Source organism: Nerophis lumbriciformis, linkage group LG15 (assembly GCF_033978685.3).
Source record: "Nerophis lumbriciformis linkage group LG15, RoL_Nlum_v2.1, whole genome shotgun sequence".
Taxonomy (NCBI): Eukaryota; Metazoa; Chordata; class Actinopteri; order Syngnathiformes; family Syngnathidae; genus Nerophis; species Nerophis lumbriciformis.
In genome coordinates this window covers 27301340-27362287 of record NC_084562.2, presented here as the reverse complement: position 1 = coordinate 27362287, position 60948 = coordinate 27301340, and the positions used below count along the sequence as shown (strand labels likewise).

The 60948-nt window shown below is 37.6% G+C and overlaps 1 protein-coding gene across 1 annotated transcript; it reads left to right on the top strand.

The window, feature by feature from the left end:
- The first annotated feature begins 1416 nt into the window (after positions 1–1416).
- Positions 1417–56964, top strand: rbm26 (RNA binding motif protein 26). The gene is made up of 22 exons (XM_061974692.2): positions 1417–1975; positions 8790–8908; positions 8996–9117; positions 13518–13609; positions 13698–13957; positions 17624–17899; positions 17976–18215; positions 23708–23848; positions 24091–24231; positions 24982–25090; positions 25190–25349; positions 29297–29485; positions 31074–31175; positions 31253–31321; positions 31402–31500; positions 39131–39205; positions 41276–41443; positions 41556–41660; positions 41750–41965; positions 50231–50317; positions 52049–52162; positions 56404–56964. Exons 1-22 carry the CDS (start codon positions 1917–1919, stop codon positions 56491–56493), a joined length of 3033 nt encoding a protein of 1010 aa, XP_061830676.2. The 5' UTR covers positions 1417–1916; the 3' UTR covers positions 56494–56964.
- The last annotated feature ends 3984 nt before the right edge of the window (positions 56965–60948 follow it).

Here is a 60948-nt window from a genome sequence, read left to right as displayed (position 1 = left end):
AATTATATTTTTGTCATTTGGTACCAAAATCCATCAAGATGTGTTCTTATTTTCTTACTAAAATCCTCTGGCTAATTTATTTCCCATTCTAGATTATTTCATTGTCTTTATATTTAGATGGAAAACAAATAATAATAATAATAATTAATAATAATAATAATAATAATAATAATAATAAAACAGGAAGATTGAATTTTTTTATTTTGGCACCGAAATAACTCGTTTTTGGAAGAAAGAAAAACTAAATCATTTTCAGATTTTTTTTTTGTAAAGGCATAAATTGTCAGCCGCCTCCTTTTATAGAATAAAATAAAAATAATTAAATCATCTTTTTGTCATATGGTAAAAAAAAATCCATAAAGATGCGTTCTTATGTTTTAATAAAATCACGTGGATAAATTATTTCTCATTTTAATAATTATTTAATTTAATTTTTATTTAGAATGCAGATATTTTAAATAAAGATAAGAAATAATAAGAAATGAATTAATAAAATATATATATTTTTTTTGGCACGGAAATTAAAAATTAAATTAAAAAATAAATATTTAAATTATATTTTTATCATTTGGTACCAAAATCCATCAAGATGTGTTCTTATTTTCTTACTAAAATCCTCTGGCTAATTTATTTCCCATTCTAGATTATTTCATTGACTTTATATTTAGATGGAAAACAAATAATAATAATAATAATAATAATAATAATAATAAAACAGGAAGATTGAATTGTTTTATTTTGGCACCGAAATAACTCGTTTTTGGAAGAAAGAAAAACTAAATCATTTTCAGAATTTTTTTTTGTAAAGGCATAAATTGTCAGCCGCCTCCTTTTATAAAATAAAATAAAAATAATTATGTAACCGAGGGTTTATATATGTCGCCTATACGGTATGAAACTACAAAATAATAAACACGGAATCTCCAGTTTACACGAGGACCACTTTATTTACCTTCTTTTCAAAACCTTCGCTCCGCCACCACAACGTGACCTCACTTCCGCTCTCTGCGCCTTCAAAATAAGAGCTCAAGGCATATACTGTATGACAGCGTATAACAGGAACTTAACATCACCAAGAGGAAAGCCCATAAAAATAGGTTACAATTAAATCATCTTTTTGTCATATGGTAAAAAAAAAATCCGTAAAGATGCATTCTTATGTTTTGATAAAATCACGTGGCTAAAGTATTTCCCATTTTAAAATATTTATTCATTGACTTTATATTTAGATGGAAGACAAACAAATGATTTACACAACAAAAAAATGTAGCACTAAAAATGTGTTCGAAAGAAAGGTTAATCATTTCTTTTTAAGTCCTTTTGAAACTTTGCTTCCAACGCTGTCGTGTCCCACAGTGATGACACGCACACACACACACACGTCACGCTGCTTTTTTTTTTAACGTTAGTCTCGCGAGAGTTGGCGACGAGATCTCAAGCGGAAGTAAATAGTCAGCTCGGCACGTTAGCTAGCGAGGAGCGTCAATAAAGTGACAATTTCAACGCGCATTTGTTCGCCTTTTAAATCATTCTTTTTTAATTCCAATTGACCGTCAAGCTGCTATAAAGGCTTGACTCGCAGGTGCGCCGGAGACGTGGCTCTGGAGCGATTAAAGCGGCAGAGCTCGATAGCACGTTTGAGGCCTGCAACCTGCGCTTAGCCAGCCTAGTTGCCGCTAACTTGCAGCTAAACCATAACTTATCTAACTCTTAACTTACTCCGTTTAATGTCTGACATTCTTACAGGCCTGCTTCCTTTCTTTCTCCCAGGCCTGCTTCCTTTCATTCTCCCAGGCCTGCGCATATAGTAGCCCCTCCAGGTAGCATATAGTAGTCCCTCCAGGTAGCATATAGTAGTCCCTCCAGTGGCGTCGACTCTGGCCGTGGTGCGTCCAAAAGTTTCAGCTTGATCTAAAATGATCATTGACAATCTGGATGCTTTGAAAACATGGCTGTCCCAAACACTGGAGCCCATGTAAGTACAACACTCCTTTATCTTATTATACTTAGCACTTATTTATCTTATTACACTTAGCACTTATTTTTCTTATGACACTTATCACTTATGTGTCTTATTACACTTATCACTTATTTCCAGAGGTGGGTAGAGTAGCCAGAAATTGTACTCAAGTAAGAGTACTGTTACTTTAGAGATTTATTACTCAAGTAAAAGTAAGGAGTAGTCACCCAAATATTTACTTGAGTAAAAGTAAAAAGTATGTTGTGAAAAAACTACTCAAGTACTGAGTAACTGATGAGTAACATACACACACATATCATATATATATCCATCCATCCATTTTCTACCGCTTATTCCCTTTGGGGTCGCGGGGGGCGCTGGAGCCTATCTCAGCTACAATCGGGCGGAAGGCGGGGTACACCCTGGACAAGTCGCCACCTCATCGCAGATCATATATATATATATATATATATTTATATATATATATATATATATATATATAGCCCTGCGATGAGGTGGCGACTTGTCCAGGGTGTACCCCGCCTTCCGCCCGATTGTAGCTGAGATAGGCTCCAGCGCCCCCGCGACCCCAAAGGAAATAAGCGGTAGAAAATGGATGGATGGATGGATATATATATACACATATATATATATATATATATATATATATATACTAGAGATGCGCGGTTTGCGGACACAACCGCGGAGTCCGCGGATTATCCGCGGATCGGGCGGATGAAATAAAAAAAAAAAAAAAGATTTTATCCGCTCGCGGGTCGGGTCGGGCGGATTAATTAGATTTTTTTTTTTTTTTTTTTTTTTTTTTTTGCGGGTGGCAGTTAAACCAATTGGGAAATATATATACATAGTTAAATGTTGTTACCCACATACGAAAAACGAGCAGGCACCTGCAGCATATGCCACAACAGAAGAAAAAAAAAGAAAAAGAGATGGACACTTTTACGGAGCGGAGAAGGGACGCCTCGCCGGGGTCCGGGACCGAGGCCCCTTCCCCCGAGAGGGCCCCACCGGGAGCCGTAGCTGAGGCGATCCGCGAGAAGGGCCCGACGCACGTCCAGGGTCACCACCGCGCCCACCGCACCGACACCCCGCCTCGTCCGCTTTCGCCGCGGCCGGCGTCACGCGCAGCAGGTAAGCAGCTTACCTGCCCGCCACCCCCGTGGCCGGGGGCTCGTAACATGGGTCACTCCGCGCGCTCCGCCCGCGCAGCTTACCTGCTTGCCACCCCTGTTGCCGGGGGCGCGTAACAGGGGTCACTCCGCGCGCAGTGCGCTCACGAAAGGGGTGGGGCTCACCCTGGTTGATATAGACAGCAGCTAGGACGGTGGCCATGGAAGTTGGAACCCGCTAAGGAGTGTGTAACAACCCACCTGCCGAATCAACTAGCCCTGAAAATGGATGGCGCTGGAGCGTGGGCCCATACCTGGCCGTCGCCGGCAGCGAGACGCGCTTGGAGGTGCGCTCAGCGCGGCTCCCATATGATTGCGCACTGGTGTGCGTCTGGGTCGTGACAGCGTGGCACGCGCAAGTCTGTGCTCCATTGGATCAGTCTCCTTTCTTTAACAGGCAAAAGCTTTATAACCTCACCATACCAGCCAACTTTTAAATCAGAAAAACCTAGTAGCCAGGGTCCAAGGGCCGCAGGCCCCGGTAGGTCCAGGACAAAGTCCTGGTGGAGGGTTCAGGGCTTCGCCCCCCGACGCAAAATGATTATTAGCATTCAGACAGGTTAAAATGTTGCTAAAACCATCACTTTTCTATCAGTCACAGTGACTTTTCAAAACAAAAATATTACAGCAAAAATCATATGGGTTGATTGACATGTTTATTCTGTAAGCTAACTTCAATAGTTTGAAATTATTTTGACAGTTAATGCCAGTTATCCTGTCAACCTTTCACAAGACTTCAATTTGTTAATTGAAAGTATAAATAGTATAAACACTTTTAACAGTATGTCGTGCTGTGAAATACAGCCGACAGGATGGCGCACCAAACACGAAGCAAGGCCATGCTGCAGGAGAACAAAGGACTTCTTTCATTTAAGGTTTGTGATAAACCATCAAACTCATTCGTTAAAAGGACTCTATAGTAATATAAAGCGAATTTTTCTGGACATTATCATGCAAGAAAAGTTTATTTTTGGGATCGCGATCACCGCGTAATGATTTTTAAAGGTTGCATTACATTATTAACTGTCCCATGTGATCAGCCAGTGCGATTGGAAGTCCATGCTCAATTATTGCCTCCGTAAATAAAACTTCGGCATTTATCACATCCAAAGAATCTGTTTGGGCGACGAAAAACGTTGAAAGTTTTCCACTTGTATCGCTAGCAACGGCATTAGACTTGTGTTTTCTTGTCCCAACGTGGTCTTTTACATCGCTAATTCCTCCGTGTCCGATCGAAAAATCTTGTCTGCACAAGGTGCAATTCGCGTAGTTTTCACCCTTTTTTTTTTTTTAAATTAATATTAGATATATAACAACGGGCGGATGGCGGGCGGGTGCAGTTCTGATCAAACGTTACATCGGGTGGATGGCGGATGGTTGACGACTTTCTGACGCGGTTGCGGATGAAATAAATTGCCTATCCGCGCATCTCTAATATATACACACATACATTGATATATATAGTATATAATTTATATTTATTTATTTTGCCGTTTTTGTTTACATGTTAAAGGTGTTTTAATGAATATACATGCATGTTTAACATATAGATTCCTTTCTTTCATGAAGACAAGAATATAAGTTGGTGTATTACCTGATTCTGATGACTTGCATTGATTGTAATCAGACAGTAGTGCTGGTGACGTCCACGTTTTCAAATGGAGGAGAAAAAAAAGTTCCTCCTTTCTGTCTAATACCACATGAAAGTGGTTGGTTTTTGGCATCTTATTTGTCCAGCTTCCATATTCGTTTTTATACACTTTACAAGAAATACATTGGCGGCAAACTCCGTAGCTTGCTAGCTTGTTTGCGCTGGCTTTCGGAGACTCTTATTTTGAAAGCGCAGGCGTGATGGAGCGGCACTTTTATTGTGAAGACAGGAACTGTGCAGTCAGTCTTTAGGCTTTTGACGGGATGTACAGTTGAAATAAAAAATGGTCTTTTTTCCTTCACACTTTTGATTGATTGATTGGAACTTTTATTAGTAGATTGCACAGTACAGTACATATTCCGTACAATTGACCACTAAATGGTAACACCCCAATAAGTTTTTCAACTTGTTTAAGTCAGGTCATGTGACCGCCTGGCTCTGTTTGATTGGTCCAACGTCACCAGTGACTGCATCTGATTGGTGGAACGGAGTGAACGTCACCAGTGACTGTATTTGTTGAAACGCAGGCACTATGAAGGTCTGTCTGACAGACCAAAACAAACAAAGCGTGCATTAACAGATCGATAAAAATTAGTAGCGAGTAGCGAGCTGAATGTAGATAAAAGTAGCGGAGTAAAAGTAGCGGAGTAAAAGTAGCGTTTCTTCTCTATAAATATACTCAAGTAAAAGTAAAAGTATGTTGCATTAAAACTACTCTTAGGAGTACAATTTATCCCAAAAGTTACTCAAGTAGATGTAACAGAGTAAATGTAGCGCGTTACTACCTACCTCTGCTTATCACTTATTTGTCTTATTAGACTTATCACTTACTCATCTTATTACACGTATCACTTATTTATCTTATTACACTTATCACTTATTCATCTTATTACACTTTTCACTTATTCATCTTATTACACTTACCACTTATTTATCTTATCAGACTTATCACCTATTTATCTTATTACACTTATAACTTATTTATCTTATTACACTTATTTATTTTATTAGACTTATCACTTATTTATCTTATTAGACTTATCACTTATTTATCTTATTAGACTTATCACTTATTTATCTTATTACACTTATCACAATTTTATCTTATTAGAGCTCATGTAAGTACAACACTTACATACCTGCCAACTACTCCGGTTTTCCCGTAATTAGTACGGTTTTCATCAACCTATTCCGGGTTACGGTTGCAGTGATAAAAAATACGGTTTTTCATTAATTAAAAATTATTTTTTTTTTTTAAGTTTTATTCACGAAATCGCGTAACAACAATGACATTCGACCTGCTTCCCGTAACTTCCTATCGAGCCATTCCGCGAGGCTATTTATAGCACCGCTGCCAAGCACGAGGCACCAGTTGCCATTGTTTCCAAACGAGCGAACGATCATGGAATCAGCCGGAGAAAAATCGCAAACGAGTCTTAAACCGAAAAGAAAACTGCAGTCATTCCGTGAAGAATATTCAAAAGCCTATCCGGGAATAATTATCCGTTCCAAAAAGGGTGAAAACTACGCGAATTGCACCTTGTGCAGACAAGATTTTTCGATCGGACACGGAGGAATTAGCGATGTAAAAGATCACGTTGGGACAAAAGAACACAAGTCTAATGCCGTTGCTAGCGATACAAGTGGAAAACTTTCAACGTTTTTCGGATTTTAGCCACAAAAAGGTAATGACACCAATGTTATCTATTGGAATTGTTTAGTACTGTTATACTGTTAAAAGTGTTTATACTATTTATGCTTTCAAGTCCAAGTTGAAGAAATCTTGTTAAATGTTGACAGCATAACTACCAAAATACAGAAGTATGTCCTTGATATTTTTGCAGTGCTATTTCTGTTGAAAAGTTAAAATGATTACATTAGAGATGTGATGTGCCACTTTTCAAGTGTCTGATGGCTTAAATTAATTTTCATTAATTTTTCATATTTTGAATTCTTTTGAAAGGCTTACAAAAAAACTACATTTGAATTGTAATTCCATGCTATTGACAGGACTATTAATTTTAATGAAGTTAGCTTACCATGTTTACAGTATGATAATTGTGATAGAAATGTGAATTTTAGGCACAGAATATTTTTTACAATTGAACAAGGCAGTAGATTATACAAGCTTGGACAGAAAGTTAATAATGACACCAATTTTTTTTTTACTGGAATTGTTTAGTACTGTTTTACCATTTGTTTACTGTAAAAAGTGTTTATACTTTCAATTAACAAATTGAAGTCTTGTGAAAGGTTGACAGGATAACTGGCATTAACTGTCAAAATAATTTCAAACTATTGAAGTTAGCTTACAGAATAAACATGTCAATCAACCCATATGATTTTTGCTGTAATATTTTTGTTTTGAAAAGTCACTGTGACTGATAGAAAAGTGATGGTTTTAGCAACATTTTAACCTGTCTGAATGCTAATAATCATTTTGCGTCGGGGGGCGAAGCCTGAACCCCCCACCAGGACTTTGTCCTGGACCTACCGGGGCCTGCGGCCCCTGGACCCTGGCTACTAGGTTTTTCTGATTTCAAAAGTTGGCAGGTATGCACTTAGCTGTTCTGTTAGCTACAATGCGACTCACTTATTACACTTATCACTTATTTATCTTATTAGACTCATCACTTATTTATCTTATTAGAGCCCATGTAAGTAGAACACTTAGCTGTTCTGTTAGCTACAATGCTACTCACTTATTACACTTATCACTTATTTATCTTATTAGACTTATCACTTATTTATCTTATTAGACGTATCACTTATTTATCTTATTAGACTTATCACTTATTTATCTTATTAGAGCCCATGTAAGTAGAACACTTAGCTGTTCTGATAGCTACAATGCTACTCACTTATTACACTTATCAATTATTTATCTTATTAGACTTATCACTTATTTATCTTATTAGACTTATCACTTATTTATCTTATTAGACTTATCACTTATTTATCTTATTAGACTTATCACTTATGTATCTTATTAGAGCCCATGTAAGTAGAACACTTAGCTGTTCTGATAGCTACAATGCTACTCACTTATTACACTTATCACTTATTTATCTTATTAGACTTATCACTTATTTATCTTTTTACTCTTATCACTTATTTATCTTATTAGACTTATCACTTATTTATCTTATTAGACTTATCACTTATTTATCTTATTAGACTTATCACGTATTTATCTTATTAGACTTATCACTTATTTATCTTATTAGAGCCCATGTAAGTAGAACACTTAGCTGTTCTGTTAGCTACAATGCTACTCACTTATTACACTTATCAATTATTTATCTTATTAGACTTATCAATTATTTATCTTATTACACTTATCAATTATTTATCTTATTACACTTATCACTTATTTATCTTATTAGACTTATCACTTATTTATCTTATTAGACTTATCACTTATTTATCTTATTAGAGCCCATGTATGTAGAACACTTAGCTGTTCTGATAGCACTTATCACTTATTTATCTTATTAGACTTATCACTTATTTATCTTTTTACTCTTATCACTTATTTATCTAATTAGACTTATCACTTATTTATCCATTGATGGGCTCATATTGCCCATCCAATTTGAAATATTACCACAACGGGACATTTGCATTGCAATCATGTTTTTTTTCCCTCCTAAATTGTTACTTTGCGGCACTTCTCACTGGCGAGTGGCAAGGCCGGCTGTCTGTGTGTAAAGCTGGCACCCCCACCCAGACAGAGATTGTAAATAACAAAAAAGAGGGCTCACTGCGTTCAGTTAATTCTACTGTTGAATAAACGCAGAGTGAGACATCTTTCTCCCTGTTTGAAGCGAGAGACGAACAAACGCGCGCAACAATTCTGATAGGCCAACATGTCTGGAAACACAACTTCAGCCTCTGGTGGTTATTTAAACCTCCATGTGGATTAATGGTGCATCTTCCTCCTGGTCACCTGCTTTGACATGTCCTTGTGGATGTTCTGCTCCTGCAGCTGCGAAGCAGACCCTTCAGCCCTGGCCAAGTATGTTGTTGCCCTGGTGAAGAAAGACAAGACTGAGAATGAACTCAAAGCCTTGTGCATTGACCAGTTGGACGTCTTTCTTCAGAAAGGTAACTATCAAGTTTGTGGTAGTAATTCTTGATTCAAGGCCTTGTTTGATCTTGTTTTTTTTGTGTGTGTTGATGTCGTTCTTCTAGAAACCCAGCAATTTGTGGACAAGCTGTTTGAAGCTGTCAACAACAAGAGCTATCTGCCTGCCACCGAACAAACTCCCGCTGTGGTGAAGCCGATAGACAAAGATGAGCAGAAAAACGATGAGGTAGCATTTTTGAAGTCATAAAAACTAGAGATCGACCTATTATCGGCGCCCATATTTGGCATTTTGACGTATATATAGAACACACCTTCTCATTCAATGCGTTTTCTTTATTTTCATGACTATTTACATTGTAGATTGTCACATCAAAACTATGAATGAACACATGTGGAGTTATGTACTTAACAAAAAAAAGGTGAAATAACTGAAAACATGTTTTATATTCTAGTTTCTTCAAAATAGCCACCCTTTGCTATGATTACTGCTTTGCACACTCTTGGCATTCTCTCCATGGGCTTCAAGAGGTACCGTATTTTCCGCACCATAAGGCGCCCTGGGTTATAAGCCGCGCCTTCAATGAACGGCATATTTCAAAACTTTGTCCACCTATAAGCCGCCCCGTGTTATAAGCCGCATCTAACTGCGCTAAAGGAATGTCAAAAAAACAGTCAGATAGGTCAGTCAAACTTTAATAATATATTAAAAACCAGCGTGATGTGGGCGCGCACGGAGTCGTATATCAACATGGACGGAGCTGCGTGAAAAAAGCCACCCGGCCTCTTCGCGTAAACTTACCTTAACCACTCGCTCATCTTTTCTTCATCCATCCCTTCGAGTTAGCTTTTATGATGACGCCGGCTGGAAAGGTCACTTTTGGCAAGGTCTTCCTTTTGAATATCACCATGGGTGGAAGTTTCTGGCCATTAGCATGGCAAGCTAGAACCACAGTGAAGGATGACTTCTCATTCCCTGTGGTGCGAATATTCACCGTACGTGCTCCCGTTGTATCCACAGTGCGGTTCACAGGAATATCAAAAGTCAGTGGAACCTCGTCCATGTTGATAATGTTCTCTGGCCGGATCTTTTTTTCAGCTATCTTGTTTTTACAATATGCACGGAAAGTAGCCAGCTTTTTTTGAAAGTCTTTAGGCAGTTGCTGTGAAATAGTAGTCTGTGTGCGGATGGAGAGATTGCGTCTTTTCATGAACCGGATCCCTGTCGCTTAGTAGGAGCCATTTTGTGGTCTTTACAGATGTAAACACACAAAGGAAATGAAACGTATGGTAATATCCGCGCGCTTCTTCTTCTTCTACGCGGGCGGGTGGTTGCTTACAGTAGAAGAAGAAGCGCTTCCTGTTCTATGGGGGCGGGTGCTTACCTTGGCGGTTGCTTGCGTAGAAGAAGAAGCACTTCCTCTTCTACGGGGAAAAAAGATGGCGGCTGTTTACCGTAGTTGCGAGACCGAAACTTTATGAAAATGAATCTTAATATTAATCCATATATAAAGCGCACCGGGTTATAAGGCGCACTGTCAGCTTTTGAGAAAATTTGTGGTTTTTAGGTGCGCCTTATAGTGCGGAAAATACGGTAGTCACCTGAAATGGTTTTCACTTCACAGGTGTGCTTGAAGCTAAGGCTGCAGTTAACGATTATTTTTCTATCGATTAATCTATAGATTATTTTTTTCGATTAATCGGTTAATCTATAGATTATTTTTTTCGATTAATCTATAGATTATTTTTCCTTTTACCGATTATTTTTTTTTATTTAAAATGAAGATGAAAAAATAAATGTTGGCCAGTTTTTTCAAAAGGCATGACTTTTATTTACAAAAAAAAAAAGTATGGCCACTCAGTCAACATTGACAACAACATGACAAAATATTCTGTAACAATGTAAACATTTAAAACTTTTAACATTTAACAAAATTAAAAGTAGCTTATTTGCTTTTTAATGTGCAAATATAAAAGTAAACATCCAGTGCAAATCTTAATATTCTGCAATAGTATAAGCATTTCAAAAGTAAAAGTATTGCTTATTTTGCTTTAAAATGTGCAAAAATAAAGATAAACATCCAATACAAAAAAGTGCAAAACGAAATATTCTGTAATCGTGTAAACATTTCAACAAAAGTAAAAGTATTGCTTATTTTGCTTAATAACACAACAATGATAGTATGATTAAAGTGAAAGTTAATTGTTCGTTTGTACATAGTATATGTAACTGTTAATGTTGTAAAAGGTATTTGCACAACTAATTAACGTTGGCGTTAAAGAGGAGCGCGTCTTTGTAAAGACTGAACAGGCACGCCAAACGCGCCTCTCAGAGCGAAACAGTGTTTTAGTTTATGAATTTACAACGCAGATACAAATGACACATTCATGTTTTTGTGTAATGATGACAACGTATACTCACGCGGACGATTGACTAGTTGATGGGGATGGCAAGAACGCTGTCGGGTGTTTTCTTTTCAAATGTTCCTTCATAGCCGTTGTGCTGCTATGATAGGCCATTTCCACTCGACACAGTGTGCATACAACAACTGTCAAGAGTTTAGCTTTTTTCGCTGTGCTTATCCCACACTTGAAGGGATGTACCAATGCTGAATGTGGCTTCTGGATTTCACTCAAAAGACCAGACTGTAGTTACTTTTTCCTTTTGTTTTCCTTTAGTTTGCAACAGTTTTTCCAACGAAGAAACGGCTTCTTTTTTCTTCTTTAATCTTTTTAGCAGTCTTTAGCAGTGTTAGTAGACTTTAGTTTCTTTAGCTGTCATTAGCTGTCTTTAGTAGCCTTTAGTAGCCTTTAGCTTCTTTAGTAGCCTTTAGCTTCTTTAGTAGGTGAAAAACCTTTAAGGACAAAACACCACAAGATTAACATGCTGTAAAAAATCAATCAATTATCAATCCCATAATTTACAATTATTAATTAGGCTATCAAACTCTTAACCATTAAACAAGTGCAAGAAAATGGACACATCTTTTCCCTTTAAGTTAAAACAGATTTTAAATAAATTGTCTCAACATAAATGCACCAAGATACATATAAAATACATTTAAACCCAGAAACACAATAGATAAATGCAACAGAAATCCCAATATGCAAATACCTAACCAATTAACCACCTATTTAGATACATATTTAAAATCCATATTCAATATGAATATATTATTAATTTCGCAGTGAAACACTCAATCTTAAACGCTGTCTACTGGTAGAAAAATGCCCCTTTTTCTATGCCCTCACCAGCAGCCAATGATCCAACACAGTTAAATCCAACACTTGAAGTTGAGCGACTTCACCCTCCTGATGAAGCAAACTGCTCCAACATTTATCAAACTAAGCAAAGAATATCAACACTAAACAACAGTTACATAAAACACCGTGTGTATTTAGCCTCCAGACTAAGCACGCTACATGCACACAACTTCCCCCCCCTCCCAATCTCACCAGCGCAACAGGTGTGCCACACCCACAAAGAGAAATATTAAATCTTACCGGCTGTCCGTTCAGCTTTTGGTTTTGGTACACTTTTGGCACAACTCTGGGTTATCTGTAATGAACTAAACCTTTTTCCACTCTGCGCTGGCGTCTTTTGTACTCCTTGATTTGACACAGCGGTCTAATTACCGGGCTCGCGCACCAGCAGATGAGACGGGAGCGCGCCTCGCTACACCTGCGCCGCTGCGCGTGAACGTAAACTGATCGGCTCTGATCATATAAGCCGACTGGCCGAAATAATGCCGAATTATATACATTTCCTGGGGTTGCCTAGGTGAATAGGGATGCGGATGTGCTCTAAGATAAAATATAATTTTATTAAGTGGGGTTTGGCTGGTTGCTCAGCAGCCACGGTTGCGAGCTCGCTCGTCAGCTGACGAGACTGCTGTTTGCCGCTACAACATTAGGCCGTTTATTGAAATACTCCCACACTTTTGACGTGCTTTTTTTTCCCTCGCACCGCTCGCATCATCTGCTTTGCACACCACCATGACGGTAGGTGAGGGGAGCAGTGGGCAGCAGCAGTGGCCGCACCCGGGAATCATTTTTGGTGATTTAACCCCCAATTCCAACCCTTGATTCTGAGTGCCAAGCAGGGAGGTAATGGCTCCCATTTTTATGGTCTTTGGTATGACTCGGCCGGGGTTTGAACTCACAACCTATCTCAGGGCGGACACTCTAACCACTGGGCCACTGAGTAGGTTTATATTTCATTTATGTCGAGGAGGAGGAGCCGCAGCCCCGCTTTTGTCTGTACCTCTTGCTTGGCATACTCGCATGGCCCTACTATAAACCGTTTGCTTGCCTAACAGAATTGCCATTGCGACATCCTGTGGATTTATTTAGAACAGCAGGTTCTTCCATGAAAAATTGCCATTCATTTTTATAATTGGCAAACTCATCTCGTGGACCGCGGGGCAGTTTAAGCCGAATGTTTGCCATTCTTGGTGTAAATGGTTGATCATAAGTCCAATTTTACTTGACCAGTTTCCACCATTTGAGACTTGTATGCAGTTTTAAGTCGAAACATCTGACAGCAGTTAGAGCGTGTGTGTCTGTTATCTGTGGATGCAAACTTGTGGACTTCTGAGAGGTAACTTGCATACTGTGTTCTCTGTTCAGACAAACCGAGAAGAGGAACGTGACAAAAAGTTTCCTCGACGTGTGAATAACAGCCCTCCACTATCAAGTTCCCGCTACAGCAGAGATGGCAGGTGTGTACACGTAATCTCCATTGTGCGATGTCAATATTTGAATCACCTCGAGCTGCCTGTTGTATATTTTTTTAATTCTAATTCTCAGGAGAGCAGACGACCGTAAGAGGGACGACCGTACCAGAAAGAGGGAATATGACCGCATCCCACCGAGGAGGGATTCCTACCGGGATCGCTACAATCGGAGAAGGGGCCGCAGTCGTAGTTACAGTCGTAGCCGAAGCCGGAGTTGGAGCAAGGATCGTACTCGAGACCGGGAGCGTGACCGGGATAGAGAGAGGGATAGGGACCGTGACCGAGACCGAAGCATGAGTCCCACTCACAGCAGAACCCGCTCTCGAAGTAGAGGTAAGACTATGGAAGTTTTATTCTAGCAAATGTATTTACAAATTTGTAAATATACAAATTTTTGTGTCTGTATAGGAATCAGAGTGTGTGTATTCAGATCTGTGTACGTGTGTTTGAGATCTGTGTACGGGTTTTACGTTGTCTCTCTCCTTAATCAGAAGCCACCGATCCAATGTAAGTACGTTTAACCAACCACGGAAGACACTACGCAACTAGATGAGGCAACTCCTGTAGGAATTGCGTGTGAATGCTCCAATGCTGAAGTTGAACTGAAATGCTGACAGAATGTAGTATGAATGTAAGAATAGTTTGAATGTTGAAGAGTTTTTAATATCCAGGAAATCCGGAATTTGGTTTGGAACTTGGGAAAGTGTTAGTTTGAATGTCCAGGATGAGTGGAAAGTGGTAATGTTGGAATGGTTTGAAAAATGTGGGGATTGCATACCTGCCAACTACTCCGGTTTTCCCGTAATTAGTACGGTTTTCATCAACCTATTCCGGGTTACGGTTGCAGTGATAAAAAATACGGTTTTTCATTAATTAAAAAATGTTCTTTTTTTTAAAGTTTTATTCACGAAATAGCGTAACAACAATGACAATCGACACTGCTTCCCGTAACTTCCTATCGAGCCATTCCGAATACCATGCGCGAGGCTATTTATAGCACCGCTGCCAAGCACGAGGCACCTGTTGCCCATTGTTTCCAAACGAGCGAACGATCATGGAATCAGCCGGAGAAAAATCGCAAACGAGTCTTAAACCGAAAAGAAAACTGCAGTCATTCCGTGAAGAATATTCAAAAGCCTATCCGGGAATAATTATCCGTTCCAAAAAGGGTGAAAACTACGCGAATTGCACCTTGTGCAGACAAGATTTTTTGGATCGGACACGGAGGAATTAGCGATGTAAAAGACCACGTTGGGACAAAAAAACACAAGTCTAATGCCGTTGCTAAATTTGGATTTTAGCCACAAAAAGGTAATGACACCAATGTTATCTATTGGAATTGTTTAGTTCTGTTATACCGTATTTTCCGCACCATAAGGCGCCCTGGGTTAAAAGCCGCGCCTTCAATGAACGGCATATTTCAAAACTTTGTCCACCTATAAGCCGCCCGGTGTTGTAAGCCGCATCTAACTGCGCTAAAGGAATGTCAAAAAAACAGTCAGATAGGTCAGTCAAACTTTAATAATATATTAAAAACCAGCGTTCTAACAACTCTGTTCACTCCCAAAATGTACGCAAATGTGCAATCACAAAAATACGTATATCAACATGGACAGAGCTGCGTGAAAAAAGCCACCCGGCCTCTTCGCGTAAACTTAAACTTACCTTAACCACTCGCTCATCTTTTCTTCATCCATCCCTTCGAGTTAGCTTTTATGATGACGCCGGCTGGAAAGGTCTCTTTTGGCAAGGTCTTCCTTTTGAATATCACCATGGGTGGAAGTTTCTGTCCATTAGCATGGCAAGCTAGAACCACAGTGAAGGATGACTTCTCATTCCCTGTGGTGCGAATATTCACCGTACGTGCTCCCGTTGTATCCACAGTGCGGTTCACAGGAATATCAGTTGCTGTGAAATAGTAATCCGTGTGCGGATGGAGAGATTGCGTCTTTTCATGAACCGGATCCCTGACGCTTAGTAGGAGCCATTTTGTGGTCTTTACAGATGTAAACACACAAAGGAAATGAAACGTACGGTATATCCGCGCGCTTTTTCTTCTTCTACGCGGGCGGGTGGTTGCTTACAGTAGAAGAAGAAGCGCTTCCTGTTCTATGGGGGCGGGTGCTTACCTTGGCGGTTGCTTGCCGTAGAAGAAGAAGCGATTCCTGTTCTACCGGGAAAAAAGATGGCGGCTGTTTACCGAAGTTGCGAGATCGAAACTTTATGAAAATGAATCGTAATATTAATCCATATATAAAGCGCACCGGGTTAAAAGCCGCACTGTCAGCTTTTGAGTAAATTTGTGGTTTTTAGGTGCGGCTAATAGTGCGGAAAATACGGTAAGATTAGTTTGTGAGTGAAAGAATGAAAGAATGGATGAGTTAAATAAATTCAGAATGTTTATCATGGTTCTTCTTCTTTATACTTTGTAAACACTTTAAGTTTGAAGAGTTTCTTGAAGTGAATCATATTAGTACATTGTTTGATTGCTTTGCTTAATCCATTCCATAATTTAATTCCACATACTGATATACTGAAGGTCTTAAGCGTTGTACGTGCATACAAATGTTTTAAATTACATTTCTCTCTAAGATTATATTTCTCCTCTTTTTTTGAGAAGAATTGTTGTATATTCTTGGGTAGCAGGTTATAGTTTGCTTTGTGTATAATTTTAGCTGTTTGCAAATTCACTATGTCGTAGAATTTCAGTATCTTTGATTCAATAAATAAAGGATTTGTGTGTTCTCTATATCCAACATGATGTATTATTCTAACTGATCTTTTTTGTAACACCGTTAATGAATGAAGTGTACTTTTGTAGTTATTTCCCCATATTTCTACACAGTAACTCAGATATGGTAACACTAGTGAGCAGTAGAGAATATGAAGTGATTTTTTTGTCTAGGACATGTTTTGCTTTATTCATTATTGACGTGTTTCTTGCTACTTTATGTTGTATATTTTTTACGTGAGATTTCCAGTTCAATTTATCATCAATCATTATACCAAGAAATTTGGTTTCATTTACTCTTTCAATTTCTATTCCGTCTATTTGTATTTGTGTTTGACTTTCTCTTCTACTGTTACCTAATAGCATTATTTTAGTTTTACTGAGATTCAACAATAGTCTGTTTTTGTCAAACCATCTTTTTAATTTAATTTCTTCTGTTATTATTTGTAGTATCTTCTGTGTGTTCTCTCCTGAACAAAACGCTGTTGTATCATCCGCAAATAATACTAACTTTAAATCTTTTGTAACTTTACAAATGTCATTTATATATAGATTGAATAATTTAGGTCCTAGTATTGATCCCTGAGGTACACCACAGGATATATTTAGCGCTGTAGAGGTGTGTTCGCCTAGTTTCACGTATTGTTTCCTGTTCATTAGATAACTTCTTATCCAGTTTAAGACTAACCCTCTGATGCCATATCGTTCTAGTTTTTTGATTAAAATATTGTGATTAATTGTGTCAAATGCTTTAGTTAGATCCATAAAAACTGCTGCCGCACATTTTTTATTATCTATAGCATTGGTAATTTCTTCTGTAATTTCAATTAAAGCCATCGAAGTTGAAACATTAGCTCTGTATCCATATTGATTTTCTTCGAGTATTCTATTTTTATTTATGAAACTCTCTAATCTGTTATTGAACAGTTTTTCAATGATTTTAGAAAATTGTGGAAGTAAGGAAACAGGTCTATAATTTGTAAATTGATGTTTGTCGCCAGTCTTGTAAATTGGTGCCACTTTAGCTATTTTCATTTTGTTTGGAAATGTACCTGTTTGAAATGATAGGTTACTAATATACATTAATGGTCCTGAGATCTCAGGACCATTAATGTGTCCAAACTTCTGGCCAGATTGAGAAACACATTTGCAAATGATTTAGCTGCAATAATACTTCCATACAAGAAGCTGATTGGATCAGAAATGGCGTGTTTTTGAGGCTTAAAAACTGGACATTATAATCTTGTTTCGCTCTTGTCAATTTCCAGAACGAGATTCCGGGAAGTCCAAGTACGATCAAGACCAAGCGGACAGGTTGGAAGGCGTCAACGTCTACACGCCGACCGTTCTGGTTTCCGCGGCAACCACCTCGCATTTCCCAGTGCCGACTCTGAGCAGCACCATCACGGTCATAGCTCCCACGCACCATCACAATAACAACACAACCGAGAGCTGGTCAGCGTTCCACCCGGATCGACCGGTGGATCACGGTCCCTTCAGGGGGCCCCCTCCTCAGCAGCGAAAACGCTGCCGTGATTATGACGGTGAGAAATGCAAATACAAGTGAATGCTGTGGACTTTACAGACACTAAACACGTGCAAACATGTTATGTCCTCCAGAAAAAGGCTTCTGCATGAGAGGGGACATGTGCCCCTTTGACCATGGAAGTGACCCAGTCGTAGTGGAGGATGTCAGTCTGCCCAATATGCTGCCCTTCCAACCTCCACCTATGCCTGGTGTGGACCCCCAACCGCCCCCAGGTCTTCCACCTCCACCTCTCATGAACCCGCCACCTGTGAATTTGGGGCCTCCTGTACCCCCACCAGGCGCCCTCCCACCAAGCCTGCCGCCGGTCGCCGGTAGGAATTCCGACTTGTTTTTGTAATTAGAGAATGTGTTGAGTGGAACTGAGCTACTGTTAGGCCTGGGCCCAATACACATTTTTCTTAATGCTATGTATACATTATTGCCAATAAAATATATTATTGTTAACAATATTGATTTACCACTGATGTAATGATATAAAATAATAATAATGTAAGTATACCCTTTTGAATGCAATAAACGTGTATTTTCCTATATACTCTATGTAAACTTTGAAATATCCAAGTTAAAACAAAATCAAAAATAAATTAAAGCTGCAAGCAGCGTTGGTCGGGCCCGCGTATTTGGCAGGTGCTAGTCCTAAGTGTCCCAATACCTTTGTCTACTTTTAGTCTGAAGTGTCCCAAGACTTTTGTCTAGTGTACCTACCTTGTCTGCATTGTGTGGGCATGTTGGTGCTTCCTGCTTTTGAGCAGCCATCTTAAAAAAACAGCAGCGCAGCAGCATCAGCGCAGCGGGTCTTTGAAGGGTCATAAAATCAAAACCGGAGCAGGTATTAAAAAACTGTTCTGTTAATTTATACACAAGGGTTTAATCTCTCTCCTGTGTTAGTTTGAAGCCGAAACGACAAACGCGCTCAGAGGAGATAGTTTTTGAAGGAAGGTGACCGGTTTTTACAAAAAATTTGTTTTGAAGGGGGAATAGCAAACTTCCTGTTGATTTTTGCTGGGGGTTGTCAATTTATGAAATGTAGGTCTAAGTGAGACCTACATAGAGGTTTCATGTCTCTTCGACCTTCCCAGGGAGAGTTACAGGCAGTTTTGTCAGTTTTTTCATCCGAGGAGCAGTTTTTTGTGCGTTTCATTAAAAAATTGCGCTAGAGCACAATTTTGAGATTTGGGGTTAGGTTTTTTTATTAGATCACAATTTTTGCCAGTCCTGATGTGTGTGTTCAGTTCGGTGAGTTTTGAACAGTGTTGGGTTAGTTACTGAAAACCAGTAACTAGTTACAGTTACTAGTTACTTTATTTCAAAAGTAACTCAGTTACTAACTCAGTTACTTAAACCAAAAAGTAATGCGTTACTGTGAAAAGTAACTATTTAGTTACTTATATATATATTTTTTAAATTTTTTAAGGCCCCATTTAATGCCCTTTTAGCCTTCATTTTAGTACTGTTATTGCACTGGAGAATAATACAATCTGTTGTTCAACTTGACATGCATTTGCATCATTGAACTCTGCTAAGCAATGTGCTCTACATACAACACACAAAGACAAAGATATGTTTTAAAGGGCCAATTTGTTTCAGACCAGAACAAATTGACAAAACTATTTTAAGTAGCTGCAACTTAACATACATAAGTAACAAACAGCATAATAACAACATAGCTGTAAAACAAGAAAGGCACACACTACATACATAAAGCCTAACCAGGCGTTTTCTCAAGGAATTCTGAAATAAAATCATGTCTGAAGCCCAGAACACTCTACACATTTCCCCACTTAGTTTAGAGAAAAGGAAATATTAGCCTGGCCCACTAGTATCCCTCTTTAGGTTTGTGAACTTTATAGTCTAAACATTTAGAGTGATGTGATAATCAAACACTCTAAAAGTTTAAAATGAAAGAGTATATAAGAGAATTGACAGAGTGTGTGTACCTTGACGTGTGCAGTGCCTCGTTAAAATCCAGCCACTGTTGGAGGTGGAGGTGAGTGTGTCTCTTTACTAGCTTCGTCGAAGCATGTTGTTTTTGTCGCTGTTTCAGCATATTTGAAACTTACATTCAGCTAAAATGTTCTTTTCTTTGTGGTCGATAAAAGAAACGTACTGAAAATATCTCCATTTTAAGAAACTCGGCTTCGGGGTTCGCCATGACGTCTTGATAGTAGACACAGACACGCCCCCTCCCCCACACACACACTCACACACACACACGTACACACAGACAGCGCGCGGCGCGCCTCTTTTTCGTCGCCTCTTCAGCAGCGACACTCAGATCTTCTCAGTTTCTAGCCGATACTACATAAAAAATAACGCAAAATAACGCAGTAACGCATCATGTAGTAACGGTAACGGAGTTACTGAATATAAAAAATAACGCGTTAGATTACTAGTTACCGCCGATAGTAACGGCGTTACAGTAACGCGTTACTTTGTAACGCGTTAGTCCCAACACTGGTTTTGAAGCATGTTAAGGGGGTCAAATTACAGCTCAAAGAGGCAAAAGTGACTGTTTTTAGTACTTTTTTGTCTTGAAGGGGGAATTGCCAACTTCCTGTTGATTTTTGCCCGAGAATATACTATTATGAAATCTAAGTCTAAGTCACACCTACATAAAGGTTTTTGTTTCATGTCTCTCCGACCTTCCTAGTGGGAGTTACAGGCAGTCTAGTTTTTTTTTTTTCGTAGGGGGCGCTAAAGCGCAATTTTGAGTTTGGTGATTCGGTTTTTTTAAAAAAAGGCAATTTTCGCAGGTCCTGATGTGTGGGTCAAATATGGTGAGTTTTGAAGCATGTTAAGTGGGTCAAATTACAGTTTAAAGTGGCGGCGGAAGAATAAAGAATAAAGAATAATAAAACCTTACAAATTCAATAGGTCCTTATGTCCCATTGTATAAGGACTCCCTTTGGGAGTCCTTATACAATGGGCCATGCGGGCCCTAAATATAGTCACGGTTATCAATATTATCGCGGTATCATACCTGCCAACTACTCCGGTTTTCCCGTAATTAGTACGGTTTTCATCAACCTATTCCGGGTTACGGTTGCAGTGATAAAAAGTACGGTTTTTCATTAATTAAAAATATATATTTTTTAAAAAGTTTTATTCACGAAATCGCGTAACAACAATGACAATCGACACTGCTTCCCGTAACTTCCTATCGAGCCATTCCGAATGCCATGCGCGAGGCTATTTATAGCACCGCTGCCAAGCACGAGGCACCAGTTGTATGGCGTCACATTAGTGCCAAAAATCCGAGCGCATAAAAACTGTTATCGTGCGCTGATTCTCCACTTCGTGCGCGCGCGCGACACCATTTTGCGCGCGCGTGGTGCCTTTTAGCGCGCGCGCGGTGCCTTTCTGCACGCTCTCTGTGTACTCCTGGCATCTCTCCTCGCGCTGTCATGTTTCTTTTTGGCACTTTGGGGGCGGGTATGCTTAGACGGCCTCTTCTTTCTGATTGGTCAGGCGAAAAACGCTGAAAAATGCTCAGAGCCAATCAGAAGTATAGCAGGGCGGGTCATCGTCAATATGTATCAAGATTTACGGAGGTAGAAGTGGATAAAAAAAATGTCGCGCGCTGATGAAGGTTATTTCATACCACATAAACACAATACAGGGTAATACAAAATGTGACCCAAATAAATAATAAGACAACAAACACCATAATCACATCTTTCAGCCAGAACTGGTCCACCAGCAATAACATCCAACCATAACATTATTTTATATTTTCACTTCTTCTTGAACATTTGTTTTCTAATTTATGGAATTTCTTTTGATTCAGCCATAAAATTAATGAAATAATCTTTGAATTTTGTTTTTAAAATGTTAAAAATAGCTTTTAATAATGTATTCTGAAACAGTTTAAAATAATCAGAGAACTGACTAACACTGACCCTACACAACTATGTGGCACAATTAAGTCATTTTTTTTTTTTAAAGCGAAAGAGGTAATTTCAACAGCATCATATGTCATATCTACATGTAATAAGATTTGTAACAAGGCAAACCGTTTGTAAATTGGTCGAAAATCGAGCAAGTTATGGTAATTTAAGTAGTACATGTACCATTGACATCAATGTAATGATTGAGGCTAGATGTCTGAAGTAAGATGGCTACAACGTTGCTACACTGGAGAATGATTGGTCATATGAAAAATGCTCACAGCCAATCAGAAAGAAGGGGCCGTCCAAGCATACCCGCCCCCAAAGTGCCAAAAAGAAACATGACAGCGCGAGGAGAGATGCCAGGAGTACACAGAGAGCGCGCAGAAAGGCGTCGCGCGCGCGCAGAAAGGCACCGCGCGCGCGCAGAAAGGCACCACGCGCGCGCAAAATGGTGTCGCGCGCGCGCGCAAGAAGTGGAGAATCAGCGCGCGATAACAGTTTTTATGCGCTCGGATTTTTGGCACTAATGTGACGCCATACAGTTGCCATTGTTTCCAAATGAGCGAACGATCATGGAATCAGCCGGAGAAAAATCGCAAACGAGTCTTAAACCGAAAAGAAAACTGCAGTCATTCCGTGAAGAATATTCAAAAGCCTATCCGGGAATAATTATCCGTTCCAAAAAGGGTGAAACTACGCGAATTGCACCTTGTGCAGACAAGATTTTTTGATCGGACACGGAGGAATTAGCCATGTAAAAGACCACGTTGGGACAAAAAAAAACACAAGTCTAATGCCGTTGCTAGCGATACAAGTGGAAAACTTTCAACGTTTGTCGTTGCCCAAACAGTGATGGTTTTAGCAACATTTTAACCTGTCTGAATGCTAATAATCATTTTGCCCTGGACCCTGGCTACTAGGTTTTTCTGATTTCAAAAGTTGGCAGGTATGCGGTATTGCTGAATGTGCTCAAAAAGTACTTATAAGCGCACTTAAATCTTTTTTTTTAGATGATTAAAATAAATAGCCACACAATATACTCTTTCCTATCTCTCAAGGTCAAGGTCAAGGTTCAACTTTATTGTCCCCGCGGGGAAATTTGTCTTGGGCACAGTGCATCATTGCTTTCTTAACATACCCAAAAACAACAGAACAAAAACACAAGCACAGACACAACCACAACCATACAACTAACATTTAAACATCAGAACATGGAGCTTGATAGACATAGGTGGCACTTTGATGTAGGCATAAAATCTACAGTATGGAGATAAAGATAAAGTACCAATGTGCATTGCACTAGAGCTCATGGATAAAGTGCTGTGTGCTAAAGTGCTTAGTTCTAAAGTGCTATGTGCTAAAGTGCTATGTGCTAAAAAAGTGCTAACCTATGTATTAAAATTCTATTGCACATTGTTGGTCAGCTTAATGGAGGCTGGAACAAATGATAATTTAAGGCGGTTAGATTTGCATAGTGGGACCCGGAGTCTTCTCCCTGATGGCAGGGTTCCATATTCAGGAAAGAGTGGGTGTTGTGAGTTGGAAATCATTTTCTTAGCTTTTTTCCTAACTGCCTGCTCATAGATGCTCTGTATAGGCTCATATTCTTTCCTCCCTACGATTTTCATTGCCGTTTTATGCATTTTCATTGCCGTTTTATGCATTCTCTATTTGAGCGACTGGAACACCCAAGAACAGAACAGCAATACAACATTTTCTGCTCAAACTTTACACTCAATCCCATTTGTTATAATGCTACGCTCAAGCTGCTTGACCATCATGTGAATTAAGATGCCTAGAAATAAAATGCATGTGACGTCATATGCAACCCAGCAATTTAGCTGCAGCCTTTTCAGTATAAAGGGACATGGTCATGTTTCAGACCAATAAAAACTTTTTCCTGTATTTGTCAGGACCACCTCCTCCTCTTCCACCACTTCAACCATCAGGAATGGATGCACCCCCCAATTCCATTACTAGTGCTGTTCCCACCATTGTCACTTCTGGAATGCGCTCTTCGGTGCCTCCAATGTCAGCACCACTTTTCCCCTCAGGTTAGTGTCACAATCATTGTTACCTGGAGTACTGAACTTCCCCTCCAGGGCATTCCTGGAAATGTGTGGTTGTTAAAACACTGTCAGTTTCACTTTTGGAAAGTAACTTTTTCAAACAAAGTAGATAAAATGACAACTGAACATTTGGCATGTAGACACCTTGTGATTACTAGTTTTATATTGTAGTGAATATTGCGAACGTTCAGCGTATTGAGCAGTGAAGATGTCTTCCTCTTAACCAGACACCTATGAGACTGACGTGTATAATCCTGAGGCTCCCAGCATCACCATCAGCTCCAGGCCAATGTACCGCCATCGTGTCAATGCCCAGAGGCCCAACCTGATTGGTCTCACAATGGGGGATGTGGACCAGCCACAGAGAGGTAGGCCAAGTATCAGTCCGTTTATGAAGATGTCATCAGTGCTATATCGTCTAATGATGTTTGTAATATTTTAAATGCAGTAGCAATGCTTTTTTTGTGCAGGTTCATTTCCAAACTCAGTTGTCTGTAGGGGTGTAACGATTGATCGATATAGCGATTTATATTCCTTAAATACGAGTAAATCAATCTCTGCTCTGCTAGTAGGCCTTCCAGAAGATATACATCGATCTAACATTGATTTAAAAGGTAATTAGTTGATTTTATCGATACTAGAAAAGAAAACATTGGCTTTAAGGACGGCAGACTTTACGTAAAGTTGAAATAACATGAATGTTTCAAATGTGAGCAGAAAATGTTTCCTTTTCTTACTTTAACCTAAAGTGTTGGTTGCACTTTATTAAAAAAAGATGTGAATGCATTGGCCATTAATTGTTATTTACTTGTTTGTATCCATAATTAGTTCATACATAATTCCATTACAAGACATAACAGGAATGTAGGAAACTTCACCTGCAGTTTATTTCACACAAAAGTTAATGAATCTATTTCCACTCACTGAATCGTTTCGGATCTTTCTAAAAATATTTATATCTATTGGCCCTGAATTGTGTTGGCAACCACAAATATGGAATCGAATCCTTGTTAAAATGAATCGTTACACTCCTAGTTGTCTGGTTTTACAAAAAAAATTTGAGCTGTCTGAATGTGCCCTTGTCCAGAATTGACCTGTCTTTCTGTGTTCTTCTCCAGACAAGGTCCCAAACAACAGTATGAGGATAGTGATGGACTCTGGCCTAAGAAAGAGACCAGTTGGTCCACATGATGGAGGCATTTTGCACAAGAAACCTTGGTTTGACAAGTACGCACAAAGTGACCAGTAAATTATAATGATTCAGCACAACTATGGATTTGATCTTTCTGTCAAAGTATCCTCAATGAAGTCTTTTCTTTTTGCCAGGCCTAACTATAACAAGCCCAACCACCTGGGCTACTACAGGAGAGGCCCGTTCAATTCCCCCAACACAAAGCTGCTGGTTCGGCAAATTCCTCCCGAGCTCAACAACATCAGCAAGCTCAATGATCATTTCAGCAAGTTTGGAACCATCGTCAACCTTCAGGTGGGTCAGCCTTTAAAGGTAAACATCCTTAAGTTTCTTTATTTTATGCTGCGGTTTATCGGTCTACTTACTGATCGGCGATGAGCACATCAACACGGATGTTTAAAGGTAATAGATCGAAAAACAAACCACCTGACCAATCTGAGGAAAAAACTGCACTTCAAGATGTTGAATATTTGTGACGTGCATTTTTTTGCTAATTGAGAGTCCATTTTATTTTTGTTTACTAATTTAGGATTTAAGAATTTCTTGACCTTCCAACTATAATAGTAAAAAAACAGAAATCAAAGTTTATTGCTTTTGAAAAGAATATTGTTATATTTTGATTACATTACTACTTAATTTGGGCTCAAAATAATACTGACAATAATATCATTTATCGGCAATAATTTGTGGGACAATTATGGATTTCTACCTGTATTTTTTTGGTACCGGTTCCTAATTCTTTCTTTCTTTCTTTCTTTTCTTTCTTTAGTTTATTTCGAACATGAACACACTTACATAATAATACATCACACAATTTCATATCATTTCATTTTACATCATGCCCGAAAAGGAGTAGGAAGAAGCAAAGCTTATTTAATCCTACCCCTTTCCCACTTCAAGCGTTTACAAATATATAGAATCATTTACTGACCTTTTTATATAATAAAATATCATCTATGAATTAGTATACAACAGTTTTGTAATATGTAATTAATTAATTAATTCAGTCATTATTAACATACTGAGATGAAGAATATCTTATTTTCAATAAGGTTGAAAGTATTTCTCATAATTCTTCTTTTTTGTACTCTGTAAGCACTATTATTTTGAACAACCTCTTAAACTGGATCATATCAGTACAATTTTTAACTTCTTTACTTAATCCATTCCATAATTAGATGAAGACCGTGAAGATTCCAGACTAATGATATTATCAGTATTTTTTGTTCCAGCTGACCGACGTAATTATGACACGCTGCCTCATTTAGTTCAGCTGCCACTGTTACACATTACAATCAGCTTTCCAATAATGACAAATAAGGAAGCAACACCACACAAAAGTTTGTATTGCAACATTATTTCCTCTTAAGTCACGTAAGCTGTGTCAGTTTGAAGGGAACACACTTTACTCACGACGAGTTAATTACGGTAATCCGCAATATATATAATACACACTACACACACATACATATTTTATTTATATAATACACACTACACACACATTTTATTTATATAAATCAAATCAACTTTATTTATAATACACACTACACACACATACATATTTTATTTATATAATACACACTACACACACATATTGTATTTATATAATACACACTACACACACATACATATTTTATTTATATAATACACACTACACACACATATTTTATTTATATAATACACACTACACACATTTTATTCATATAATACACACTACACACATTTTATTCATATAATACACATTACACACACATATTTTATTTATATAATACACACTACACACACATATTTTATTCATATAATACACACTACACACACATATTTTATGTATATAATACACACTACACACACATACATATTTTATTTATATAATACACACTACACACACATATTTTGTTTATATAATACACACTACACACATATTTTATTCATATAATACACATTACACACACATATTTTATTTATATAATACACACTACACACATATTTTATTCATATAATACACACTACACACACATATTTTATGTATATAATACACACTACACACACATATATTTTATTTATATAATACACACTACACACACATTTTTTATTTATATAATACACACTACACACACATCTTTTCTTTATATAATACACACTACACACACACATATTTTATGTATATAACACACACTACACACACATACATATTTTATTTATATAATACACACTACACACACATGCATATTTTATTTATATAATACACACTACACACACACATATTTTATTTATATAATACACACTACACACATACATCAGTAGCACAACAGTCAATATTATCTGGCTCAGTGGCCTAGTGGTTAGAGTGTCCGCCCTGAGATCGGTAGGTTGTGAGTTCAAATCCCGGCCGGGTCATACCAAAGACTATAAAAATGGGACCCATTGCCTCCCTGTTTGGCACTCAGCATCAAGGGTTGGAATTGGGGGTTAAATCACCAAAAATGATTCCCGGGCGCGGCCACCGCTGCTGCTCACTGCTCCCCTCACCTCCCAGGGGGTGATCAAGGGTGATGGGTCAAATGCAGAGAATAATTTCACCACACATAGTGTGTGTGTGACAATCATTGGTACTTTAACTTTAACTTTAACTTTAATATGGCTTCTGGTCCTTCACTCAAATACGTCCATCTGCAACATAAACACAAATAACATTTCCTATTCTTACACAATGCACACCCACTTAACATGCTAATTGATTGCATTGATGTATATGATATATCAAGTGAATGTATGTTCTCTGCACATGCATGCCATTTATAAATATTATTTCCAGCTGAGTGTAATCGTAATGAATAGAAACACAGTGATGGATGTGTGTGGTCTTTGCAAGAAGAACTGCATTTCACCTTGCACTGCACACAGAAGATGACATAACTGCACACATAGTTGACTTCTTTAAGACTAAACAGCTGTTGATAAGACTTCCCTGCTCTGAGATGTTACAGTACATCACGTTGGAGGTGGTATGGTTTCATTTGTGCTAAATAATAAATAATAAATAAATAAATGCTAATTAAAATGCATTTTTTCACATCTTTATTTCCACAAATGACATTCAGTACCAATAAATACCGGTGTAGATAAGGAATATCGATAAAGGTATCGTAACGATAAAATCTTAACGAGACAATACTGGGGAACCTCCATTTCCGAACTTAATTGACTCTTAAACATGGTTCATGAATAAAAGTTTGTATAGTGAAGCATAGTTCCCCCTAAGAAACAATGTACACATTAATAATTGGTTCTAGCCCGGACAAAAGTCCATATTTGACCTGTCTCCGCTCGGGATGGTCTCCTGCTGGCCCTACTATGGATTGGACTCTCACTATTATGTTAGATCCACTATGGACTGGACTCTCACAATGTTATGTTAGATCCACTATGAACTGGTCTCTCACAATATTATGTTAGATCCACTATAAACTGGACTCTCACACTATTATGTTAGATCCACTATGGACTGGACTCTCTCACTATTATGTTAGATCCACTATGGACTGGACTCTCACACTATTATGTTAGACCCACTATGGACTGGACTCCCACACTTATATGCTAGATCCACTATGGACTGGACTCTCACACTATTATGTTAGATTCACTATGGACTAGACTCTCACTATTATGTCAGATCCGCTATGGACTGGACTCTCACACTATTATGTTAGATCCACTATGGACTAGACTCTCACTATTATGTTAGATCCACTATGGACTGGACTCTAACTATTATGTTAGATCCACTATGGACTGGTCTCTCACAATGTTATGTTAGATCCACTATGGACTGGACTCTCACACTATTATGTTAGATCTACTATGGACTGGACTCTCACACTTCTATGCTAGATCCACTATGGACTGGACTCTCACTATTATGTTAGATCCACTATGGACTGGACTCTCACAATGTTATGTTAGATCCACTATGAACTGGTCTCTCACAATATTATGTTAGATCCACTATAAACTGGACTCTCACACTATTATGTTAGATCCACTATGGACTGGACTCTCACTATTATGTTAGATCCACTATGAACTGGTCTCTCACACTATTATGTTAGATCCACTGTGGACTGGACTCTCTCACTATTATGTTAGATCCACTATGGACTGGACTAGACTATGGTGACCTGCACAATTCCCCCCTGGCTAACTGCCATGTTTTGAATGAAAATAATGTGTGATTTTAGGTGGCGTACCAGAACGACCCAGAAGGTGCGTTGATCCAGTTTGCATCCCCAGATGAGGCCAAGCGGGCCATACAAAGCACAGAGGCTGTCCTCAACAACCGCTTTATTCGGGTCCATTGGTTTCGTGAGAACGGAGGTGATGGTCACGGCCAGTCTTACCCACAGCAGGTGCAGCCCCAGCCAGTCACAGTAAGACTTGTATTCATATTCTGGCTCTACAATAAGTAGAAATCATAACCAATCTTTCTAATGCTCCTTATCCTTTGCATTCTTCACAAATTCATGTCACCTTTAGTACAGCAAGGGCAGTTAGGGTTGTCCCGATACAACTTTTTCACTTCCGATACCAATAATGGAGCCTTGAGTATTGGCTGATACCAATATTAATCCGATACGATATCAGCACAAATCATAGTATATGTATCTGGAGGCGTTAGCGGGTGAGAAAGTGCAAAAGACGACAAAATAAAAGTTCTTTAGTCAGCTTGTTTAGTTGACAGTGTGTGTGTGTGGGGGGGGGTTTGGTTACATGACAAGAAGCGTAAAATCTATGTTCTTTTTCTTACCGTAAAACGTAAGTCTTTTTTTCGTACTGTAAAATCTACAGTCTTTTTTTTTTTTACTGTAAAATCTAGTCTTTTTTTTTTTTAATTAATTTTTTTACCGTAAAATCCAAAGTCGTTTTTTGTTTAGTTTTTTACGGTAATAATACGTTCTTTTTTTTTTTACCAGAAATTCTATAGTAATTTTTTGTTTTTTTACTGTAAAATCTAAAGGTTCTTTTCTTGTAAAATCTAGTCTTTTTTTTTTTTTTTACTGTAAAATCTGAAGTCGTTTTTTGTTTGTTCTTTACCGTAAAATCTACAGTTGTTTTTTTTAACCAGAAAATTTTGTCTTTTTTAATTTATTTTTATTTTTATTTTTTTTAATTTTATTTAATTTTTTTTTGTAAAATCAAAAGGATATCACAAACGATTAAACGTTTCCGCCATCCTAGTCCCTGCCGTTGTGTCCTTGGGCAAGACACTTTACTCACCTGCTCCGAGTGCCACCCACACTGCTTTAAATGTAACTTTGAGTCACTAGAGAAAAGCGCTATATAAATGTAGTTCACTTCACTTCACTAAACACGCTGCAGGACTGCATGTATTGCACATGATATCACACAAAAGTCAACGTGCTGTGGGACTGCTTGCATCGCACATGATATCACACACAAGTAAACATGCCGCAGGACTGATTGAATCACACGTGATATTACACACAAGTAAACACGCTGCATGTCTGTTTGTATCGCACATGGTATCACACACAAGTAAGCACGCTGCAGGACTGCTTGTACTGCACATGACATCACACACAAGTAAACACGTTGCAGGACTGCTTGTATCGCACATGGTATCACACACAAGTAAACACACTGCAGTACTGCTTGTATCGCATATGATATCACACACACATAAACACTCTGCTTGTATCACACATGATATCACACACACGTAAACGCTATGCAGGACTGCTTGTATCACACATGGTATCACACACAAGTAAACACGTTGCAGGACTGCTTGATTCGCACATGATATCACACACAATTTACATGCAAGCACCTATCTGATACCGTTTTTTTATTTTTTTGCTGATATCTGACCGATATCAATACCGGGTCGGGACACCCCTAATGGCAGTAATACTGGAACAGTTTGTGCAGGCATGGCGGCCTTCAGAAGTTGTATTTTCTGCAGCGAATACTGAATGAAATCTTTTCAACATTCAGCAGCCCTCAGCAACATTGTTGAAACAGTCCGTCAAAGATCGCCTTGGGCCTCTTCTCACTGCAAACTCTGAGCCTTCCCAGGACTCCAACGTAGCCGCCCAGGTGTGTGTGGCCACTGCTTGTGGAAGTCTGCAGTAGATGTTTATACGTATTAACTTGCTACTCTCATGCAGCTGCAGAATTCTGCCAAAGCATCAGTGAAGGAGCGTTTGGGTTTCTCCACCAAACCTGCTTCTCCGGTCGAGAAGGCAAGTCTTCTTCACTCAGCCATGTTCTCCTCCTACACGTTGTGTAAAGGTCTTGTGTCTACATTTTTGCACGGTTCCAGGTGTTTTCTACCTCTGCGGGCCTTTCCAAGACCGTATACAATCTTGCAGCCGTGAAAGCTGTCCAGAAAACCACACAGGATGCCCTGAAGAAGAAGCAGGTGAGAGGAGAAATGGCAATAACATTAATGGAGGTTTCACTCAAAACCACCCGTAACAGCCTATTAGCTGCACTACTGGGATTATTCTGCTGCAAGCAAGTCCTCTTGAAATGGAACCCTTTCCCACTGGGATCCATTTCATTTAGAGTTGCAGAGGTTTGTGCAGAAGTTTTAGTATGTAGAAGTAGTTTTAGTTTTTTTTAGGGCTGCAGCTATCATTCATTTTAGTAATCAACAGAGGTGGGTAGAGTAGCCAGAAATTGTACTCAAGTAAGAGTACTGTTACTTTAGAGATTTATTACTCAAGTAAAAGTAAGGAGTAGTCACCCAAATATTTACTTGAGTAAAAGTAAAAAGTATGTTGTGAAAAAACTACTCAAGTACTGAGTAACTGATGAGTAACATACACACTCATATCACATATATATATATATATATATATATATATATATATATATATATATATATATATACCGTATTTTCCGCACTATAAGGCGCACCGGATTATTAGCCGCACCTTCTATGAATTACATATTTCATAATTTTGTCCACCAATAAGCCGCCCCGGACTATAAGCCGCGCCTAAGCTGCGCTAAAGTGAATGTCAAAAAAACGCTGCGCTAAAGTGAATGTCAAAAAAACAGTCAGATAGTTCAGTCAAACTTTAATAATATATTGAAAACCAGCGTTCTAACAACTCTGTCCCAAAATGTATGCAAATGTGCAATCACAAACATAGTAAAATTCAAAATGGTGTAGAGCAATAAATAGCAACATAATGTTGCTCGAACGTTAATGTCACAACACACAAAATAAACATAGCGCTCACCTTCTGAAGTTATTCTTCATTCGTAAATCCTTCGAATTCTTCGTCTTCGGTGTCCGAATTGAAAAGTTGCGCAAGCGTGGGATCCAAAAATGGCCGGCTCCGCCTCGTCGAAGTCATCGGATTCAGTGTCGCTGTTGTTGTGCAGCAGTTCTGTGAATCCTGCCTTCCGGAAAGCTCGGACCACAGTTGTGACCGAAATATCTGCCCAGGCATTTACGATCCACTGGCAGATGTTGGCGTATGTCGACCGGCGCTGTCTGCCCGTCTTAGTGAAGGTGTGTTCGCCTTCGGAGCTGTGTGAAAAAAGCCACCCGGCCTCTTCGCGTAAACTTCCCTTAACCACTCGCTCATCTTTTCTTCATCCATCCATCCCTTCGAGTTAGCTTTTATGATGACGCCGGCTGGAAAGGTCTCTTTTGGCAAGGTCTTCCTTTTGAATATCACCATGGGTGGAAGTTAGCATGGCAAGCTAGAACCACAGTGAGGATGACTTCTCATTCCCTGTGGTGCGAATATTCACCGTACGTGCTCCCGTTCCACAGTGCGGTTACAGGAATATCAGTTGCTGTGAAATACGGTAGTAATCCGTGTGCGGATGGAGAGATTGCGTCTTTTTATGAACCGGATCCTTGTCCTTTGTAGGAGCCATTTTGTGGTCTTTACAGATGTAAACAGGAAATGAAACGTACGGTGATATCCGCGCGTTTTTTCTTCTTCTTCCGGGGGCGGGTGGTTGCTTAAAGCGCTTCCTGTTCTATGGGGGCGGGTGCTTTCCTTGGCGGTTGCTTGCGTAGAAGAAGAAGCGCTTCCTGTTCTACCGGGAAAAAAGATGGCGGCTGTTTACCGAAGTTGCGAGATCGAAACTTTATGAAAATTAATCGTAATAAAGCGCACCGGGTTATAAGGCGCACTGTTAGCTTTTGAGAAAATTTGTGGTTTTTAGGTGCGCCTTATAGTGCGGAAAATACGGTATATATATGTATGTGTGGGGAAAAAAAAATCACAAGACTATTTCATCTCTACAGGCCTGTTTCATGAGGGGGGGTTCCCTCAATCATCAGGAGATTTTAATGGGAGCATTCACATACCATGGTTTATATAGGGCACAGAGTGGGTGGGTACAGGCTGGCCTAGGGGCGTGGTGATTGGCTCATGTGTTACCTAGGAGGTGTTTCCGTCTATGGCGGCATGCTGTTACAATTTCGCTGCGCTTGTTGAGGGATGACAGGTCTGGACGGTAAATAATAAACAGTTTCTCTTTCAAGCATAGGTTGCATCTTTTATTACCACTATTGTAAGGTGTGCTGGATGCAAGAATTTGCCATGTTATTGAATATTCAACATTATTGTCTTTGAGGTCCCAAATGTGTTTGCTGAGTTCTGTGGTATTCCGCAGGTTTTGGTTCCTGAAAGAAGCCTTGTGATTGTTCCATCTGGTTTTGAATTCTCCCTCGGTTAATCCTACATATGTGTCGGATGTGTTAATGTCCTTGCGTATTACCTTAGATTGGTAGACAACTGATGTTTGTAAGCACCCCCCGTTGAGAGGGCAATCAGGTTTCTTTCGACAGTTGCAGCCTTTGTTGGTTTTGGAGTCGCTCTGTCCGGGGGCCGACGGCTCATTTGCAATTGTTTTGTTGTGGTTTGAGATGATTTGTCGTATATTGTTCATACAGCTGTAGCTCAATTTAATGTTGTTCTTGTTGAATACTTTTCTTAGGGTGTTGTCTTTGGGAAAGTGTTTGTCAATCAGATTGAGGAATTTGTGTCCAATGTTAGTTGAGATGATTTGTCGTATATTGTTCATACAGCTGTAGCTCAATTTAATGTTGTTCTTGTTGAATACTTTTCTTAGGGTGTTGTCTTTGGGAAAGTGTTTGTCAATCAGATTGAGGAATTTGTGTCCAATGTTAGTTGAGACGTTTTTGCTGTATGGGGGGTTGTACCAGATGATGTCGTTTCGTTTTCTGTTCTTTTTTGGCTGGTTTCCTGGCGTATATATATATATACATTGATATATACAGTATATAATTTATATTTATTTATTTTGCTGTTTTTGTTTACATGTTAAAGGTGTTTTAATGAATATACATGCATGTTTAACATATAGATTCCTTTCTTTCATGAAGACTAGAATATAAGTTGGTGTATTACCTGATTCTGATGACTTGCGTTGATTGTAATCAGACAGTAGTGATGATTACGTCCACGTTTTCAAATGGAGGAGAAGAAAAGTTCCTCCTTTCTGTCTAATACCACATGAAAGTGGTTGGTTTTTGGCATCTTATTTGTCCAGCTTCCATATTCGTTTTTATACACTTTACAAGAAATATATTGGCGTCAAACTCCGTAGCTTACTAGCTTGTTTGCGCTGGCTTTCGGAGACTCTTATTGTGAAAGCGCAGGTGCGATGGAGCGGCACTTTTATTGTGAAGACAGGAACGTCCTCATGTGCGGTCAGTCTTTAGGCTTTTGACGGGATGTACGGTTGAAATAAAAAAGTATCTTTTTTCCTTCACACTTTTGATTGATTGATTGATTATAACTTTTATTATTAGATTGCACAGTACAGTACACATTCCGTACAATTGACCACTAAATGGTAGCACCCCAATAAGTTTTTCAACTTGTTTAAGTCAGGTCATGTGACCACCTGGCTCTGTTTGATTGGTCCAACGTCACCAGTGACTGCATCTGATTGGTGGAACGAAGTGAAACGTCACCAGTAAGGCAGGCACTTTGAAGCTCTGTCTGACAGACCAAAACAAACAAAGCGTGCATTAACAGATCGATAAAAATTAGTAGCGAGTAGCGAGCTGAATGTAGATAAAAGTAGCGGAGTAAAAGTAGGGTTCCTTCTCTATAAATATACTTAAGTAAAAGGAAAAGTATGTTGCAATAAAACTACTCTTAGAAGTACAATTTATCTCAAAAGGTACTCAAGTAGATGTAACGGAGTAAATGTAGCGCGTTACTACCCACCTCTGGTAATCAAGTAAGTGGGAATGTAACTATAAACGTTATGAATGATAACTCCCAAAGGTTAGTATCACCATTTTAAATTGGAATAATGGGGAAAAAACCTGATTGATACTGCGCTTTGTTAAACTCACGGACTGGCTGGCGCTAGCTTAAATGCTAACATGAAAACAAGTGACATTAAGGTCGTTCCCCATTAAGGTAGTACATACCTCAATTTAAACTTGTATGAACATGTCTGAGTAACTAAGATATTCAATTTTGTACATTGAACCTACAAGCTGTGCTCTCCTATGACAGATTGACGGTTCTACACTCAAAAGTAATACGAGATGGCGGTGTTTTTACGGTGCGTTCAAGGACCGCTGAACAGAGTAGGACACAACACTTGCTAGAAATAATTAATAATCTTAATATACTTTATTTGTTAGGCACTTTTCATTGAAATACATCTTAAATTGCTATAGTCCAAAGCAATATTTAAAAAAATGAAAGCATTAAAACAGTTAAAATACTAAGTAACTAAACACTATCAGTGAAACATAAACACAAAACATGCAAAATTAAAGCTGCAAGCAGCGTTGGTCGGGCCCGTGTATTTGGCAGGTGCTAGTCCTAAGTGTCCCAATACTTTTGTCCAGTTTTAGTCCCAAGTGTCCCAATACTTTTGGCAAGTTGTAGTCCTAAGTGTCCCAATACTTTTGTCAAGTTGTAGTCCCAAGTGTCCCAATACTTTTGTCCAGTTTTCGGCCTAAGTGTCCCAATACTTTTGTCCAGTTTTCGGCCTAAGTGTCCCAATACTTTTGTCCGGTGGTAGTCATAAGTGTCCCAATACTTTTGTCTAGTGTACCTACCTTGTCTGCATTGTGTGGGCACGCTGGTGCTTCCTGCTTTTAAGCAGCCATCTTAAAAAAACAGCAGCGCAGCAGCATCAGCGCAGCGGGTCTTTGAAGGGTCATAAAATCAAAACCGGAGCAGGTATTAAAACGCTGTTCTGTTATTTTATACACAAGGGTTTAATCTCTCTCCTGTGTTAGTTTGAAGCCGAAACGACAAACGCGCTCAGAGGAGATAGTTTTTAAAGGAAGGTGACCGGTTTTTACAAAAAATTTGTTTTGAAGGGGGAATAGCAAACTTCCTGTTGATTTTTGCTGGGGGTTGTCAGTTTATGAAATGTAGGTCTAAGTGAGACCTACATAGAGGTTTTTGTTTCATGTCTCTCCGACCTTCCCAGTGGGAGTTACAGGCAGTTTTGTCAGTTTTTTCATCCGAGGAGCAGTTTTTTGTGCGTTTTATTAAAAAATTGCTCTAGAGCACAATTTTGAGATTTGGGGTTAGGTTTTTTTTATTAGATCACAATTTTTGCCAGTCTTGATGTGTGCGTTCAGTTTGGTGAGTTTTGAAGCATGTTAAGGGGGTCGAATTACAGCTCAAAGAGGCAAAAGTGACTGTTTTTAGTACTTTTTTGTCTTGAAGGGGGAATTTCCAACTTCCTGTTGATTTTAGCCTGAGAATGTACTATTAAGAAATGTAGGTCTAAGTCAGACCTACATAGAGGTTTTTGTTTCATGTCTTTCCGACCTTCCTAGTGGGGGTTACAGGCAGTCTAGTTTTTTTTTTTCCTAGGGGGCGCTAGAGCGCAATTTTGAGTTTTGTGGTTCGTTTTTTTTTTAAAAAGGCAATTTTCGCAGGTCCTGATGTGTGGGTCAAATATGGTGAGTTTTGAAGCATGTTAAGTGGGTCAAATTACAGTTTAATGTGGCGGCGGAAGAATAAAGAATTAAGAATAAAACCTTAAAAATTCAATAGGTCCTTATGTCCCATTGCATAAGGACTCCCTTTGGGAGTCCTTATGCAATGGGCCATGCGGGCCCTAATAATGGCTTTTCTAAAAATGTCTGTTCCATTTAGATATAAAAAAAAAATCTTGGTTAAAATATTTCAGTGTGTGTATAAGTATTTTCTGAGCACACAGAAATATTTTGTAAATGTTTGTTTACATACCTTAAGTGTTTCCAAACGGTGTCTGTAACATTGCAGTAAAACGGCTGATCAAACAAGGCAAAAGTCATGGTCATGGTCAGCTAAACTGACTCAATAACTCAACGGTGACGTTTTGGTGAATTTACAAAATTGAAACTATACAAAAAGAATGCTATTGTAAGTTAATAATTCTAACAGACACTTGTGAACGTTGTTGCGTTTTGGACCAGTTGTTCCTCTCAGGGAATTCAAGTCACAATTCGCTCCCAAGCTCTTTACGACACTTAAAGCTGAGTTGAAAAACCACCAGAGACAGAATAGGTATTTTGTTGTATATTTTCAAAGCTTTGCAAATATACTTTTTGAGACCAGTCCAGCATAGAACATTCTATCGCCCCGCCAAAATGGTCTGTCTTCCCAACGCCAAAAACCCCTCTTTTCTTCCCCCTCCCTAGCCATAATACGTGCACAACGTCTCCCTAGTCATAATACATTCCAAAGAACTCAAGGTTAACACACACAGTTTACTTGCTAGAGTAAAGAAACACGAGCTGTTTTCAAATATGACTATGAAAGAAAATAAGTAACACTAAAATTCGGATATATGTAAATATCTGCCTCCGACAACGTGTTAGCATATTAGCTAAGGCTAATGACGCTATCTTCATTAGATTACGATGGCACGCGCAAATATGCATGAAAACACTCCTACAGACATCACACATGAGACGGTGTAGTAAGAAATAATTGTTATAGTTATATTGTCAAACTTATAAACGTTGCTTTGAGTGATAAATGAAGAATCCATATGAGTAGAAACGCTATGGACAACTGAAGACAGAACAGCACTAACGGCTCAAAGCTTTCAACAGCAGGAAACATTCACTCAGCCGCACCTGCACTGAGCAAACCCGTCCAAAAGATGGTGCCACGGCACAAACAACAACACACAATTTCAGTGTCTTTGCATGTGTTTGAATGAAAACTGTTTGCAAAAATATCTATGAATTAGCCGCACCGTTTTATAAACCGCACAATTCAAAGCGTAGGAAAAAAGTAGCGCCTTATAATGTGGATTTTACGGTAAATATCAATTATTGCACCAAATATAATACAATTATTTTTCAAACTATTTTTTTTGTCAATATAAAAATAAATACTGAAATATCTGCTTGACATATGATTTCAAAGCAAGATAGCCATCAAATTATACATGTAAAAATAGATTTTTATTGTAAAATGAATAAAATTGTCTCCCATCTTCTCATGTTTGAAGAGAAAAGTGGATGAGAGAATGTTTATTTTCCCAGGCTCAGAAAGAACTGCTTGTTCCTTTTCGCAGCATATAACTGTTTGTTTTTTTGCCGGTAAAATTCTGTCGACTGAGCCAATAGTTTTTACCGTAAAATCAACGAATGTTGTGTTTATTGTTTAAATTGAAAAAAGGTACCACATTATTTTTAGGTAATAAACTGGCAGCTCAGTTGCCAGAATTTCACCATGAAGTTTTTTTTCCTTTTAGTGTAAATTCTGGTGACTGAGTACTACAATATTCACAGATTTATTTTTTTCAGTCCCTGGAAAAAAATATAAAAAATGCATCGGCAAATTCATAATTGTAAGAGCAGACGCGTCTGTGATGTGGCCCTCAATGAAAAGCAGTTTTTGACACCACTGCTGTGGAGCAACTACACTCCATAATTGTGCTTCCAGAAATGGATGAGATGTTCAGATGATGTCCAATGGTGTGCAATTGTGGTCATCTACACAATATATATATATATTGGGTTTGTATCAGCAACAAGGGTATTTGATTATTTGCTTTATTTCATTTGACAGGAGGCCCTAAGGTTACAGCAAGATGTAAGGAAGAAGAAGCAGGAAATACTGGAGAAGCACATTGAAACACAGAAGGTAAGAAGTAGTGATTAAATAAGGGGTGTAACGGTACGTGTATTTGTATTGAACCGTTTCGGTACAAGGGTTCTGTTCGGAGGTGTACCGAACGAGTACACATGCTAGCAGCGACCGGGCTAGGACAACATGTAAAAGCCAGAGCTGGAAGACCCTCCTGCCTCGTTAAGATCTCCCGTTCGGGAACACTTTGGCCGCGCGGTAAAACAATGGAGGACGGAGGTTTGCCGACATTGTTCAGCAGCTGCTTCTGACAACACGTCAAACATGTGTTGCACCTTTCCTGCTTCCGGCTCCCAGACCGTAGTCGAGGAGCACAGGGGAGACGCTCCTCCAGGGCCGATGTATTCTCGGGGGCAACACCCTTCACTCTACCCGGCAGTGGGTCTCCACAGCTCCGGACTCCAGGGTAAATGACGAGTCCGGCGATTAGTTGCAAATCGTGGCTTTATTGAGGATTTGCACACAGCCAATCTAACAAAATACTAGCCACTCACGCTACCGCTCCCTCACCTCGCTCGCCCACACACTCACCTCACATGCTGTCACATATTAAAGGGCCACACACACACATACGCTACTCTCATAACACATGCTAACCCATTGGAAGCGTCACCACCGCATTCAAGCAGCCTCTCCTCGGCGAGTCAGGCAGGGCTAAAGCAATAACAAATGTTTTTATAGCAGCAGATATAAGTCCATATTGCATTAAAAACTAGATTTTGAGCCACTTCTATGGTGGAAGAACAATGAGCCCATATATCCTCTTACTGCCAAGTTAGCCAGGCTGGGGGGGAAAAGAAAAGTTAATCTGAGGCTGAGTTGACTTGAAACTGTTTAATGTTGCACTTGTTATATGTAGAAGAAAAGTTTTGTCATTTTATTTAATCTGAGCAACAACTTGAGGCAGTTTAATGTTGATTAACGTGGACCCCGACTTAAACAAGTTGAACAACGTATTGGGGTGTTACCATTTAGTGGTCAGTTGTACGGAATATGTACTATACTGTGCAATCAACTAATAAAAGTCTCAATCAATCAAAAAAAGCACTTTATATGTAGGACTGGCAAAAATTGTGATCTAATAAAAAAACCTAACCCCAAATCTCAAAATTGTGCTCTAGCGCAATTTTTTAATGAAACGCACAAAAAACTTCTCCTCGGATGAAAAAACTGACAAAACTGCCTGTAACTCTCCCTGGGAAGGTCGGAGAGACATGAAACAAAAACCTCTATGTAGGTCTCACTTAGATCTACATTTCATAAATTGACAACCCCCAGCAAAAATCAACAGGAAGTTTGCTATTCCCCCTTCAAAACAAATTTTTTGTAAAAACCGGTCACCTTCCTTCAAAAACTATCTCCTCCGAGCGCGTTTGTCGTTTCGGCTTCAAACTAACACAGGAGAGAGATTAAACCCTTGTGTATAAAATAACAGAACAGAGTTTTAATACCTGCTCCGGTTTTGATTTTATGACCCTTCAAAGACCCGCTGCGCTGATGCTGCTGCGCTGCTGTTTTTTTAAGATGGCTGCTTAAAAGCAGGAAGCACCAACGTGCCCACACAATGCAGACAAGGTAGGTACACTAGACAAAAGTCTTGGGACACTTCAGACTAAAAGTAGACAAAAGTATTGGGACACTTAGGACTAGCACCTGCCAAATACGCGGGCCAGACCAATGCTGCTTGCAGCTTTAATTTTTATTTGATATATGTTGACCACATTAACCCTGGCAATGGACCCTGTGTGTATTTGTATGTTATGCCATTGTTTACACATTTGGTAAATAAATAACCAAAAAATGTATTTTTTTTTTTTTTTTTTACTGTACCGAACATGAACCGAATCGTGACCTCTAAACCGGAGTAGATACCGAACCGAAATTTTTGTGTACCGTTACACCCCTAGATTAAACAATAAAGAACTTAAAAGGCATATTGTTTTAGCTTCACGTCAGGAGTGTACTGATAGTTTTTCAACATCCCAGGAACCAGTCAGTTTGATTGCGCAATGTTGTCTCTGTACCGTCGGGCGTTGCCCCCTGAATGTGGCCACTTGTTGTCCGCAGCTCCTCATCTCCAAACTGGAGAAGAACAAAGCGATGAAAGCCGAGGATAAAGCCAAGATCATGCAGACCTTGGGCACCCTGACCAAGAGCATCACCAAGCTCCAAGAAGAGATAAAAGGCATCTCGAGCAGCCGCAACCTTCTTCATGCAGCCAAGAGCAAGGCCCAAGTAATCCTGTTACTCACTGCTTGTGGGATTTGTAGCATAGAGATGACTTTGTCTCCCGTCTTCTCATGTTTGAAGAGAAAAGTGGAAGATAAGAGAATGTTTATTTTCCCAGGCTCAGAAAGAACTGCTTGATGCAGAGCTGGACCTCCACAAGAAGACTCAAGCTGGGGAGGACACAGCTTTGTTGAAGCTCAAGTATACCCAGCTGCAAATCGAGGTATTCATCATCAACTCTCACCACTAGGGGGCACTCGTGCGCCATTTTGGATGACTCGCATGATTCATATTTTTGGTGCTTCCACACAGGCGGCTAAAAGGGGACTCCTGGCACCAGGCCGGGGCCGGGGCCGGGGCCGAGGGGCGCCAGCTCGAGGCCGCGGCGCTCTAAGGGCCCGGGGACGGGGGAGCAGGGGGCGGGGACGAGGCGTCTCACTGCACGCGGTCGTGGACCATCGACCACGAGCTCTTCAGATCTCTGGTTTCACTGAGCACGAGCGAGTAGATCTGCTGCCACACTTTGCTGTAAGTCTGCTTATTCTGGCATTGTTTGGACACGACGTCACATGTTACACATCCACCAATTGGATTTTTTTAAGGCCGATATTTGGAGCCTATTATTCTTTTGCAGTAAAAGTTATTTCAGTCCACTTTTTATGTTTCAGCCTTTTTCCAAAATGGAATAAATTCACTTTTTTCCCTCAAAATTTCACACACAATATCCCTTTTTTTTTTAATTTGTGAAAATGTATTGATAAAATAAAACATTACGTGTACGCAGAGGTGGGTAGTAACGCGCTACATTTACTCCGTTACATCTACTTGAGTAACTTTTGGGATAAATTGTACTTCTAAGAGTAGTTTTAATGCAACATACTTTTACTTTTACTTAAGTATATTTATAGAGAAGGAACGCTACTTTTACTCCGCTACTTTTATCTACATTCAGCTCGCTACTCGCTACTAATTTTTATCGATCTGTTAATGCACGCTTTGTTTGTTTTGGTCTGTCAGACAGACCTTCAAAGTGCCTGCCTTACTGGTGACGTTTCACTTCGTTCCACCAATCAGATGCAGTCACTGGTGACGTTGGACCAATCAAACAGAGCCAGGTGGTCACATGACCTGACTTAAACAAGTGGAAAAACTTATTGGGGTGTTACCATTTAGTAGTCAATTGTACGGAATGTGTACTTCACTGTGCAATCGACTAATAAAAGTTCCAATCAATCAATCAAAAGTGTGAAGGAAAAAAGATACTTTATTTCAACCGTACATGCCGTCAAAAGCCTAAAGACTGATCGCACATGAGGACGTTCCTGTCTTCACAATAAAAGTGCCGCTCCATCGCGCCTGCGCTTTCAAAATAAGAGTCTCCGAAAGCCAGCGTAAACAAGCTAGCAAGCTACGGAGTTTGACGCCAATATATTTCTTGTAAAGTGTATAAAAACGAATATGGAAGCTGGACAAATAAGATGCCAAAAACCCACCACTTTCATGTGGTATTAGACAGAAAGGAGGAACTTTTCTTCTCCTCCATTTGAAAACGTGGACGTTATCATCACTACTGTCTGATTACAATCAATGCAAGTCATCAGAATCAGGTAATACATCAATTTATATTCTTGTCTTCATGAAAGAAAGGAATCTATATGTTAAACATGCATGTATATTCATTAAAACACCTTTAACATGTAAACAAAAACAGCAAAATAAATACATATAAATGATATACTGTATATATCAATGTATATGTGTGTATGTATATATATATATGTATATATACAGTATATATATATATATATATATATATATATATATGATATGAGTGTGTATGTTACTCATCAGTTACTCAGTACTTGAGTAGTTTTTTCACAACATACTTTTTACTTTTTCTCAAGTAAATATTTGGGTGACTACTCCTTACTTTTACTTGAGTAATACATCTTTAAAGTAACAGTACTCTTACTTGAGTACAATTTCTGGCTACTCTACCCACCTCTGCGTGTACGTTAGTTTTTTACAGCCTTTGCTTGATACTTTGTTGATGCACCTTTGGCAGCCATTCCAGCCTCAAGTCTTTTTGAATAGGATGACACAAGCTTGGCACACCTATCTTTGGGCAGTTTCTCTCATTCCCCTTTGCAGCGCCTGTTGAGCTCCATCAGGTTGGATGGGAAGTGTTGGTTTTCATCCAGGATGTCTCTGTCCTGAGGCCTTAATGCTGCCAAGGGTGCACCAACAAAGTATCGAGCAAAGGCTTTCAATACGTATGTTTTTTCCATTTTAATACATCTGCAAATTAAAAAGGAAACTTTTCACATTATTAAAAAAAAAAAAAAGTTCTCAAAAAAAAAAAAAAAAGGCCGATATCAACAATATACGTCATAATGCCAAGTATCGGCACCGATAATCGATCAATCTCCAGAACGTACACATTTTTAATTGGGTAAAAAGCTTTGGTTATTTACATTTTTTGTGCAAATTGGTTCGAGATCTGATTGTGGTGAATTAATTTCTCTTAAGTAGTATTGTGTACATTCTGGAGATCGATCGAGTATCGGTGCCGATACTTGGCATTATGACGTATATTGTTATCGGCCTTTTTTTTTTCTTTTTTTTTTTTTTTTGAGAAAACTTTTTTACACTTGTTTCACACAATATATCCTCCAAGCATCATCCGGTCACCACAACACGACCACTACCTGGAAATACTTAATCACATCCTGGGTAATTTCTCTAAATTTGAACTGGGCTTCCATGTGCTAAAACCACAGGGGTAAGTTGAAGAATGTACACATTTAAAAAAAAAAAAAAAAAAGGCCAATATCAACAATATACGTCATAATGCCAAGTATCGGCACCGATACTCGCTCGATCTCCAGAATGTACACATTTTTAATCGGGTAAAAAGCTTCGGTTATTTAAATTTTTTGTGCAAATTATCGGTTCCAGGTCTGATTGTGGTGAATTAATTTCTCTTAAGTAGTATTGTTTTTAATAAATAAAATATGTTTATAGTTGGAGATATTTTATTTATTAATAACATTTTAAAAATGTTGTGCAAATTATTGGTTCCAGGTCTGATTGTGGTGAATTAATTTCTCTTAAGTAGTATTGTTTTTAATAAATAAAATATGTTTATAGTTGAAGATATTTTATTTATTAATAACAATACTACTTAAGAGAAATTAATTCACCACAATCAGACCTGGAACCAATAATTTGCACAACATTTTTTACATTTTTACATTTTTTACATTTTTTTTTTAAATGTACACATTTAAAAAAAGAAAAAAAAAGGCCAATATCAACAATATACCGGTACGTCATAATGCCAAGTATCGGCACCGATACTCGATCGATCTCCAGAATGTACACATTTTTAATCGGGTAAAAAGCTTTGGTTATTTACATTTTTTGTGCAAATTATTGGTTCCAGGTCTGATTGTGGTGAATTAATTTCTCTTAAGTAGTATTGTTTTTAATAAATAAAATATGTTTATAGTTGGAGATATTTTATTTATTAATAAAATGTAAAAAATGTTGTGCAAATTATTGGTTCCAGGTCTGATTGTGGTGAATTAATTTCTCTTAAGTAGTATTGTTATTAATAAATAAAATATCTTCAACTATAAACATATTTTATTTATTAAAAACAATACTACTTAAGAGAAATTAATTCACCACAATCAGACCTCAAACCAATAATTTGCACAAAAAATGTAAATAACCAAAGCTTTTTACCCGATTAAAAATGTGTACATTCTGGAGATCGATCGAGTATCGGTGCCGATACTTGGCAATATGACGTATATTGTTGATATCGGCCTTTTTTCTTTTTTTTTTGAGAAAACTTTTTTACACTTGTTTCACACAATATATCCTCCAAGCATCATCCGGTCACCACAACACGACCACTACCTGGAAATACTTAATCACATCCTGGGTAATTTCTCTAAATTTGAACTGGGCTTCCATGTGCTAAAACCACAGGGGTAAGTTGAAGAATGTACACATTAAAAAAAAAAAATGGCCGATATCAACAATGTACGTCATAATGCCAAGTATCGGCACCGATACTCGATCGATCTCCAGAATGTACACATTTTTAATCGGGTAAAAAGCTTTGGTTATTTACATTTTTTGTGCAAATTATTGGTTCCAGGTCTGATTGTGGTGAATTAATTTCTCTTTAGTATTGTTATTAATAAATAAAATATCTTCAACTATAAACATATTTTATTTATTAAAAACAATACTACTTAAGAGAAATTAATTCACCATTTAAAAAAAAAAAATGGCCGATATCAACAATATACGTCATAATGCCAAGTATCGGCACCGATACTCGATCGATCTCCAGAATGTACACATTTTTAATCGGGTAAAAAGCTTTGGTTATTTACATTTTTTGTGCAAATTATTGGTTCCAGGTCTGATTGTGGTGAATTAATTTCTCTTTAGTATTGTTTTTAATAAATAAAATATGTTTATAGTTGGAGATATTTTATTTATTAATACAATTTAAAAAATGTTGTGCAAATTATTGGTTCCAGGTCTGATTGTGGTGAATTAATTTCTCTTAAGTAGTATTGTTATTAATAAATAAAATATCTTCAACTATAAACATATTTTATTTATTAAAAACAATACTACTTAAGAGAAATTAATTCACCACAATCAGACCTGGAACCGATAATTTGCACAACATTTTTTAAATTTTATTAATAAATAAAATATCTCCAACTATAAACATATTTTAAATAAATAAAATATCTTCAACTATAAACATATTTTATTTATGAAAAACAATACTACTTAAGAGAAATTAATTCACCACAATCAGACCTGGAACCAATAATTTGCACAACATTTTTTAAATTTTATTAATAAATAAAATATCTCCAACTATAAACATATTTTATTTATTAAAAACAATACTACTTAAGAGAAATTAATTCACCACAATCAGACCTCAAACCAATAATTTGCACAAAAAATGTAAATAACCAAAGCTTTTTACCCGATTAAAAATGTGTACATTCTGGAGATCGATCGAGTATCGGTGCCGATACTTGGCATTATGACGTATATTGTTGATATCGGCCTTTTTTTCTTTCTTTTTTTTTTTTGAGAAAACTTTTTTACACTTGTTTCACACAATATATCCTCCAAGCATCATCCGGTCACCACAACACGACCACTACCTGGAAATACTTAATCACATCCTGGGTAATTTCTCTAAATTTGAACTGGGCTTCCATGTGCTAAAACCACAGGGGTAAGTTGAAGAATGTACACATTTTTTTTTTTAAATGGCCGATATCAACAATATACGTCATAATGCCAAGTATCTGCACCGATACTCGATCGATCTCCAGAATGTACACATTTTTAATCGGGTAAAAAGCTTTGGTTATTTACATTTTTTGTGCAAATTATTGGTTCCAGGTCTGATTGTGGTGAATTAATTTCTCTTAAGTAGTATTGTTTTTAATAAATAAAATATGTTTATAGTTGGAGATATTTTATTTATTAATAAAATTTAAAAAATGTTGTGCAAATTATTGGTTCCAGGTCTGATTGTGGTGAATTAATTTCTCTTAAGTAGTATTGTTATTAATAAATAAAATATCTTCAACTATAAACATATTTATTAAAAACAATACTACTTAAGAGAAATTAATTCACCATTTAAAAAAAAAAAAATGGCCGATATCAACAATATACGTCATAATGCCAAGTATCGGCACCGATACTCGATCGATCTCCAGAATGTACACATTTTTAATCGGGTAAAAAGCTTTGGTTATTTACATTTTTTGTGCAAATTATTGGTTCCAGGTCTGATTGTGGTGAATTAATTTCTCTTAAGTAGTATTGTTTTTAATAAATAAAATATGTTTATAGTTGGAGATATTTTATTTATTAATAAAATGTAAAAAATGTTGTGCAAATTATTGGTTCCAGGTCTGATTGTGGTGAATTAATTTCTCTTAAGTAGTATTGTTATTAATAAATAAAATATCTTCAACTATAAACATATTTTATTTATTAAAAACAATACTACTTAAGAGAAATTAATTCACCACAATCAGACCTCAAACCAATAATTTGCACAAAAAATGTAAATAACCAAAGCTTTTTACCCGATTAAAAATGTGTACATTCTGGAGATCGATCGAGTATCGGTGCCGATACTTGGCAATATGACGTATATTGTTGATATCGGCCTTTTTTTTTTTTTTTTGAGAAAACTTTTTTACACTTGTTTCACACAATATATCCTCCAAGCATCATCCGGTCACCACAACACGACCACTACCTGGAAATACTTAATCACATCCTGGGTAATTTCTCTAAATTTGAACTGGGCTTCCATGTGCTAAAACCACAGGGGTAAGTTGAAGAATGTACACATTAAAAAAAAAAAATGGCCGATATCAACAATGTACGTCATAATGCCAAGTATCGGCACCGATACTCGATCGATCTCCAGAATGTACACATTTTTAATCGGGTAAAAAGCTTTGGTTATTTACATTTTTTGTGCAAATTATTGGTTCCAGGTCTGATTGTGGTGAATTAATTTCTCTTTAGTATTGTTATTAATAAATAAAATATCTTCAACTATAAACATATTTTATTTATTAAAAACAATACTACTTAAGAGAAATTAATTCACCATTTAAAAAAAAAAAATGGCCGATATCAACAATATACGTCATAATGCCAAGTATCGGCACCGATACTCGATCGATCTCCAGAATGTACACATTTTTAATCGGGTAAAAAGCTTTGGTTATTTACATTTTTTGTGCAAATTATTGGTTCCAGGTCTGATTGTGGTGAATTAATTTCTCTTTAGTATTGTTTTTAATAAATAAAATATGTTTATAGTTGGAGATATTTTATTTATTAATACAATTTAAAAAATGTTGTGCAAATTATTGGTTCCAGGTCTGATTGTGGTGAATTAATTTCTCTTAAGTAGTATTGTTATTAATAAATAAAATATCTTCAACTATAAACATATTTTATTTATTAAAAACAATACTACTTAAGAGAAATTAATTCACCACAATCAGACCTGGAACCGATAATTTGCACAACATTTTTTAAATTTTATTAATAAATAAAATATCTCCAACTATAAACATATTTTAAATAAATAAAATATCTTCAACTATAAACATATTTTATTTATTAAAAACAATACTACTTAAGAGAAATTAATTCACCACAATCAGACCTGGAACCAATAATTTGCACAACATTTTTTAAATTTTATTAATAAATAAAATATCTCCAACTATAAACATATTTTATTTATTAAAAACAATACTACTTAAGAGAAATTAATTCACCACAATCAGACCTCAAACCAATAATTTGCACAAAAAATGTAAATAACCAAAGCTTTTTACCCGATTAAAAATGTGTACATTCTGGAGATCGATCGAGTATCGGTGCCGATACTTGGCATTATGACGTATATTGTTGATATCGGCCTTTTTTTCTTTCTTTTTTTTTTTGAGAAAACTTTTTTACACTTGTTTCACACAATATATCCTCCAAGCATCATCCGGTCACCACAACACGACCACTACCTGGAAATACTTAATCACATCCTGGGTAATTTCTCTAAATTTGAACTGGGCTTCCATGTGCTAAAACCACAGGGGTAAGTTGAAGAATGTACACATTTTTTTTTTTAAATGGCCGATATCAACAATATACGTCATAATGCCAAGTATCTGCACCGATACTCGATCGATCTCCAGAATGTACACATTTTTAATCGGGTAAAAAGCTTTGGTTATTTACATTTTTTGTGCAAATTATTGGTTCCAGGTCTGATTGTGGTGAATTAATTTCTCTTAAGTAGTATTGTTTTTAATAAATAAAATATGTTTATAGTTGGAGATATTTTATTTATTAATAAAATTTAAAAAATGTTGTGCAAATTATTGGTTCCAGGTCTGATTGTGGTGAATTAATTTCTCTTAAGTAGTATTGTTTTTAATAAATAAAATATCTCCAACTATAAACATATTTTATTTATACAATATCTGCCATATTTATAAAATATCTCCAACTACAAACATATTTTATTTATTAAAAACAATACTACTTAAGAGAAATTAATTCACCACAATCAGACCTGGAACCAATAATTTGCACAAAAAATGTAAATAACCAAAGCTTTTTACCCGATTAAAAATGTGTACATTCTGGAGATCGATCGAGTATCGGTGCCGATACTTGGCATTATGACGTATATTGTTGATATCGGCCATTTTTTTTTTTTTTAAATGTGTACAATCTTCAACTTACCCCTGTGGTTTTAGCACATGGAAGCCCAGTTCAAATGTAGAGAAATTACCCAGGATGTGATTAAGTATTTCCAGGTAGTGGTCGTGTTGTGGTGACCGGGTGATGCTTGGAGGATATATTGTGTGAAACAAGTGTAAAGGTGACTATATGGCTAATATTTCGTGTTTAGAGTGCTCTAATTATGTAAAAAAAAAAAAAACTAAATAGAGCTTACACTTTTTAATGCTCTACTGATAAAAGTAATACGTTGACTAATAATTTTTTTAAGTGGAAAATCGTTAGCCAATTAGCCATGATAAACGAGGGAGGACTGCATGTGTAATATATTTGTTTCATAGTACTTCTGTAGGTAATTGCAGTAACAGGTGGTGTTTAACTGGTTATTTGATTATTTACACATTTATATTTATGAAATGACATACTGTATGTTCCGTGTTGACCATCTTGAAGCAATTTGGAGAAATCGAGGACTGCCATATCGATGACAACAGCCTGTCGGCAATCATCACCTACAGGACGAGAGCCGAGGCAGAGCAGGTGAGCTGCCTGCTAACTGTGTGCGTGCGTGTGTGTATATATATATATATATATATATATATATATATATATATATGTCTTAATAAGGTTATCCAAAAAATAGTGCTCGATACCGTAGTAGAGCGCAATATATGTATGTGTGGGGAAAAAAATCACAAGACTACTTCATCTCTACAGGCCTGTTTCATGAGGGGTTCCCTCAATCATCAGGAGATTAAAAAAAAAAAAAAAAAAAATCTCCTGATGATTGAGGGAACCCCTCATGAAACAGGCCTGTAGAGATGAAGTAGTCTTGTGATTTTTTTTTCCCACACATACATATATATATATATATATATATATATATATATATATATATATATATATATATATATATATATTAGGGCTGCAACAACTAATCGATTAAAATCAATTATAAAAATAGTTGGCGATTAATTTAGTCATCGATTCGTTGGATCTATGCTATGCGCAGAGGCAATTTATTTATTTTAAAAAATTTTATATACCTTTATTTATAAACTGCAACATGTACAAACAGCTGAGAAACAATCAAAATAAGTATGGTGACAGTATGCTGTTTTTTTCCCAATAAAATACTGGAAAGGATAGAAATGTAGTTTGTCTCTTTTATCCGATTATTAATCGATTAATTGAAGTAATAATCAACAGATTAATCGATTATCAAATTAATCGTTAGTTGCAGCCCTTATATATATGTATATGTATTTGTGTATATATATGTATATGTATGTATATATATATATATATATATATATATATATATATATATTAGGGCTGCAACAACTAATCGATTAAATCGATTAAAATCGATTATAAAGATATTTGGCGATTAATTTAGTCATCGATTCGTTGGATCTATGTTATGCGCATGCGCAGAGGCAATTTATTTATTTTTAATTTTTTATAAACCTTTATTTATAAACTGCAACATGTACAAACAGCTGAGAAACAATAATCAAAATAAGCATGGTGCCAGTATGCTGTTTTTTTCCCAATAAAATACTGGAAAGGATAGAAATGTAGTTTGTCTCTTTTATCCGATTAATTGAAGTAATAATCAACAGATTAATCGATTATCAAATTAATCGTTAGTTGCAGCCCTTATATATATATATATATATGTATATGTGTGTATATATATATATATATACATATATATATATATGTATATATATATATATATATATGTGTGTGTATATATATACATACATGTGTATATATGTATATATATATATATATGTGTGTATATATATATATATATATGTGTGTATATATATATATGTATGTATATATATATATGTATATATATATATGTATGTGTATATATATATATAATGTGTATGTATATATATATGTATGTATATGTATATATATATATATGTATGTATATATGTATGTATATATGTATGTATATATATATGTATGTATATATATATATATGTGTGTATATGTATGTATATATATATATATGTATATATATATATATGTGTGTATATGTATATATATATATGTATGTGTGTATATATATATATATATGTATATATGTATGTATATATATATGTATATATATATATATGTATATATATATATATGTATATATATATATATATATGTGTGTATATATATATATATATATATATATATATATATATATATATATATATATAATCTTGTCAACATACGTTTAAATCCATATTTTCGCAACTGCAGGCAGCCCTTCATGGCCCCAAGTTGAACTCCCACAATTTACACCTGGCCTGGCACAAACCTGCCATCACGCTGAGTGCTGCGGATGCTAACGAGGCCGACGCAGAGGAGGATGAGGTTGGTGCCAATTCATGTTTCCGAGGGGGTAAAGAAGATTTTGGAAAAAAGTTATTAGGGGAGTCCTGATCAGCATTCGTAATACCAGCGTTACTTACGCTGTTACTTTTACTAGCAACGAGCAATTTAGTTACTTTTATTTCCATTACAACGCCGTGAGCGATGGCGTGATGTAACGTGGCACGCTACTTTTGATGTGGTTTTATGTCAACAATGCAGCGTCCTAAGTGCAGCAAGTCAATGCAGGAATTATTATTATTATTAACCAATATAATGAACATCAAATCACTGATTGAAGTGACAAACTTGCCATCCAAACAATACCTTGTTTGTTGACAACAGGATATGACAGCCATAGGAGCACATTCAATCTCTTTGAGCACAGGTAACACAATCTGTGAAAAGATTCAAAAGAGCTGGTGTCAGAGCCTACAAAGTGCTAACTGCTACAGCTAACGAACACAGCTCTGTTGAAACCCTCGATGATGTCATACGTCACTAGGCAACAGGCCCCGCCTTTTAAAAGCACAGACTTTGCACTCATATGAAAACTCTCTCAAATGTATATGCCATCTATTCAAAGTTATGCACACAAGTCAACACGCTGCAGGATTGCTTATATCGCACATGATATCACACACAAGTAAACACGTTGCAGGATTGCTTATATTGCACATGATATCACACACAAGTAAACACGCTACAGGGTTGCTTATATCGCACATATCACACGCAAGTAAACACGCTGCGGGATTGCTTATATCGCGCATGATATATCACACAAGTAAACACGCGGCAGGATTGCTTATATCGCACATGATATATCACACACAAGTAAACACGCGGCAGGATTGCTTGTATTGCACATGATATCACACGCAAGTAAACACGCTGCAGGACTGCTTGTATCGCACATGATATCACACGCAAGTAAACATGCTGCAGGACTGCTTTTATCGCACATAATAATAATAATAATAACTGGGATTTATATAGCGCTTTTCTAAGTACCCAAAGTCGCTTTACATGTAGAACATGTAAACATGCACATGATATCACACACAAGTAAACGCATTGCAGGAGTGCTTGTATCTCACATGATATCACACACAAGTAAACGCATTGCAGGAGTGCTTGTATCTCACATGATATCACACACAAGTAAACGCATTGCAGGATTGCTTGTATCGCACATGATATCACACGCAAGTAAACACGCGGCAGGATTGCTTATATCGCACATGATATCACACGCAAGTAAACACGCTGCAGGACTGCTTGTATCGCACATGATATCACACACAAGTAAACACGCTGCAGGACTGCTTGTATCGCACATGATATCACACACAAGTAAACGCATTGCAGGAGTGCTTGTATCTCACATAATATCACACACAAGTAAATACTCTGCAGGACTCATTGTATCACACACAAGTAAACACTCTGCAGGACTCATTGTATCGCACATGATATCACACGCAAGTAAACACGCTGCAGGACTGCTTGTATCGCACATGATATCACACGCAAATAAACATGCTGCAGGACTGCTTTTATCGCACATGATATCACACACAAGTAAACGCATTGCAGGACTGCTTTTATCCCACATGATATCACACACAAGTAAACGCATTGCAGGACTGCTTGTATCTCACATGATATCACACACAAGTAAACACTCTGCAGGATTGCTTATATCGCACATGATATCACACACAAGTCAACACGCTGCATGATTGCTTATATTGCACATGATATCACACACAAGTCAACACGCTGCAGGATTGCTTATCGCACATGATATCACACACACAAGTAAACACGCTGCAGGATTGCTTATATTGCACATGATATCACACACAAGTAAACACGCTACAGGGTTGCTTATATCGCACATGATATCACACGCAAGTAAACATGCTGCAGGACTGCTTGTATCTCACATATCACACAAGTAAACGCATTGCATGACTGCTTGTATCTCACATGATATCACACACAAGTAAACACTCTGCAGGATTGCTTATATTGCACATGGTATCACACACAAGTAAACACGCTGCAGGATTGCTTATATTGCACATGATATCACACACAAGTCAACACGCTGCAGGATTGCTTATCGCACATGATATCACACACACAAGTAAACACGCTGCAGGATTGCCTATATTGCACATGATATCACACACAAGTAAACACGCTACAGGGTTGCTTATATCAATCAATCAATCAATCTTTATTTATATAGCCCTAAATCACAAGTGTCTCAAAGGGCTGCACAAGCCACAACGACATCCTCGGTACAAAGCCCACATAAGGGCAAGGAAAAACTCACCCCAGTGGGACGTCGATGTGAATGACTATGAGAAACCTTGGAGAGGACCGCATATGTGGGTAACCCCCCCCCCCCCTCTAGGGGAGACCGAAAGCAATGGATGTCGCACATTATATCACACGCAAGTAAACACGCTGCAGGATTGCTTATATCGCACATGATATATCACACACAAGTAAACACGCGGCAGGATTGCTTATATTGCACATGATATCACACACAAGTAAACACGCTGCAGGATTTCTTGTATCGCACATGATATCACACGCAAGTAAACACTCTGCAGGACTGCTTGTATCGCACATGATATCACACACAAGTAAACGCATTGCAGGACTGCTTTTATCCCACATGATATCACACACAAGTAAACGCATTGCAGGACTGCTTGTATCTCACATGATATCACACACAAGTAAACACGCTGCAGGATTGCTTATATTGCACATGATATCACACACAAGTCAACACGCTGCATGATTGCTTATATTGCACATGATATCACACACAAGTCAACACGCTGCAGGATTGCTTATCGCACATGATATCACACACACAAGTAAACACGCTGCAGGATTGCTTATATTGCACATGATATCACACACAAGTAAACACGCTACAGGGTTGCTTATATCGCACATGATATCACACGCAAGTAAACATGCTGCAGGACTGCTTGTATCTCACATATCACACAAGTAAACGCATTGCATGACTGCTTGTATCTCACATGATATCACACACAAGTAAACACTCTGCAGGATTGCTTATATCGCACATGATATCACACACAAGTCAACACGCTGCAGGATTGCTTATATTGCACATGATATCACACACAAGTCAACACGCTGCAGGATTGCTTATCGCACATGATATCACACACACAAGTAAACACGCTGCAGGATTGCTTATATTGCACATGATATCACACACAAGTAAACACGCTACAGGGTTGCTTATATCGCACATATCACACGCAAGTAAACACGCTGCGGGATTGCTTATATCGCACATGATATATCACACACAAGTATACACGCGGCAGGATTGCTTATATCGCACATGATATCACACACAAGTAAACACGCTGCAGGATTGCTTGTATCGCACATGATATCACACGCAAGTAAACACGCTGCAGGACTGCTTGTATCGCACATGATATCACACGCAAGTAAACACGCTGCAGGACTGCTTGTATCGCACATGATATCACACGCAAGTAAACACGCTGCAGGATTGCATATATCGCACATGATATATCACACACAAGTAAACACGCGGCAGGATTGCTTATATCGCACATGATATCACACACAAGTAAACACGCTGCAGGATTGCTTGTATCGCATATGATATCACACGCAAGTAAACACGCTGCATGATTGCTTGTATTGCACATGATATCACACACAAGTCAACACGCTGCAGGATTGCTTGTATCGCACATGATATCACACACAAGTAAATATGCTGCAGGACTGCTTTTATAGCACATGATATCACACACAAGTAAACGCATTGCATGACTGCTTGTATCTCACATGATATCACACACAAGTAAACGCATTGCATGACTGCTTGTATCTCACATGATATCACACACAAGTAAACGCATTGCATGACTGCTTGTATCTCACATGATATCACACACAAGTAAACACGCTGCAGGATTGCTTATATTGCACATGATATCACACACAAGTAAACATGCCACAGGACTGCATCACATGACTTGCAGCATCAGAGAAGTGTCAGTGTGATGCTTGTAGTTCCTACATTGCCCTCCAGAGGGAAGCATTGCACCAGACGTGTGTTTACACTTGATGATATCATGTCAGTCTTCTTGCAAGAAGTGAGAATAACCCTTCAGTGATGTCTCCTCTGCCTGCAGTATCCTGAAGAATCCCTGAGTGACGACGCCTTGCTGCAGGACGACGACGAGGAGGAGGACGACAACGAGCCTCGCTCCTGGCGCAGATGAACATCTCCTGCAGTTTTATTTATTCCACTGCCTGTTCATTCATCCACAGCCAAGAAACTTTGATTTTAATATCTTTTCCACAGGCAACCTTTTTTTTTTTTTATGCTCTTAATGTCGATTTTTTTTTTTTTTTCCCCCCCGGGATCATTTTGGATCATAGAAGTGGTAGTTTGTCCGTTTGTTACCTTTGACCTCGAGCTTTTTTGTGGAGTAGTACTACAGTATTGATCATATGTAAATATTTTATGTCTGCTTTGAAATAATTTGTACGAAAGCTTAGTTTCTCAGTTATTTGGCTTCAACTTTGAATTGTAAAAAAAAAAAAAAAACAAACCCAAAAAATAAAGAATTGAAATGGTCAGGAGACACTGCCAGGAAAAGGGTGGAAAAGAGAGAAAAAAGCATGGCAGTGAAAAGATTCACCCTTTAAAAAGTTGCAAATGACCATTTCAAAAAAACAAAAAAAACCTTCATGTTCACCTAAAGAGCAAATTTCCTCAACAATTCCTCCTTGCTGTCTCCGTAAGGTAATAATATTTGTAATGTCTGAATCTACACGGAAGGTAAGATGTCAGATATTTGCAACATTTTCACAAAAAAACATCATTTTAACATTCATTAAATTAACTTTGTTCTTGTTTTTGCAGGTGCTGCTCATCAATCAATCAATCAATCAATGTTTATTTATATAGCCCTAAATCACAAGTGTCTCAAAGGGCTGCACAAGCCACAACGGCATCCTCGGTACAAAGCCCACATACGGGCAAGGAAAAACTCACCCCAGTGGGACGTCGATGTGAATGACTATGAGAAACCTTGGAGAGGACCGCATATGTGGGTAACCTCATCTCCTGAAGAAACTATTATTGTTATGCACTGTGAATAGAATGTATCATAAATGCACTTTTGTACAATTTACTTCTCTGATTATTTAATGAACACAAGAACATTGAAGTCCTTTCATTAATCAAGGAAATATTTCATATCCAGAAACAAAAATAAATGTTATATTATGATCAAATAATGTCCAATAACCAGAGGTGTGGACTCGAGTCACATGACTTGGACTCGAGTCATGAATTTGATGACTTTAGACTCGACTTGACAAAATGTAAAAAGACTTGCAACTCGACTTAGACTTTAACATCAATGACTTGTGACTTCACTTGGACTTGAGCCTTTTGAATTGACATGACTTGACATGACTTGCTACTTTCCCCAAAACCCAAAGATGAAAAAGTTATTCGGGAGCGCTCCGTATTTTTCATTGTGTACTTGTCTATCAGCGTTGCGTGTGTCAGCTGGTGTGCTCTCAGTACAACAGCCAATCAAATTACATCTACTTTGTTTTCATCACACAGCATTCATCCAATCAAATTGCAGGACAACCAAGGAAGAAGACATGTCCAAACCACACGCCAGTGAACAAAAAATGATACCTAAAATAATTTCGTTTGGGTATAAAAATTACGAGGTGGTCAACACAAAACGGTTTGCAGTATGCAACACATGCGGTTCCAAAATTACTGATGGAGAGGCAACAACTTCCAACTTCGTCCGGCATTTGAAGTTGCACAAAGAACGGTAAGTTTTGAATGTAAGATAACGTTTATTGGCTAAGTAACGTGACTTTTATTTGCTGTGTAGTTAAATCAGTGAGGCTGTAAACTCACTGCTAACGTTATAACGTTATTGCAAACACGGGAATCTGTTGCAGTTCACTACCTTATTCATACTTTTTGTTCAGTGATTTTTTTTAAGCAGGGTTACGTTAGTCAATATATCACACGTAACGTTAGACGGCGGTCAGCAGCACCGCGTATTTTAGCCACCTAAAAAAAGACAAAAATAGTCAAATAAAGGTCAGTTAAAATGTATACTATATTATGAATATGTGTACCGTTTTAGCTAGCTTTCTGACATACTGTTGGTTGTTTACCTCAGTGGTCTCCAACCACCGGGCCGCGGCCCGGTACTGGTCCGTGGATCGATTGGTATCGGGCCGCACAAGAAATAATTTTGTTTTCTTTTCTTTTTTTAATTAAATCAACATAAAAAACACAAGATACACTTACAAGTAGTGCACCAACCCAAAACAACTCTCTCCCCCCTTTTGTTCTGGGCATTGAACATGAAGACTCTTCCTTCACTGTTCCGAGTGGCCATGAGAGTCTTGGCAGTGCCTGCCTCCAGTGCTCCAGTGGAGCGAGTTTTCAGCCATGGTGGCATCATACTACGCCCCCATCGTGCACAAATGACTGACAGACTCTTGGCTAATTTGGTCTTTTGCAGATGCAATGCAGCATAGGGCCCTGACATATAAAAAGTACAACTTTTTTGTTATGTTCACGTATATGTCATGTTTTTTCAATGTTAACACTTTTGTACAAATAAGTACATTTGCACTTTATTTTTCAATGTGTTTGTTCTGTAAAGGAATGAGTTAATGTTTAAAATGACTGCTTAATAGTGCTATTATAAAGTGCAATGTCAGCACAATTTTCTTTCCTGCAATTTCAAATGCACTTGTTTTAATAAATAAATACAGCGTTTGAAAAGCATACACAATCTGTGTTAATATATTAGTCTGTGGTTAAAAAGACTTGAAAGGACTCGAAACTGAAAATGCAGGACTTAGGACTTGACTTGAGACTTTCCAGTCTTGACTTTGGACTTGACTCGGGGCTTGCCTGTCTTGACTCGGGACTTGACTCGGACTTGAGGGCAAAGACTTGAGACTTACTTGTGACTTGCAAAACAATGACTTGGTCCCACCTCTGCCAATAACACACTGAGATGGATTTTAAAGCTTTGATTCATTGTTGAAGTTTTACTGACAAACAAAAACTGTTTTTATTGAACATAAATATTACCAGTGAAACATGAATAAATAACCAGTAAAATAAAAAATACATAACTTGTACGAAACAAAATATATACAAGAAACTCAAACTGTCAACACAACACACTTCCTTGTTTTCCACCAATCACATGTCATGCTGAAGGTGCCTTCAGGGGCCATCGGAATTGTAGAAAATCCCCGCAACATTCACTGATCTATAAGTGTCCCTCCGAACCAGGGCCGGCCCGTGGCATAGGCCGTATAGGCAAATGCTAAGGGCACCGTCCATCAGGGGGCGCCACGCCAGTGCCACAAATGTTGGAGGAAAAAAAAAAAAAAAAGTTGGTACTATTATTTCTAAATACAAAAAATAATCCCACGTCAATTAAAATGCAAAGTAAAGCCTATTTAATAGAAATATTATTTGTTACAACATTACGCCGACAGAGGTAGCAGGTATGCCTACATGAAATTGTCTGTTACAGAATGTGATAGTAACCTGGCTTTTTAGCATTAAGCTAATGTTACATGATTCGGCAATTGCTAATCAATAAATAGCTAGTTCTGTTTTAACGTCGGGTTAATATTGTGGAGGGGGCTAAATTGTTATGGAAAATAATAATGTAACGTTAGGTAATTACAGTACTCCCACCTTACATTCCTCAGGGACATTTGTATTAGATCTTTTAAGCAGGTGTTTTTTGTTTACATTGTTATTGCCTTCTGGTTAGCTAATGTTTGCCCTGCAGGTAATAGTCACTTTTCCACCCCTTTATATATTAGGTATAGTTGTAAGTAAAAAAAAAAAAAAGGTCAAAGACAAAGCTATTCGGTTTCTTGTGAGTATATACACTTCACTGCTGATGTGGGGGGGGGCGTCACCTAAAATCTTGCCTACGGCGCCAGATTGGTTAGGGCCGGGCCTGCTCCGAACATAACACAGTCTGTTAAAAATGTATTTTTTATATGTATATATAAATATATATATACATATATAATTTAATTTTTAATTTTTTTAAAAACACAACGTTTCCTTATCACCATACTTGCCAACCTTGAGACCTCCGATTTCGGGAGGTGGGGCGTGGGGGCGTGGTCGGGGGTGGGGCGGGGCGTGGTTGGGGGCGTGGTTAAGAGGGGAGGAGTATATTGACAGCTAGTCACCAAGTCAAGTATTTCATACATATTATATATATATATATATATATAGATATCTACATCCTGAAAATATGCAAACAAAACTGTGTTTAGATAATTGATACTTCAAACTTGCATAAATAAATATTAAGGAATATAACATAACTTGGCTTCTGAGAGTTTCAAAATGTAATGAATAAAATGCTAAAGTTGTTGATAAACAAGCAATTATTTTAATAATTAAATATGGTCATTTTAAATGAATTATTATGATAATTTAAAATCAATTATTTGAAATATGTTTATTTTAATGTATAATTCTATGGCTGGATGTAATAAGGAGTCAGGAAAAAATACAAATAAAAATACAATTAATTTTGATGTTTTTAGCAAAATATAGTAAAAATTTATTTAGTTGGGTTGTTTTTTTTTAATTAATAAATATATTTATTTTTAGGTAAAATAAACATAATAAT

Excerpts from the sequence above, each read along its gene's own strand:
- rbm26 (XM_061974692.2), top strand. The coding sequence starts at position 1,917 with ATGATCATTGACAATCTGGATGCTTTGAAAACATGGCTGTCCCAAACA. Across the intron at positions 31,322-31,401 it reads CTGCTTCTCCGGTCGAGAAG|GTGTTTTCTACCTCTGCGGG; the intron begins GCAAGTCTTCTT and ends GCACGGTTCCAG. Across the intron at positions 50,318-52,048 it reads CGAGAGCCGAGGCAGAGCAG|GCAGCCCTTCATGGCCCCAA; the intron begins GTGAGCTGCCTG and ends TCGCAACTGCAG.